The sequence below is a fragment of the Bufo bufo genome, chromosome 2, assembly GCF_905171765.1.
Source record: "Bufo bufo chromosome 2, aBufBuf1.1, whole genome shotgun sequence".
NCBI lineage: Eukaryota > Metazoa > Chordata > Amphibia > Anura > Bufonidae > Bufo > Bufo bufo.
The window spans coordinates 217,022,895-217,094,983 of NC_053390.1; the positions used below are offsets into that span (position 1 = coordinate 217,022,895).

At 43.7% G+C, this 72,089-nt stretch overlaps 2 protein-coding genes and 1 long non-coding RNA gene across 6 annotated transcripts in view; 2 read left to right on the forward strand and 1 right to left on the reverse strand.

The window, feature by feature from the left end:
• Nucleotides 1–5,716, forward strand: part of MTRFR (mitochondrial translation release factor in rescue) — a 7,293-nt gene extending 1,577 nt beyond the window's left edge. For both annotated transcript variants that reach the window (XM_040416195.1, XM_040416196.1), the window contains exons 2-4: nucleotides 1,351–1,633; nucleotides 4,490–4,734; nucleotides 4,793–5,716. In XM_040416195.1, the coding sequence (XP_040272129.1) occupies nucleotides 1,364–1,633; nucleotides 4,490–4,705 (486 nt within the window). In that variant the 5' untranslated portion in view covers nucleotides 1,351–1,363 and the 3' untranslated portion in view covers nucleotides 4,706–4,734; nucleotides 4,793–5,716. The remainder of the gene's footprint in view (nucleotides 1–1,350; nucleotides 1,634–4,489; nucleotides 4,735–4,792) is intronic.
• A 9,204-nt stretch (nucleotides 5,717–14,920) lies between these two features.
• CDK2AP1 (cyclin dependent kinase 2 associated protein 1) lies at nucleotides 14,921–46,152 on the reverse strand. Of its 2 annotated transcripts, none has more exons than XM_040416198.1 (4): nucleotides 45,394–46,152; nucleotides 23,000–23,097; nucleotides 19,279–19,405; nucleotides 14,921–15,367 (listed from the first exon to the last, which is right to left on the reverse strand). In XM_040416198.1, exons 1-4 carry the CDS (start codon nucleotides 45,458–45,460, stop codon nucleotides 15,300–15,302), a joined length of 360 nt encoding a protein of 119 aa, XP_040272132.1. In that variant the 5' UTR covers nucleotides 45,461–46,152; the 3' UTR covers nucleotides 14,921–15,299. The 2 variants fall into 2 exon arrangements, with proteins under 2 accessions (XP_040272132.1, XP_040272131.1); XM_040416197.1 differs by having other exon boundaries at nucleotides 23,000–23,100; nucleotides 45,394–46,147.
• Nucleotides 45,010–52,445, forward strand: LOC120988616. 2 transcript variants are annotated; one of them, XR_005776155.1, is made up of 4 exons: nucleotides 45,010–45,302; nucleotides 46,189–46,216; nucleotides 46,331–46,398; nucleotides 52,192–52,445. It is a non-coding gene; the product is annotated as an uncharacterized LOC120988616 (long non-coding RNA). The 2 variants fall into 2 exon arrangements; XR_005776154.1 differs by lacking the exon at nucleotides 52,192–52,445 and having other exon boundaries at nucleotides 46,331–47,006.
• Nucleotides 52,446–72,089: the final 19,644 nt, after the last annotated feature.

Below are 72,089 nucleotides of genomic sequence, written 5' to 3' on the forward strand. Positions count from 1 at the left end.
CAATGCACGGCACCGTCCGTGGGGCAGGCGCATGGGGATCTCTGACCCATTCACTTCAATGGGTCCGCAATCCTTCCATTCTGCGAAAAGATAAAGCAAGTTCTATCCTTTTGCGGTGCGGAAGAACGGAAACCCAGAAAGCACTCCATAGTGCTTCCATAGTGTTCCGTTCCGCATCTCCGGATTTGCAGACCCATTGAAATGAATGGGTCCGCATCTGTGATGCCGAATGGCCACAGAACGGTGCCCGTGTATTGCGGATCTGCAAATGCGGTCCGCTATATGGCAACGGGCATCACACGTTCATGTGAACGAGCCCTTAAATCGGTTATCCTGGAAAAGATAATGATGACCTATCCTCAGAATAGGTCACAATTCTCACATCTGCAGAGGTCCGAGTCTCGGCACCCCCGTCGATCACCTGTTTCAGGAGCTCCCGACAGCTTTCCAAGTGCAGCGCCTTACATCATATAGCAGCTGAGCATGATATTGACTTGAATGGGGCCGAGCTGCTACTAGGCCACGTGACCGATGCACGGTGACGTCACATGGCCTAGGAAAAGGCTGCAGTGGTCACTGAGCGCCCGGCTTCTTCCAGTGGGGTCCTGGGTGTCAGACCCCCACAGATCCTGTATTGATGACCTATCCTGAGGATCTTATACTGATGACCTATCCTCATCTGTTATCCACTACATAGGGGATTAGCAAATGATCGCTGGGACCCCATTGATCACGAGAATGGGAGTCCCGTTCTCCCAAACCAGTTGAGTGGCAGGTCATGCATGCACACTGCCAGGGATAGCCGATTTCATAACTTGGCACAACCTCTTTAAAGGGGTTCTGCACTTAGTTTAAACTGATGATCTATCCCATCAGCATCTGATCGGCGGGGTTCCGACACCCGGGACCCCCGCCGATCAGCTGTTTCAGAAGGCAGCGGCGCTCCAGCAGCGCTGCTGCCTTCTCACTGTTTACCACAGGCCCAGTGACATCACGACTAGTATCAACTGGCCTGGGCGCGGCTAAGCTCTGTTCACTTGAATGGAGCTTAGCCCCGCCCAGGCCAGTGATACTAGTCGTGACGTCACTGGGCCGGCGGTAAACAGTGAGAATGCTGTGCCGCTGCCTTCTCAAACAGCTGATCGGCGGGGGTCTGGGGTGTCGGAGCCCCGCCGATCAGATGCTGATGATCTATCCAGAGGATAGATCATCAGTTTAAACAAAGTGCAGAACCCCTTTAAGGGGTTAATATTCTAAGTATGCTAATAATAGAGCAATGAAGCCGTTTTTCTGAATTGTAGTGTTTTAGAAGATATTTCCTATTAATAGTATTTGTCTCTTGCTGTACAGATGTTCCCAGTCCATGTCGTCCTCCGTCATCTATTGTTTGTCTAACCTGCTGTCTTGGAAACCATGGATTCCTGGGAAGCAGCTCCAATTCTTAAAACCATGGACTGTGGGGATATTAACCCAAAGAGTGCTGACAAAAGATCCATCATGTGAATTACTAGAACTCAATGAGAAGGACCTGGATGAACAGTTTGTCCGAGGACATGGCCCTGGAGGACAGGCTACAAACAAAACTAATAACTGTGTTGTATTGAAGCACATTCCTTCTGGTATAGTAGTTAAGGTATGACAAGCAGAAACGTGAAAATGATAGTTCAGGTAGGGCTTGTTTCTGCAATGTCTAGATGGTGGTAGTTCTCTTTCTTCATAGCATGTCATGCTTTTTTAGAAATCACAGAATCCTCTAGCTTTGACATATACACATCGGAACACTTAAAGGGCTTGTGTGAGTGTTCCATACCGATGATCTATCCTCAGCATAGGTCATGAGTATCTGATCAGTGGGGGGTTTGCCTCCTGACATCCCCACCGATCAGCTGTTAGAGGATAGGTCTAAAATATCAAAATCTCGGTTACCCCATTAATACAAATGAGCTGAGAGTGACAAACTGCTACTGGTGCTTGGTGAATGATCACACAACCAAGGTGGGGCACCCTTTTATTTTGGTTTGTGCAGTAGGATGTATGTTGAGGCAGGGTCACATTAATACTGGGTGTTCTCTCCCCTTGATGCCATACAGGATGGCACATTAACAGACTAGGCGCAGAAGCTTTTCTAGATGCACCAAATTGCTTTACTTATTTGTGCCATTACGCCAAAATCTAGGTGCACTAATACTAGTAAATGTGGGCCTCGGTGTTCACTACAGTTATATCCCATAAAGAACTATGCATTATTAGGTAATATCGACATAAACAGATTAATAGACGTTAAAGGGATATTCATGCAAAGTTGGACAGTTTCGGTTTATATATATACACACTAGCGGGGAAAAAAACACCTGGAAAACTTAATGCGATTGAGCTGAGATCGACAAAGTATAAACTGCTACTGGTGCTTGGTCAATGATCTCACAACCAAGGTGGGGCACCCTTTATTTTGGGTTCTGCAGCAGGGTGTATATTGAGGCAGGGTCACACATCAATACTGGGTGGCATCTCCTCTGGCATGGAAACAGTCATACATATGCTGGATATCCTCCTGTGGTAAGTCATTCCAAGCATTCTTTCAACTTGGACCCATAGTTCAGCCAAGGTGGTTGTTGGCTGCTGTGCCAGGAAGATCTGTCACCCCATCCGCTGCCAGACATGGGGCAGAGATCTGGCGATTGGGCTGGCCAGGCAAGCAGCTGGATACCCTGAAGAGCATGCTGTGTTGCACAGGCAGTGTGTGGGCGGGAGTCTTGTTGGAGGCAGTAGGTACCACAATGTCCTGGACATACCAAAGGCTGGTCAGTGTTCCCTTCACAAATACCAGATGGGAATGGCCATGGTAGCTAATGGTGGCTCACAGCATGACTCCTGGTGTTGGTCCTGTGTGTCTCTGCAGTATGCATAATGGCATTAAAGGGGTTATCCAGAAATGAATAATGATGACCTTTCCTAAGGATAGATCATTATTATTTCATTGGTGGGGGGTCTAAGTTCCAGCTGATATGGAAACCAGCTGTTTCAGGGAGCCTCTGAGCGCAGCCAGCTCCAGGCAGCTTTTCAAGGATAGCAAGGTACATAGTATAGTGGCAGTGCTTGGTATTGCAGCTCAGACCCGTTGACTTAAATGGGGCTGAACTGCAACTAGGCCATGTGACTGATGTACAGTGATGTCACATGGCTTAGGAAGAGGCAGCAGAGCTCACGAAGGATTCCCAGATATCCCCTTTCAGCGCTCTCCAACCCTCCTGCAAACTGTTATGCGCCCATCACACTTTTGTTTGCCAATCATGCATTGGCATTGATGAGAGGTCAGTGGCAAAAGAGTTAGTGTAGTGCGTGAATGCTGCCATGCCTCAAGTAGATGGTTTTCTATGGTCCAGCTGGGCACTGCAGGAGATACAGCAGATCTTCTTATACAGTGATCTTGCCTTGCATCTGTTTGTCTGGACTGTCCATAACCCTCTGTACTTCTGTGAGTGCCCTCCTCTGGCCAGTTTTGACACCACTGATGCACTACGGACACCTCTCCTCCAACTTTTTCAGAGATTTGACGGCTCGACCACCCAGCTTTTCAAAGTCCCACTACTCGTCCCTTTTGACAGTCCGTCAGTTGCACAAATTCGTCTAACAGATATAGTGAACACAACAACAACATCAACGCTGTCAGACAGAAAAGGATCTGGAGCTTCTGTATGTAAAGGAAGGGACTTTGATGACAACATATAACACCCTCCAGCATTGCCATATTGTAAAATAGTTTTTTTTAATTGTGTGTATTTATATATATATTTTTTTTTAGAATTTCATTTCAGTATACAAAAAAAAAAGAAAAATGGCCCAATAAGAAGAGCATGTCTGTTTTTAAGGTTATGTTCACATTTGCACAGTGTTTGGTTCCAGCAAGCCTTCTGGTATTTACATTGAATTGTGCCCTTTGATAATGAATTTTTAGTGTCAGATCATTAAAAAAAATTTAAAGGGGTTATCCAAAGAAAAACATTTATCACCTACCCACTAAATAGGTGATGAAGGTGTGAACAGAGGAGACTGAATGGAGCAGTGGAGCATCCGGATGAAAGAGCCTTTATTCCTCTAACATGCATAGTACAAGGTTAGGACTCTTGCAGGGGTCTTTCTCAAGCACCATGATCACACATTCCCACTACTGCTACATTCAGAGCCTGAGACTGATGGAGATAGCATAGTCCAGTGCTTGGTTATCTCCATCAGTCCCATAAATATCGAATAGAGCGCCAGGGTACATTCATGAGCAGCGGGATTGGAACCCCGGTTCTAGCAAGTGGTTGGGTCCCCAGCGTTGATAAATATTTTTTTTATTTAATTTTTTGTGGGATAACCTCTTTCAATATGCACATGGTCTCTGTTAATGATAAAGATGACATACCTCATCTCCAAACTATCTAAAGTTTTGTATAAAATCTTCATCTCAGAAGACTTCACTTGGTCCCTCTATGTTTTTTACTAGTGCCACCAAACCAGGTCCGTGGAGGTTAATAGGATAAGAGCTAGAAGAATACTTCAGGAAAAAGTTGATCTTTTCTATAAAGGAGAAAGCAGTGATATCTTCAAGCAAAAAGAAGAATCAGAAAGAAAAAAACAAGAGAAAAGAAAAAAAGCCAAAGATAATTTGGAAAAGAAAAAATATTTCAAAGAGATGCAGAACTCAGAAATCAAGGACTAGTGTTGTGCTGGGTTATGTCCTTTTATCGTTCCAAATGATTGCCCGTTTGCTTAAAAGGGTTGTGTCAACTTTGAAAGATATTCCCTATCCACAGGATAAGGGAAACTAACTCATCTGTGGGGGTCCAACTGTAGGAACCCCACCAGTCCTGAGAAAGTGTGTTCTGATGGAGCAGCAGGGCTGCTGGTGATGGCCAAGTAGAAGCTCAGCTATTTCCTGTAGTCCCATAGAGAATGAATGGAGTGTCATGTCACATACTCAACCTTATGGGATGGAAGAATGGGACCTCCGTTCTCTGGATCTGTGGGGCTCCCAACATTCAGACCTCAGTGATCAGTTTATGGAACTGTTAGTGTCAACTTATGAAATATCTTTCAAATAACTTAGAAAATTTGGCACGCCCCCTTTAAGGCCAATATATGTGGACCAAGGATCGGGCTAGTTATCAGGTACAAATGTTACTCCAAAACGCTCAGTCACGATAACTGCCTTGATCGCTCGGAAAAGCAAAATGCTAGTTTGTTAATTGACCCACTTATTTATGCAGCGTCTTAAATCAACAATCTCCCAGGAATGTGCTGCGAGCAAACTGTGAATCTGTATAGGTACAGATGATCGTATTAGCGATCGTTCATCCTCATACATAGGAAACATTTGCTGTATATAAATGCAGTACGCACAAGTGGCCAATGATCGGGAACAAACGGTTTGCTCCTGATCATTGCCTTGTGTATTGACCCATGTGGATGGCCCCTTAGCTGCCTTTACTGTACATGCAGCAGTGATCGTTGCTGTATGAGGATGAACAATCGTTATTGTAATTGTTCATCCCATACAGTATCATTGTTTGTCATGGGGAGATATGCTGCAGACAGATGATGATTTTATGTGCTGTATGAACTATCTGTCGGCAAACAAGCCTTAATCTTGCTGCCACACTAAACAGGTGGACTGGTTAAAGATTTGTATTGCGTAAATTTGGAAAGCAATAAATGTGTATAGATGAATCGATATTTGTGAAACCCATTACTGCTGAAGCAATTAAGCGACCAACATGCTATTAGCTTCACACTGGCTCCATTCAGACGTCCATAGAATGTGTCCGCACCCGTTCCGCAATTATCAGGAATGGGTGCGGACAGCACACAGTGTGCTATCCGCATTTCCGCAGTGCGGCCCCGACCCTCCGGTCCGCGGCACCGGAAAAAAATAGAACATGTCCTATTCTTGTCCGCAATAGCGGACAAGAATAGGCAGTTCTATGGGGGTGCCGGACAGGTGCATTGCGGATCCGCAATACACTACGGACGTGTGAATGGAGCAAGTGCTTTTGTGATACATGATCTGGGCAATTACGGGCAGTCAAATGAAGTCTAAGGCCTCATGCACACGACCGTGTGTATTTTGCTGTCCACAAAGAACGGATCTGCAAAAAATACGTATGACGTCCGTGTGCATTCCGTATTTTGCGTAACGGAACAGCTGGCCCCCTATTAGAACAGTACTATCCTTGTCCGTAATGCGGACAATAATAGGACATGTTCTATTTTTTTGTGAAACGGAATGCACACGGAGTAACTTCCTTTTTTTTGCGGACCCATTGAAGTGAATGGTTCCGCATACGGTCCGTAAAAAAACTAGAACGGACATGGAAAGAAAATACGTTCGTGTGCATGAGCCCTAAATAGGCTGAACTGCTCCGTTGAGCCTATTTGGGGGAAAACTTGACCACACTCGGTTGGAGTCCAACTGATGGGACCCCCACCAATCAGACACTTATCACCTTTCCTCTCATTCTTGGACAACTCAACACACTCTGACATTGTCCATTCATTGCCGGCCGACAGTGTCAGACTGTGTAGGGTTACTCTACTGAAAGGGGAATTTGGAATGCCCAATTGTCAATTCCTACATTTTCAGTAGGAAAAACAAAGGAATAGCATAATGCAGTGGTTGTCCCATCTCGCCGTTTCCATGATGAGATGGGACTAAGCTCCACCCCAAGGTGGAGACTAGCAGGCTATCACTCCGCTGTTTCTGTAACTCCTCCTGAATGGAAGTTATGCAAAGAGCATAGCTGAGCAAGCTCTGCTGCTTCCGTTACTCTGTGCATAGTGGAAATGCTGCATTTCTTCCCAAATTTGAGGTCCGAAAATCCACAGTATAGTACAGTACCAGCAATGTGAATACAATCATTATGAATATTATGCACATGATTTCAAATCTGCAGCATGTCATTTTTTTCTGTGGATTTTCACTGCTGATTTCATCTTTTTCAGTGCATAAAGTGAAATCCACAGCAAATTTGCACATAAAACATGCTGATTTGGCAGAGCATATATTGAAGAACTTGCATAAAAAAATCTGAGAAGAAAGGGATGCAAATAAGCTCTGCCTTTAATGCCACCAGATGTAAGGCAGCTATCCTATAAGTCATTGTTAAGAACTTATTTACATCCCTTTCTTCCCAGAATTCCAGAGGAACATGTATGGCCTTTAAGTCTCCTCACGACGATTAAGGTGCTCTCCCCAAGAAGAGAAAGTACCCCCCACATCCGTAAAAACAAACATCATGATTTTTTTTTCTTCTCTTGTGGATGTACCCTTCCTATTAGGGCTCGTGCACGAGAACGTATTTTCTTTCCACTTCCGTTCCGTTTTTTAGGCGGACCGTATGCGGAACCATTCACGTCAATGGGTCCGCAAAAACAACGGAAGGTGCATTCCTTTTCCGTATTTCAGTTCCGCAAGAAAGTAGTGCATGTCCTATTATTGTCCGCCAATCACGGTCTGAGGCCCCATTCAAGTCAATGGGTCCGCAAAAAATATGGAACGCACACACGGAACACATCCATATGTCATCCGTATTTTGCGGATGCATACTGTAGAAATGCTATGCCCAGCTTTTATTGCTCATGTGTTTGACTAATAAGTTACTGTTTCCGTTTCCGATCCGCAAAAAATAGATCGCATACAGAAACCATACGAATATGTTTTGTGGAATAACGGAACGAAAGAGGACTTAAATCAGAGAAAAAAAATACGGAAAAACGGACCGCAAAACAATGGTCGTGTGCATGAGCCCTTAGGCTGGGTTTCATGCAGCAACTGTAGAGCAGTAGTTTATCACACATTGCCGCACTTACTTTGCAAATAGAAGTGAAATATGTGATTTTTATACACTTCAGCTGCACTTGCAGAAAACTCGAGAAAACTACTGCCCTGCGCCTGCCCCATAAAATCCCAGCCTTAGGGCTCATGCACACTAGCAATATGGGCTGGGCATAGCATTTCTACAATATGGATCCGCAAAATACGGATGACATATGGATGTGTTCTGTGTGCGTTCTTTTTTTTTTGCGGACCCATTGACTTGAATGGGGCCTCGGACCGTGATTTGCAAACAATAATAGGACACGCACTATTTTTTTGCGGAATGGAAATGGAATGAACACAGAGTTCATTCCGTTGTTTTTGCTGACCCATTGAATTGAATTGAATGGTTCCGCATACGGTCCGCAAAAAAAATGGAACGGAAGTGGAAAGAAAATATGTTTGTGTGCATGAGCCTTTACACTCCTCATACAACAGGGGATAAAATAGAGAAGATGCGGTTTTCAAAGAATTTAAAGGGGTTCTGCACTTTCATTTAACTGATGATCTATCCTCTGGATAGATCATCAGCTTCTGATCGGCGGGGGTCCGACACCCGGGACCCCCGCCGATCAGCTGTTTGAGAAGGCAGCGGCGCTCCAGCAGCGCCGCGGCCTTCTCACTGTTTACCGCCGGCCCACTGACGTCACGACTAGTATCAACTAACGTGGGCGGGGCTAAGCTCACTTCACTTGAATGGAGCTTAGCCCCGCCCACTCTAGTTGATACTAGTCGTGACGTCAGTGGGCCGGTGGTAAACAGTGAGAAGGCTGCGGCGCTACTGGAGCGCCGCTGCCTTCTCAAACAGCTGATCGGCGCGGGTCCCGGGTGTCGGACCCCCGCCGATCAGAAGCTGATGATCTATCCAGAGGATAGATCATCAGTTAAAGGGGTTCTGCAGTTTGTTTAAACTGATGATCTATCCTCTGGATAGATCATCAGCATCTGATCGGCGGTGGTCTGACCCCCGGGACCCCCGCCGATCAGCTGTTTGAGAAGGCAGTGGCGCTGCAGGAGCGCCGTGGTCTTCTCACTGTTTACCGCAGGCCCAGTGACGTCACGACTTGTATCAACTGGACTGGGCGCGGCTAAGCTCCATTCAAGTGAACAGAGCTTAGCTCCTGCAGCGCCGCTGCCTTCTCAAACAGCTGATCGGTGGGGGTCCCGGGGGTCGGACCCCCGCCTATTAGATGCTGATGATCTATCCAGAGGATAGATCATCAGTTTAAACAAACTGCAGAACCCCTTTAAATGAAAGACTGACAAACTGCAGAACCCCTTTAATACTCTTAGTCCAGACATGTTATTCTGGATGTGTTTTCTGATATATAAACATAGAAATATTTGTAAAACAAATGTACACCATTCAGATCCTTAGTGAAAATAAGCTTTATTACATCAAGTAATAAATACATACAAAGATGCAAATCGTTAAGACTTTTTCTCTCATAGCCTAATGTGAATATGCAATAATAACCATAAGATAGATCTTTAAATCTACCTATAGAAAAGTTTTTCCGCCCTCTTTCGGGTTAAGGAACACATGCATGTTGAATGATTAGCAAAGCGTTGACATGCTGATGCACAGGTCAAAGATACAAACCTATAAACAAAAAAGCTAAAATTAAATGTATATAATGCCTATAATAATGTAAGACTAATACAAAAAAATACTCAAAACTAAAAGCAACACCCTTATCTTCCTAACCTGGCAATGCTTCAAATAAATGGTCCCTAAAGTTGTATCCATGTGTATACACGTTTGTAATATTTTATACAAATATTTTGAGACCTCTTGTTCTGATTATTTGTTGATTGCAGTGGACCAGTTGATCCATATATTTTTGTGAAGCCTTAAAGGGCTTATTTGGAGGAACACATTAAAGGGCTAAAACTTGAATGGGTTCTCAGAGGTTTCTTTATTAACAGCTTATCCTTAGGGATCTTTTACACAGACCGTTGATCTGTCAGATTGTCGAGGATGAGTGTATAAACACTCGTTCTAGATAATCTACCAGTGTAAAAGGTGCCAGCAATCACCCGATGAACAAGCAAATATTTGTTTATCAGGTGATTACGTCGTTTGGATGGCACTGAAAATCATTGTTCATATGCAGGAGAACGTGGTGTATAAAACAATGATCTGCTGCACTGGCGCAATGATTTTCTATGGAGACAAGCAATCGTATTGATCGCTTGTCCCCATACAATAGAGGTTCTGCATGTAAAGGCAGCCCTCATCTCTCCTGATGATCTAACAGTGATCTGGAGCGTCTGCTTTGTTTCCGATAAACTGTCAGATCATCTGTCCGTGTAAAAGGACCCTAAGTTCTTGAGTAGGTCATTAATATCAGATCAGAAGGGGTCCAATCCCTACTGATCAGCTGTTCTGCACTAGACCCTGCACCAGAACTACACAATTTGTCCATTGGGCAGTGGACAGTGCTGGTTGCTGCAGAATTGCTCTCTTTCAAGTGCATGGGAGCAGTGCTACAGTAACTACCTCCTTCCACTACACTATGGGTCAGCAACTCCCAGCATAACTTTTCTTGGAAGTCCTATGTAAGTCAGTGGTGCATGCTGGCAGTTGCAGCTTCACAACAGCTGGAATGCCAGAGGTTGCTGACCCCTGCACCACACAGTCATCGGAGCTGTATAGTTATGGGGCCAGAGCTAATGCAGAACATCTGATCAGGGACTGAACCCCTGATGATCTGATTTTGACGATAGGTTAGGCCATCAATATAAAAATCCTGGCTAACCCCTTTAAAAATAAACCATACTCGTGCTCACTGATCCCCTGCCAATGTCATTGCAATACAAGTCCGCTCCATGCTACTCTTCACTTCCTGGACCCAATCTGACGTGCTGACCAGCGTCTTAACGGCAGTGGTAAGCAAATGGTGAGGGAGAATATGGGTGTTTTTGTTTTGTTTTTTAACCCTTTTTGGCCTATTAAAACAATCCTTGGAAAACCCTTATATCACTTCTAAGGACACGCAGGAGTATCTTGTTGCTACGTTGGCAGTAGTGGAATGTTCTCTGCTGCATTTTTTGCGCAAACATGAACTGCATGCAGGGAATTAGGTTTTAAGCATAGGGGTAAGCCCAATATACTCTCATGGCAGCCATTGACACGGACACTGAAAGATGTTCAACAGTGAGTGGGAATACTGAATTTGAAAAGAAGTTCAGAGTTATAAAAGCAGAGGTTAAATATATTGGGGGAGGGTGTTACTGATCAAGCCACACACTCCAGAATTCTGGCTTCAAAAAAGTCTCAGAATGGGACGTTGAGGCTTTTTGATCTTATGCGCTTAAAAATATTTAGACATTTTTATTTTACTCTGCTCACTAAATTTTCCAATTTTTGAAGTGGGTGGGAAAGTGGACACGGTTCGCTTTTTGAGCTGATATACACCACATTTTTCAACTGAGAGTTTTTAAAAAGTCTATGTTACTAAAGGCCCTTTACTGCTCAGCTGAGCAGATGATTATTGGCGAGGGGCACTTTCCTTCCCGGCAATAGTCTGCTCATCAGTGGAGGTGACTGCTGCATTTACATGCAGCAATTTCCTCCACATTATGGGGAGGAGCGATCACTAATGCCATCACTCGTCCCCATACAGAATCATTGCATGCCAGCAACAGGGTGCCGTTTAGTCGGCACAATCTGCTGCCGGCAAATGATTTAGGTGTCTGCGAAACGCTTGTTCATAGGGTAATCTGTGGCACCTTTACACCAGCAGATCATCGCTAACGAGAGTTCCTATAATGGTGTCAGGAAAGAATCAGTAGCTCCCCACACACATTAGTGTGTAGGCCAGGCCGAGCCTGCTATTTTCTGTATGTTAGGCTGACCAACGTATAATGTGTATGGCCAGCTTTAGTCCCAACACCAGCAAGTGGCCAGGAAGCAGCAATGCGGGCTGGCACACTGCCGTTTCAGTAACTCCCATTGCAGTGCATGAGAGCTAAGGAAAATGCTTAGCAAAACTGATTGGTGATGGTCCTCTTGTCGGACCCCCTCCGATCACATACTTATTAAACACTTGGAAAACTGCTTTAAGATATATTCAGAAAATAAGCAATAATGGAACATTAAAAGGATAACTGTCGTATATATTTTTTTGGAGTATTGGATTGGGGTGATTAATATCTCCTTGGTGGCCCTATTTCAACTTTTCACTGTGTATTCAATTACCCCTTAATTCCACATTTTTGTTCCCTGTACTGCCTATTTTTACCTGTGCTTAAAATATGGTTGCTATGCAGGGTCCGTCTATCTGTTGATAGACAGAGCACGCAGCGTGCAGGCTGTGTGCAGGGTCACATTACTGACAGCCAGGGACTGTAAGTAAATGATTAAAGCCAGGTCCTCCCCAGCAGCTGATAACAGTGCCTGGGCTGTGTGCACTTCTCCCTGTCCCTGCGCTTGGCAGACGCTCCCTCACTCAGCAGAGCTGGACAATGCAGAGTTGGAGCAGCGCAGACCAGGGAAGGGAGATCTGCCATCTGGTCAGTGTATAAATGAAAGCAACATGTGGTAAGAGGGCCCCTTTGTGCTGCGGGAGATTAACCCTTTAGGGGGGAGGGCTCTGGTTACTGACACTTTTGGGGGGGCTATTGTTACTGGCTAGTGAGGGCAGACGGGATTAGCCTCAGGGTGAGGGCAGTGGCGGCCATCTTAACTGAATAGTGAAATTGCAGTTTTATGCAGACTGGTTGCTAAGGGCTGAATCTTATTAAATATGGGGTAAGTCAGTCTAATAGTAACTGATTCTGGAATATCATGTTATTAGTAACTACATATATGAAAATTGAAATTAGGGTCTAAATGTGACAGTTATCCTTTAAAGGGGTTTTCCAGGACCCAGCAGGCCCCACAAATCCACTTCATTTACTCATATCTTGCCTGTGGAAGAAAAATTCTAATATACTTACTGTCTTGAAGTTACGTGGATCAGGTGCTTGGGATCCCAGTCTCCTCTTCTGAAAATCTTGCTTCTGCCAACGTCACATCCTTTACCAGGTTTCCAATCTGGTCAATGGATGGAGACGTCACTTCCACTGTGGACAGAGCCAAAACTATTCCTGTCCCGGGCACATGTGCAAACTCCTGAATCCACCTCATTTGCACATGTACCAGGGAGAGGAACACTTCTGACTCCATCCACAGCGCCTCCCCTGCCCTTGGCTGCCAAAGCGATATCCCCACCTATCAACCAAACCAGAAATCCACTAAATCATGTGACCTTGGCAGGAACAGGATTTTCAGAAAAGTATTTCGTGACAGGGTTCCTGCAGGGCCATCCACTCAACTTTGAGGCGTTAAGTATAGTACAGGGTGGGCCATTTATATGGATACACCTCAATAAAATGGGAATGGTTGGTGATATTAACTTCCTGTTTGTGGCACATTAGTATATGTGAGGGGGGAAACTTTTCAAGATGGGTGGTGACCATGGCGGCCATTTTGAAGTCAGCCATTTTGAATCCAACTTTTGTTTTTTCAATAGGAAAGGGGTCATGTGACACATCAAACTTATTGGGAATTTCACAAGAAAAACAATGGTGTGCTTGGTTTTAACATAACTTTATTCTTTCATGAGCTATTTACAAGTTTCTGACCACTTATAAAATGTGTTCAATGTGCTGCCCATTGTGTTGGATTGTCAATGCAGCCCTCTTCTCCCACTCTTCACACACTGATAGCAACACCGCAGGAGAAATGCTAGCACAGGCTTCCAGTATCCGTAGTTTCAGGTGCTGCACAGCTCATATCTTTACAGCATAGATGATTGCCTTCAGATGATACGAGATGTGCAGCACCTGAAACTACGGATACTGGAAGCCTGTGCTAGCATTTCTCCTGCGGTATTGCTATCAGTGTGTGAAGAGTGGGAGAAAAGGGTTGCATTGACAATCCAACACAATAGGCAGCACATTGAACACATTTTGTAAGTGGTCAGAAACTTGTAAATAACTCATGAAAGAATAAAGTTACGTTAAAACCAAGCACACCATTGTTTTTCTTGTGAAATTCCCAATAAGTTTGATATGTCAAATGACCCTCTTCCTATTGAAAAAACAAAAGTTGGATTCAAAATGGCCGACTTCAAAATGGCCACCATGGTCACAACCCATCTTGAAAAGTTTCCCCCCTCACATATACTAATGTGCCACAAACAGGAAGTTAATATCACCAACCATTCCCATTTTATTAAGGTGTATCCATATAAATGGCCCACCCTGTAGAATCTTTCTCAGGCATATGAGTAATTAGGGTGGTGGAAAACCCCTTTAAATTTTTAAGATATATTTGTTTCTTTCCTGCAAAGTCTATCTGAAAAGAATATGTACTTTGACAAAGATGAAAAGAAAAAAAAAATGTTTGCGAAACTATTGCATACAACTGCATGTATCACTCTTAGCCTCTGTTCAAACTCGAAATGCTCCTTGTCAATGCATGGACAAGTCCAGAATAGCCAAATGTTCAGCAAGAGTACCCTTAGAATATATCCATAGAATTTGGGGAAAGTGTTTTATGACGTTTCAGATCGTCTTGGGCCCCAGACAAACTGCTTGTTCAATCCAGATTTGAAAAATGAAAACACAGAAGTCCATCTTAATACTGTTGCTTTGTCTAAAGATCAAAAATGGTGGTCAATACAGCAAACATAAAAACGTATTTACAAATAAAACATGCGATGTTCTTGTAAGACCAGCGCAAGTTAAAAAAGCATCTAATTATGCATAAAAGTTGTTAGAACCTGAATATTAATAAGCAAGAACGTTAAAATATACAGGTGAAACTCGAAAAATTAGAATATTTTGCAAATGTCCATTTATTTCAGTAATGCAAACTAAAAGGAATTGCATTAATGCAGCTTAAAATTGTAATTTTGTGAAAAGGTTCAATATTCTAGGCTCAGTGTCACACTCTAGTCAGCTAATTAATCCATACCCCCTGAGCAAAGGGTACCTCAAATTGTGACTTTGGGGTTTCATAAGCTGTAAGCCATAATCATCAAAATTATAACAAATAAAGGCTTGAAATATCTCGCTTTGCATGTAATGAGTCTATCTCATATATTCGTTTCACATTTTAAGTTGTATTACTGAAATAAATGAACTTTGCATGATATTCTAATTTTTTGAGTTTCACCTGTATGGTAGCTTATGTTCCAAGGAATCATGAATTTCCTTGGACTCTTAGAAAAAGAACCAGAGAGCCTTAAATACTTTACTGTACATGGAAATTCTGTCTGCTAAGTAAAAATTGCATCTTGTGTTTAGCAGCTTTACAGTACATTACAGGGATCCCCAGAGTTAGTGAACCCCACTGGCTAAATATTCAGAAAGACTGCCCTGAAGTTTAAAAAAAAAAAAGAATCCGGAATTAGCTTTGTATGCTTCAGAGAGGCAGGCATTTGCATGGCTAGGACCTGGCGTTTCGCTCTGTCTCAGCTAAACATTCTCGTACCAAACCTCTTGCATGGATGATTCCTGAGGAAGAAGAAATGGGGATAATTTACAAAGGCTGTACACCAGTTTTCTGGTAACAATAGATGCAAATTTGTGAATTTTTGCCTTTCACTGCTGTTCTTGCCAGTTTTTTTTTTTAAAGGGCCACCATGGGACGATACATTTACAATAATTTACACAAGGAACCTGGCATCAGTTATAAGTGGTGTAGGTTCAGATTCTGCCACACGAACATCACAGATAAATAATTTTTGACATTCACCTATTAATACATTAGATGTATTTTACTCATGCAGGGGGTTTTACTGTGTAATACACCAGTCTTTATTAAATGAGCCCCAATATATAGAAAAATACTCTTAAGTGTTAACAGTTTACTTGGAGCTCTACTTTACCTTTTTTGTATGACTCAAAGAAGACCTGTCATGTCTGTTTTAGTAACTACTTGCATTCCCCGTGTAATAATTCTGGAGCATCTATTCTTACAACTCTGTGTTGTACCATTCTTCTATAAATTTTTCTAGAATGTATGAATGAATTTCCTGCAGTTTGCAGTGAAGGTCCAGCTGGGTGTTACCAGTTGGGGGAGGGGCATGCACAGTCTGCAACTATCCAATCAGTGCTGCCAGTGGTAGACTGTGCAAGGACACACCCCAAACTGGTTGAGTAGACTAAAACAAGGAGAGGTTATTGCTTTAAGTTGTGGTTTGAGGCGTAGACAGAAGTTTATACGTTGTGATCTGATATGGTAGGGAGAATGAGGAAATTACAGTCAGGTCCATAAATATTGGGACATCGACACAATTCTAACATTTTTGGCTCTATACACCACCACAATGGATTTGAAATGAAACGAATTAGATGTGCTTTAACTGCAGACTGTCAGTTTTAATTTGAGTGTATTTACATCCAAATCAGGTGAACGGTGTAGGAATCACAACAGTTTGCATATGTGCCTCCCACTTGTTAAGGGACCAAAAGTAATGGGACAATTGGCTTCTCAGTAGAGATGAGCGAACTTCTGTTTTAAGTTCGGCGTCTAAAGTTCGGCTTCCGGTTAGCGGAGGATCCCGATATGGATTCCGAATTCCGTTGTGGTCCGTGGTAGCGGAATCAATAATGGTCATTATTGATTCCGCTACCACGGACCACAACGGAATTCGGAATCCATATCGGGATCCTCCGCTAACCGGAAGCCGAACTTTAGACGCCGAACTTAAAACAGAAGTTCGCTCATCTCTACTTCTCAGCTGTTCCATGGCCAGGTGTGTGTTATTCCCTCATTATCCCAATTACAATGAGCAGATAAAAGGTTCAGAGTTCATTTCAAGTGTGCTATTTGCATTTGGAATCTGTTGCTGTCAACTCTCAAGATGAGATCCAAAGAGCTGTCACTATCAGTGAAGCAAGCCATCATTAGCCTGAAAAAACAAAACAAACCCAACAGAGAGATAGCAAAAACATTAGGCATGGCCAAAACAACTGTTTGGAACATTCTTAAAAAGAAGGAACGCACCGGTGAGCTCAGCAACACCAAAAGACCCGGAAGACCACAGAAAACAACTGTGGTGGATGACCAAAGAATTCTTTCCCTGGTGAAGAAAACACCCTTCACAACAGTTGGCCAGATCAAGAACACTCTCCAGGAGGTAGATGTATGTGTGTCAAAGTCAACAATCAAGAGAAGACTTCACCAGAGTGAATACAGAGGGTTCACCACAACATGTAAACCATTGGTGAGCCTCAAAAACAGGAAGGCCAGATTAGAGTTTGTCAAACGAAATCTAAAAAAGCCTTCACAGTTCTGGAACAACATCCTATGGACAGATGAGACCAATATCAACTTGTAGCAGAGTGATGGGAAGAGAAGAGTATGGAGAAGGAAAGGAACTGCTCATGATCCTAAGCATACCACCTCATCAGTGAAGCATGGTGGTGGTAGTGTCATGGCGTGGGCATGTATGGCTGCCAATGGAACTGGTTCTCTTGTATTTATTGATGATGTGACTGCTGACAAAAGCAGCAGGATGAATTCTGAAGTGTTTCTGGCAATATTATCTGCTCATATTCAGCCAAATGCTTCAGAGCTCATTGGACGGCGCTTCACAGTGCAGATGGACAATGACCCAAAGGATACTGCAAAAGCAACCAAAGAGTTTTTTAAGAGAAAGAATTGGAATGTTATGCAATGGCCAAGTCAATCACCGGACCTGAATCCGATTGAGCATGCATTTCACTTGCTGAAGACAAAACTGAAGGGAAAATGCCCCCAAGAACAAGCAGGAACTGAAGACAGTTGCAGTAGATGTCTGGCAGAGCATAACCAGGGATGAAACCCAGCGTCTGGTGATGTCTATGCGTTCCAGACTTCAGGCTGTAATTGACTGCAAAGGATTTGCAACCAAGTATTAAAAAGTGAAAGTTTGATTTATGATTATTATTCTGTCCCATTACTTTTGGTCCCTTAACAAGGGGGAGGCACATATGCAAACTGTTGTAATTCCTACACCATTCACCTGATTTGGATGTAAATACCCTCAAATTAAAGCTGACAGTCTGCAGTTAAAGCGCATCTTGTTTGTTTCATTTTATATCCATTGTGGTTGTGTATAGAGCCAAAAATGGTAGAATTGTGTCAATGTCCCAATATTTATGGACCTGACTGTATATGGTGTATTCTAGTATAGAGCAAATGGTACGCTGAGAAGTATTGCATAATCTTTAGAAGGATTGACCTTGTGTGAGGCTTCAGTTAGATGGTGGTGGACCAGCTTCACAAATGCTGTAAGGTGCTAAGGATGGTGAGAAAGATGTCAAAATTTTGGCCAAACGTGAGTTCACAACGCACATGGAACTTTCTCACATAATCACAGTGGCCACCCTGTTGGTTTCCTCATGTTTCAACTAAGAATGGATCTCTCCAGGGGCTTAGTAGGTAATAATGGTCACCAGAACCAGTTGGGGGAATTGAAGCCCTGAATAGGACACAATTTTCAGAGCCATTTGATATGGCACTGAGGGCTATATTCCAGAGCAGTGAAAGTTTGGCTGCCCTACAATAGAGTAAAAGAAATCGGTGGAAGGGGTTATGGGAGAAATAACCAAAATAGAAAACAGCGTTCAAGAGAGATGCTACTAGAGATCACTGCGAGATCAGAAATTGCTGTCTAGGAGTGACTTGGCTGAAGAAGATATAGGTATGGAGACACTGCATGATATTTTGGATGTGAAGATGGTTGATGAAGGGCAGTGTTAGGCTCTCTCTGGAGATAGGATAGCATGGTCTGTGTCCTGGTAGGTGAATATTAGGTTGAAGGTGAATCCCCATTGTTGCAAGATTTCCAGATACCATAACGTATGCCGCCTTATAATAGTTTAAGGGCATTTTCTTCTAGTGCTCCATGTGTTGGCCTATGTCTCTGACGTCTCTAGGGAGCTCAGCAGTGATGCTTGCAAAGACCTTAGTCGGTTCTTTCTAGAGTAGCCCCTGCATCTGGGAGAGCAGTATATTTGTCTGAAGGCCAGGATAACTTCAGGGGAAAAGGGACCTCACTCATTGGAGTTCAGAGATTCCCTGAGGAGGAGTGGTAAGAGTTGTCTGGGGAAATGGAGCCAGTGCTGTTTTGGAAAGGCACTTGAAAGAGACCTGGTGCCCATGGGCTCAAACTTGAGAGTGTTGGGAGGCAAAGCGGGAGCAAGTAAATTGGTAATGAAGAGTTATTAATCCCCCTGAAAAGCACCAGCTGGTAGTGATTCTCAACAAGTGCCCCAGCCATTTTGTGCACCACAGCCCCAGCTTATTGTTATTCATATACACGCATTTGTTTGCTACTGCCAGTAGCGGTAGTATAGGAGCAAGACATTGGCGTTACAGTCTAAAATTGCTATATTTAATAGATCTTGCCTTAAATATAAGTCAAACACATTCTTACCTCGTTTTAATCTCTCCATGGCACTTTTACTGCCAGCGTACGTTGGTCTAATTTCTTTACCTAGCTCCTCTATGATGGCAAGGAGTTCAGCATACTTGCTTTGAGGTGCCTGATTAATAGAAGTGCCCTGCGATAATAAAGGAATTGAAAGAAGAGCAAAGTTTGAATAATGCTAACACAAATGCAGAATTAGATTTTTACTATCAACCATATGAAGCAATACTGAAATACGGACATAGACATTTGGGAAAATGAGTTATCATGCTGTTCAGTGACCTGGATATGTTGGGGTCATTTATTAGTAACAGGGGTGCAGCAAGCGGTTGATGCCAATGGATCCACATCATGGATAGTGGCTGTTGGTTTTTAACAATATTAGGCCCTGTGCACATTGCGTTATTTTCCTCTGTTTAACATATAAGCTGAGAAAAACTCTAGACGTATATGTTATATAGGCTATGATGTATACCTAGCGGTGGCATGCATCACAGATAGATTAGTATGGGTAGAGGAACAGCTTGCCGGAGTTCTCTGGATCCAGCATAGCCGGATAGTGCTGCATGCCCGTCGGACCCCATAGACTGTAATGGGATCCTGTGGGAATCCGGCATTTCTGCCGGGACACAGTCGGACAAATATCATTGCGCGCAGTATCTGGCTAGGCTGGCACCAGACAACTCCAGCAGGCTGTTCCTCTGCCTAGTGTAAAAGTAGCCATAGGCAGTAATGGGATCCGTTAAGTATATGTCATGGGCTTTTCATAATGTATCCATTAAACGGATGCCATTATAGCCTATCATCATTGTAAAATCACACAAAACCTTGGACCATTATCTACAGTAATACATGAGTAGTACTGAGGTTATGGAGTCCAGATCACTATTTTTATTTTCCTACTACGCCCCTCATTCCCCCGCTGTCACTGCTCAGAGGTGCATTGAAATACATTGTCAGGACTGCTGTGCATGCGCACGAGTCCTCTCCATTATGTTAGAACAGCACAGCAGTCCAGACTGTGTATTTCAGTGCAGCTTTCAATGCTGACCCCGGGGAACGGGAGGTAGTGGGAAAATAAAAAATAGTGATCTGGACTCCATATCTACAGTAGTATGCAGGTATAACTGTAGATAATAGTCCCAAATCGGGATAACAGATTTCCTTGAAATGTTTCCACACAGCCACTGCTAAAGATGCCCATACCTGCCAGTTTCCATTCAATAAGCCAACAGTCGAATGTGTATAGGGGCTGACATCTCATGCTGGATGAAGGGAGGGTCGGTTGTGTTGGACTTCCTGGGACACAAATTCTACCAAGTGTCTGAAATGTCTTATTACGCTCTTCCCACTGAGATAAATATGCAGGCTCAGCCAATCCAGACAAACATATTAGTGATGCATGTGTGATTTTATTGAAGTGCTTTTTTATGTCATTCTGGTGAGTGTGGAGAATAAAACGACTTGTTTGTAACTGGCTCGGATGGCTTCTCACTGTGGATAGTGAAGGAGTCTGTGTGCTACTGGCGGTGTACCAATCAAGAGGACAAAAAAATGTGGAGGACTTATCTGGAGCAGCAACTATTCCATAAAATCCATTTAAGAGATTAAAGGGTTTCTATCACTTCATATGACATAATTAGCTGGCAGACACTAGCGATCTGCTAGTGTCTGCTCTGGCCAACCATCCTACTATAATCACTTGTGGGGCAGCGGTTTTGCTAAAAAACTAACTTTTATAAATATGCTAATGAGCCTCTAGGTGCTATGTGGGCGTCATTAGCACCTAGAGGCTCCGTCTACCTTCATACACAGCGGCCGCCCAGCGCGTCCCTCCAGCCCGCCCATGTCCTCCTCCGTGTGACGCAGCGGCCGAATTCTCGCGCATGCGCCGTGCGCGGCTGTATTCGGCGCATTAGAGATGTCTGAGCGCTGAGCGGTCAGACATTCAATGCGCATGCGCGGCTGTATTCGGCGCATGCGCATTGAATGTCTGACCGCTCCGAGCTCAGACATCTCTAATGCGCTAAATACAGCCGCGCACGGCGCATGCGCGAGAATTCGGCCGCTGCGTCACACGGAGGAGGACATGGGCGGGCTGGAGGGACGTGCTGGGCGGCCGCTGTGTATGAAGGTAGACGGAGCCTCTAGGTGCTAATGACGCCCACATAGCACCTAGAGGCTCATTAGCATATTTATAAAAGTTAGTTTTTTAGCAAAACCGCTGCCCCACAAGTGATTATAGTAGGATGGTTGGCCAGAGCAGACACTAGCAGATCGCTAGTGTCTGCCAGCTAATTATGTCATATGAAGTGATAGAAACCCTTTAAGAGAAGGGTGGACAGTTGGATCTGGTGAACTTTTCCTTTTTAACATATGCCCCTTGGAGCTCTAGAGTAAATGTTTTAAAATCTCTTTTTGTTAAAGGTTCCATGATTTGGAATCACATAGTATATAGACAAAATGCCAAATGGTGAAAAGGAGGTGTGCGGGCCTCAGTAACATAGCATATAGGCAAAAGACAAATAACAAAAAGAAGGTGTGCAGCCCTCATAAACATGTCCATAGAGGTAATCAGGGTGAGGAACCTACATTTTCAACTAAGGATAATGGTTAATTAAAAAAATATGGAACAACACTGCTTAGAAAGGGGTCTTGGTGCACAATGAAGAACCCACTTGTCAGAGTCTGAGTACTTCAGAGTGAATGTTTTTTGAGACTATTACTGTATTTTTCGCTTTATAAGGCTACTTTCACACTAGCGGCACGAACCTCTGGCAGGCTGTTCCGTCGGGTGAACAGCCTGTCGGATCCGTCCTGCCGCTAGTGAACGTGTGCCCCTGGACTGTCGCTCCGTCCCCATTGACTATAATGGGGGCGGGGGCGGAGTTCCGGCAGAGGCATGGCAGCGCACGGCGAAAATAAAATACGACATAGCCGACATTTATTCCGGAAGCCTCTCGCCATGCCGTGCCGTGCCTCTGCCCCGCCCCCCTTATAGTCAATGGGGACAGAGCGGCAGTCCGGGGGCACACGTTCACTAGCGGCAGGACGGATCCGACAGGCTGTTCACCCGACGAAAAGTCTGCCGGAGGTCCGTGCCGCTAGTGTGAAAGTAGCCTAAGACACACTTTTTTCCCTCAAAAGTGGGGGGAAAATGGCTGGGTGTGTTATAAAGCAAATACTAGTGACTGCTTCAATTATGGAAGTGCTCACTAGTATACATTAGGTGCAGGAAGCAGCTGAGGCGCTGCCAGTTCTCACCCTCCCTTGTCTTCTTCTGTGGGGCCGCGCTGCACTACAGGTCCTGACCACGTACAGCATCTGGACATAGTGAGCGCACTATGACCCAACGCTGCATGCAGTCAGGTCACAGTGCATCGTGGGCCAGAGAAGACAAGGGAGTGCGACTGGAGGATTGCGGGACCTGGAGAGGAGCGGTGGAGCAGGAGAGGTAAGTGAAGTTCTTTATTTTATCTCTGATAGAGGTCTGGCATGAAAGTGTGATTTGAGGTCTGATGGGGGTATGACATAGAGGTTTCATGGGGGTCTGATCTAAAGATCTGATATGGGGGTCCGAACTGATGAAAAATATTTATCTTTTTTTTTCCTAATCTAAAATACGGCGTCACTGTGTAATAATGTCTAACATATGTTATTGGAAAAAATCATGTGACATAGGGTTGTCCACTTTGAATAATTTTTCTTAGTCTAGGTTGCATTTTACCTGGGTATATCCCAAAGATGGAGGTCCATAATCGTTCACCAGCTGTCTGTATTGTGCAGATGATCCCATGCTAGTAGAAGGAGAATGTGCACTTACAGCTGCTGAAAAATATACAAAGCACAGGGAGTGAATCGGAGCATACACATAACAATATGAATGATTCAGGTGGCTTAATGGATAGAAAACTTTTATAGCTTGTAAATCTCTGCACATAAAAAAACTGTTGAACTGTATTTGCTCATTAAAGGGGTGGTCCCATCTGGCCTGCAACAATGTTTAGATAGGTGGCATGTATCAAAGTAATAATCACATAAACGTCAGGACCAAAGCTTTCCCAGGAGAACATTGTCCAGAGCATCACACTGCCTCCACTGGCTGCCCCGCTTCCCATCTTGGTGCCATCTCTTCCCCAGGTAAGTGACGAGAGTTGTCAGGTCATCTTCTTTCATTGCTTCATGGTTCTGTTCTGAGGCTCTTATTCCCCTTATTATCATTCCTGATAATTGCCAGATTATGACCAGAGGTGAGAGTTGTATTTACAAGCAGCAATGACCCACTGTATGGAGACGAGCTACTGCTAGCGATTGCTTGTAGACAGATTCATTGTTTATAGGCAGCAGATTAATGCTGCCCACATCTGCATCAACAAAAAATGTTTTTTTTTTTAAGTTATGGGCAAAAAACAATATCCCTCAAGTGGTTGTCTGGTTTCAGGAACAAACAAGATAACCCTTGGGATCCACCTGAAATAAAGATCAGGTAAGTACTGACCTGACAGATCACAGGTCTACGCTCCAGTTCTTCTAACCCAGTTGACAACACATGACCACTGCAGTCAATCAATGGCCACGTCGGGTGCACTGCTAAGGCCAGCGAGTAACTGCAGCAGTCAAGTGTTATCATTGCGATAACACTGCCGCAATAGCGTAAATAGCGTCTGGCCGGAAGAACCTGATCGGCAGAGTGAGATCTACCTGTTCATTATTTCAGGTGCATTCCTTCTGAAACCAGACAACCCCTATGATTACAAAATGATTGAGCCATAACTTTCTAAGTTGGAAATACCCCTTTACCACCTGTTAACCAGACTGTGATAACCAAGATATTAATGTCTTTGTTGATTACCTAACAAGGGTATGTTCACATAATGGATTTTTGGCATGGGTTTCAATGCAGATTTGGTGCGGAATCTGTGCTGAAACCGCCTCAATTGTTTTCAGTGAGAGGCCACTCTGTAGATTATGCAGCCTAGAATTTTTCATGTGCAGTTTTACAGACATATATTCATGGTGCGGTTACCTTGCAGACACCTCAGAAAATCACAGTGGGAGTCTGCTTGCGGTTTAGCTCCATTCAGTGGAGGGCAGGAGTCAAAATCCGATGTGCAAACATTCTCTAAGGCCTCATGCACACGACAGTTGTGTGTTTTGCAGTCCGCAATTTGTGGAACGGCACGGACAGCCATTGATATAACTGCCTATTCTTGTCCGCAAAACGGACAAGAATAGGACAGGTTATTTTTTTTTGCGGACCACAGAACGGAGCAACGGATGCCGACAGCACACGGAGTGCTGTCCGCATCTTTTGCGGCCCCATTGAAGTGAATGGGTCCGCATCCGAGCCGCAAAAACTGCGGCTCGGATGCGGACCAAAACAACGTTTGTGTGCATGAGGCCTAAGGCAGAGGTCCTGATTAATAAGCTTGCTTTGAGGATGAATCATTCATTCCCAATAATTGCTATGCAGAAAATCACCGCCGCTGTATGGAGAGGAGGAATCGCTGCAGCATTTATTATTCAGAGAAAGTTTCCATGGTTACGACCACCCTGCAGTTCAGCAGCTGTGGCTGTGCTTGTACACTATAGAGAAAAGCACCATCTTACGTGAGCTCCCACGGTCCCGGCCACCAGAGAGGCTGGCATTTTATCCTATAGTGTACACGGCCACCACTGATAGATTACAGGGTGGCTGTAACCATGGAAAGGAACCATGAAAAATGAATCCAGCCAGCAAAGGAAGCAATATGGACAATCACAATATATTAGTAAGTGCCTTGTATTAACTTTCTCTACATGATAAATGCCACTTGCTGAAGTGAGACAACCATTTAAGACCGCCCCCGGTCAACTGTCAGTGACTGAGAGCTATGTACATATGTATACACACTTAGGCCTCATGCACATGAACGTAATTTTGGTTTGCATTTTTTATGGATCATAAGTGGACCCATACATTGCTATGGGGCCGCAAAAAATGTGGACCGCACACGAATAAGTGTGCTGTCCACATCCATTTATTATGTAGAGAAAGTTAATGCAAGGCAATTACTAATGTATTGTGATTGTCCACATTGCTTCCTTTGCTGGCTGGATTCATTTTTCCATAACATTATACACTGCTCGTATCCATGGTTACAACCACCCTGCAATCCATCAGAAAAAATGCCAGCCTCTCTGGTGGCCGGGACCGTGGGAGTTCACGAAAGCTGGTGCTTTTCTCTCTAGTGTACAAGCTGGACTGCAGGGTGGTCGTAACCATGGAAACGTTCTCTGCATAATAAATGCTCTTTGCTGAAGTGGCAAAACTCCTTAAGTTTACACCATCTATAGGCACAGTAAATCTGCCCCAGTGCACTTGCAAAATGCCCTAAAGGTAATCATTTTCTGACATGTTTAGCCATTATTTTCCCTACTGTCTTCTTTTAAAAAAACGATGCCATTGAAAAAAGCTGTACTGTGTGAACCTAGTCTTACACACTTAGGCCTGATTCACACGACTGTACTCAGTGTGGGAAGCACGGCCTGTTTTTTCCTACCCATCTACTGGGCTGAACTCGGATCCCCTGACCCAGACTGGCTGCATTCATAGTAAGGGCTCATGCACACGACCGTTGTTGTTTTGTGGTCCTTTTTTCACGGATCCGTTGTTCCGTATCTAATGTATTTTTTTTCTCTGATTTAAGTCCTCTTCCGTTCCGTTATTGCACAAAACATATCTGTATGGTTTCTGTATTTTATCAGTTTTTTTGCGGAACGGAAACAGTAACTTATTAATCACCAAACGCATGAGCAATATGGGATGGGCATAGCATTTCTACCGTATGGATACGCAAAATACGGATGACATACGGATGTGTTCTGTGTGCGTTCCGTATTTTTTGCGGACCCATTGACTTGAATGCTATGCGTCCAATCACAGCGGAGAGTGTCACAGCCAGGGAGAAAAAAAAAACTCGCCTTCTCCCTGGCTGTGACGCTCTCCGCTGCACTATGCCCTACATACCCTGATACTTAGTTTATAAAGTCTATACCCATGAAAGGTCCTCTTTAAGTTTTTGTTTTCCTTTGGTGAGGAGACCAGCAATTCCAAATGGTCCCCTGTCCTATGTGACACTGTGATGAATCTTTCCTTTTGGGTTATTGCAATTTCAAGCCATTTGGATTTTTTTTTCTAGCTTCCTACTACATCGTATGCAATATTAAATGGTGCCATTAGAAAGTACAACTTGTCCCACCAAAAACAAATTCTCACATGGCTATGTGAACGGAAAAATTAAAAAATGTTATGGCTGGGTGTAAAAAATAAAAATTTTTATATATATTTATATATATATGTTCCGAAGGGGCTAATTTTTTTTACACCTTGGGGTGGTAATGGGGGGAAAACGCAGTTCCGCAATAGTTTTTTGCACTTACAAAGTTCACTGTGCGCATAACTGGGAATAGGAAAAAAGAACTATTCCATGTTATTTAGCTTTTTTTTTTTACATTGTTCACAGGAAGGTTTAAATAAGGCCTCATGCACACGTATTTTCTTTCCGTGTCCGTTCTGTTTGTTTTTTTGTAGACCATATACAGAACCATTAATTTCAATGGATCTGCAAAAAAACTGAAGTTACTCCGTGTGTCCGTTCCGCAAAAGAATAAAACATGTCCTATTATTGTCCGCATTACGGACAAGGATAGTACTGTTCTATTAGGAGTCAGCTTTTCTGTTCCGCAGAATATGGATTGCACACGGACGTCATCCGTGTTTTTTGCGGATTCGTTTTTTGGGGATTGCAAAATACATACAGTCGTGTGCATGAGCCCTAATTCACGTCCATTCCGTACCATCCACTAAAATATAGAACATGTCCTATTCTTGTCTGCATCACGGACAAGGATCGGTGGTTCCACAAAATGCAGAATGCACACGGCCGGTATCCGTGTTTTGCTGATCCACAGGATGCGGACTACAAAACAAGCAATGGTTGCGGCAAACACTGTGATCTCATTTTTCACTCTAACTAGGAGACATCACTTTTATAATGCACTGGTATACATTGTATACCAATGGATTGCTGCCTATCCCTGTAACAGTGACAGGTAGTCAATTAGGCTGTGTCTTGGCACAGTGTAAAGGCTTGTTCACACGACCGTTGTGTGCCCGTGGCTGTATTGCGGCCCGCATACGGTGGATCCGCAATACACGGGCACCGGCCGTGTGCACTCCGCATCGCAGAAGCAGACCCATTCACTTGAATGAGTCCGCAATCTGTCGGGATAATTATAGGCCCGAAATGATTCAAACATTAATTGCTATGTTAAATAGTGTGGCATCTGCCATTTTGTGATATGTCCATCATTTTGTGTGAGCTTATGGAAAGGCCACACGTTCCTAAAGTGTATTCTTATATTTTTCTCTATAATTATACCAGTTCGAGGCAGTACTTGCTTCCTTACAGATTTATGTTTAAAGACAAGACATTTATCCATATATCCTAGTTATAGTGGATTTGATTATATACATATATGTATCTATAAAAAGCCATATTCCTATTTATTCAAAGATGGCCGAAAGAGGTTCATGAAAGTTAAGTATGTATAAGGTTCATATTGAATACAGAGAGCATTGTTCATTAAAAGTTATTACCACAGATGTAGGCTTATCTGAAGGGAGTGATCCTACCACATTACAGGGCTATGAGGGAGGTAGCACTGTTTCATGAGAGACATCTGGTGTGTATGTTTATTCATATAATCAACGTATAACGTTTGTATACACATAGTGGATTTATTTAGTTTTAGCATAAACTAATTGATAAATCATATATATAATAATCTATATTGGCACATGTTATAACAAGGTATTGAGATATATATTTATAATGCCATGTGTATCCCACTAAAAGAAAATGTATTCTTAGGATATATGGAAAGCATTTACTTGGTTTTCTGCTAATGGGATTTACTCAGAGGAAATGATATTATTCTAACCTAATGAATCAGTCGTTTGGACAGTTAGAATATACTAACCCACAGTGCGAGTGTAAGGCCCATTGTATTCTTTATCAAACCCATAAATTCAAGAGTCTGGGAAACTCATGATGGTCCCACTAAGTCTGGGAAAATAGTTTCAGGGTGTCAAAGAAGTATCCCTCCTCATTGATATAGGTTGCAAAGGTCAAAGGTATAATGTGTAGCATAATTCTGATGTTAATATGTTACACAACAGTGCCATCTGGAGACAGGTGGATATCATGACACCATTCACAACAATATTGCATTCTGGGTAAAAATGATCTCATAGAATCATTACCATATGAGCACACCCATCCAATGTGATTAGAAAACCCTAATCTGGAAGGGTGTGATCATTTGATAAGTTTTTGGATAAGAAAGCACACATTAGAGAAAAAAAGGAGAAAGGAAGAGGAAAAAAGAAAGAGAGACAAGTTGAGCTCTCTAGAGGGGTCTATCAAGAGGAAAGCCATGGTGAGATGCGCTATGATGGACCACCCAGCTTTCCTGGGAGCAGAAATGAGATTCCTACTAGGACTTGGTAAGAGACACAAAGAATGATATTTCATTTTATTAAGACTAATTGGATAATGTGGATGAAATTATACCATCTAGTTTGGCAAATAAATTAATTAATCGATCATCTTCATATTGAGATGTAGTCTTAGGATATTGTGAGGCTTCATTCTACCTGCAGAAGAATCAAGACTCATAATTTATCAGAGCATTAAATGATTGCCTATATATATTGATAGAACATTCTTCGCCAGGCTAAATTATAGATTCCCACAGGAAAGACTTGTTTCAAGTCCTTCCCATTTAAGATATGGTCTAGCAAAGATCCTAGATCCCTGTTACTTGTCTTAATAGTCTTACCAAAGTCATATGTGTGAAAATAGTCCAGGATGGGGGGAAGGATACAGTTATCTCTTCAAAGTTATATCCTTGAATGGATTTGCCCATTCTCGAAGTCATGCCATGTGTAGTTGGTTAGAAGGGGGCGGAATGTAGTTAGCATTCCATATTGATGTCTAGGATTAGACATGCCCATCCTGATATCATGAGGTTTCCTCTGAACAGAAGTGATGTATATAAATTATTTTCCTATTTTGATATCCTAACCTAATAATAGTTTGTTATAACGTGACAAGTTATTTCCACTCACATGCATTGTTAAGCTTGTAATGCTTTATATCAACGCTGAATATATTCATTTGCATGTATCAGTGTTTATTTACTTATGTATGTTTATAACCTTGTAACCAATAAATCTGTATATTTTTATAATCATTAACCCCTTAAGGACTCGGCCCTATTTCACCTTAAGGACTTGGCCATTTTTTGCAAATCTGACCAGTGTCATTTTAAGTGCTGATAACTTTAAAACGCTTTGACTTATCCAGGCCATTCTGAGATTGTTTTTTCGTCACATATTGTACTTCATGACACTGCTAAAATGAAGTCAAAGAAATTCATTTTTATTTATAAAAAAATACCAAATTTACCAAAAATTTGTGAAAAATTGCAAATTTCCAAGTTTCAATTTCTCTACTTCTATAATACATAGTAATACCTCCAAAAATAGTTATTACTTTACATTCCCCATATGTCTACTTCATTTTTGGATCATTTTGTGAATGATATTTTATTTTTTGGGGATGTTATAAGGCTTAGAAGTTTATGTGTAAATCTTGAAATTTTTCTGAAATTTTCAAAATCCCAATTTTTAGGGACCAGTTCAGGTCTGAAGTCACTTTGCGAGGCTTACATAATAGAAACCACCCAAAAATGACCCTATTCTATAAACTACACCCCTCAAGGTATTCAAAACTGATTTTACAAACGTCGTTAACCCTTTAGGTGTTCTACAAGAATTAATGGAAAATAGAGATACAATTTCAAAATTTCACTTTTTTGGCAGATTTTCCATTTTAATATTTTTTTTCCAGTTACAAAGCGAGGGATAACAGCCAAACCAAACTCAATATTTATGGCCCTGATTATGTAGTTTACAGAAACACCCCATATGTGGTCGTAAACTACTGTACGGGCACACGGCAGGGCGCAGAAGGAAAGGAATGCCATACGGTTTTTGGAAGGCAGATTTTGCTGGACTGGTTTTTTTGACACCATGTCCCATTTGAAGCCCCCCTGATGCAACCCTAGAGTAGAAACTCCATAAAAGTAACCCCATCTAAGAAACTACACCCCTCAAGGTATTCAAAACAGATTTTACAAATGTCGTTAACCCTTTAGGTGTTCCACAAGAGTTATTGGCAAATGGAGATGACACCATGTCCCATTTGAAGCCCCCCTGATGCAACCCTAGAGTATAAACTCCAAAAAAGTGGCCCCATTTTAGAAACTACGGGATAGGGTGGCAGTATTGTTGGTACTAGTTTAGGGTACATATGATTTTTGGTTGCTCTATACTACACTTTTTGTGAGGAGAGATAACAAGAAATAGCTGTTTTGGCACCGTTTTTATTTTTTGTTATTTACAACATTCATCTGACAGGTTAGATCATGTGATATTTTTATAGACCAGGTTGTCACGGATGCGGCGATACCTAATATGTATACTTTTTTATTTATGTAAGTTTTACACAATGATTTCTTTTTTGAAGCAAAGAAAATCATGTTTTAGTGTTTCCATAGTCTGAGAGCCATATTTTTTCAGTTTTTGGCACTATTTTGGGGTGCGTGTGACTTTTTGATCGCTTGCTGTTGTACTTTTTGTGATGTAAGGTGACAAAAAAATTGTTTATTTAGCACAGTTTCTATTTTTTATTTTTTACGGTGTTCATCTGAGGGGTTAGGTAATGTGATATGTTTATAGAGCCGGTCAATACGGACGCGGCGATACCTAATATGTATACTTTATTTTTACTTGAAACGTTTAATTTTTTTGGGGGGAAAACTTTATTTTTTCAACTTTTTTTTTTTCACTTTTTTTTTGTCCCACTTTGGGACTTGAACTTTTGGGTGTCTAATCCTTTACAATGCATTCCAATACTTCTGTATTGGAATGCATTGGCTGTATGAATAATACAGTGTGTATTACTCATACAGCTTCCGGCCTGTGAGATTGAGGGGGCTGGATCTCACATGCTCTTCACCGGAAGGCATCGCGATGCCTTCCTTAGGCATCGCGCTGCCTTCTATGCCATCGGGTCACCCCTACAGCAACATGGGGACCCGATGGCACCACCGCCTCCGCACCAGGTAAAAGCCGCAAACCGCAGTCACGGGACCCCCCCCGCGCATTTAGCCGAGGTGCCTGCTCAATGATTTGAGCAGGAACCTTGATCCGATCACCGCCCGCCGGGCGGCGGTGATCGGAACAACACACGCCGGTAGGTCATGGGTCCTTAAGGACTCGGGAGCCATGCCGTACCGATACATCATGGGTCCCTAAGGGGTTAACGTCATCTCACGTCAAAAGAACTTATTATCTGAGGAAATAGTCGGGCTCAGATGTGAATTGTATTGATTAGGTTGTCTTCAACAATAGGATATGAAGCTGCACTCACAATCCTCCGCTGGGCCCCGGTGTATAGGAATTCAACCACAACTCAACCTCCTTATTCCAAGACACTATCGGTGGTGCTCAGCCCTAATAGAGTGTGATGATACAGATACAACCATGTAGAGAAATGAAGAAGGGCGGCACTCACCAGTGTACGAACTTTGATTGTTGCTTTATTCAGTAAGTTGCAACCTTGTCTTACCTGTGTGAATCTTTTGGCGTCCTGCCCGATGCCGCCTATTGCAACTTACTGAATAAAGCAACAATCAAAGTTCGTACACTGGTGAGTGCCGCCCTTCTTCATTTCTCTACATGGTTGTATCTGTATTGATTAGGTTGTCTACAATTCACCAGGTCATGATTTTAAGAATTTATGACAAATTTTATACATTTTATTTTTTCCATGGTTAATTATTGCTATGACCATAATTAATAATTCTTAATTGAATTATTACCGCCTGACAAATCACGGACATGTGGAACATGTTTCTGCCTCTGCACGGCAAAAAAAATAGAACATGTTCTATTTTTTTACGGTGCGGAAGGATCACAGACCAATTCAAGTTGAATGGGTCTGGATCCGTCCCGGCCGCCGCACGGACGTTGCCTTTGCATTGGGGGCCGCAAATTGCGGTCCCCAATGCACGGAACGGCAGCACAACGGCCGTGTGTATAGGCCCTAATAGACATACAGGCATATTAGGCCCCAGCTGCTATGGCAATGCATGGACTTCCTGTGACTGCATATGCACATGGCAGAGGGAGCCCTTTCCCTGTAACTGACTATTTACTGCGGTCACTACTGACTGCAGCATCTAGGGAGTTAAGCGTCCAGGATCGGAGTTATCCCTGATCTCAGCTGTTACAGCAGGAGCCTGGCTTCAGTCAGTGCCAGGATCCCGCAGTGATCCAGACCACTGTCATCAGTGCAGTTTGTGTGACGTCTGTTCAGTTCATGCCAATCATGCCTGGATTTCTGGTGCAAGAGGCAGGGACTGAACAGACTTCACAGGATGCGCTGATACAACCCTCTGAACAAAGAAAGTCTTATGTGTGGAAATACACATGAAACTTTGTATATTGCACAATTGCCTGCACATGCATTATTGCAATCACTGGCCACGTGTATCAGAACGGTCTCAGACAAACCGTGTCCTTATTATGTAACAACCTTTTTTTTCCAGTGCAGTATAAAATAAATCTGAACTTTTACTAGTTACTACAGACAGAAAAGCCACTTTTTCTAAGGCCCATGTGGCTCTTATGTGTCAGAATATTTAATATGCACCCACACACATTCCAACTCTCGAGCAGATGGTCACAATTCTTGGCCTGCAGGAAGATCTAACATAAAACTCCTATTGCGGGAAATGTATCAAGCCTGTAGTTTCACACCCTGGTTCTGGTTTGAGAGGAACCTACTCTCTGGCTGGTGGAGGTTTAATTTTCCCCAGTTTGTGCTATACATCTGCTGGGAAGCAGAAGGCCACCGCTCCTCCAAAAAATGCACCACAACATCCTGGGGTAGAGTCAGTGTTTCCCCGTTTTGTGGTTCATCAGGATATGTTGTATTGGGTAAACCAACTAAGGGGTGAGCCTATTGAACAGTTGGTGGTCCCCAAGGCTTATTACAGGCTTGTGTTAGATCTAGCCCACCAACACGTTCTCGACGGTCACCTGGTTTTACTGGCCCAGCATATTCAAGGAAGTGGAAGAGTTTTTGCCCGACCTGCCAGATAACTAGCCCCCAGCCACATTTCCGTAGTCCCCTAGTACCTCTCCCGATTATCGAAGTACCGTTTGACCGAATAGCTATGGACCTCATAGGCCCAGTACTGAAGTCCGCCAGAGGGCATCAACACATCTTAGTCATTCTAGACTAGGCCACTCGGTACCCGGAGGCGGTGCCACTGCAACATACCTCGGCCAAACTCATAGCTAAGGAATTAATGGAGATGTTTTCCCAAGTAGGACTACCTAAAGAGGTTCTGACCAACCAAGGGACCCCTTTTATGTCCAAGGTGATGAGGGAACTCTGTAAGTTGCTGCACATAAAACAGCTACGGACATCCGTCTACCATCCGCAAACGGACGGTCTGGTAGAAAGGTTTAACCAAACATTACAAAATATGTTGAAAAGGGTGGTGGCAAAAGATGGGAAGGACTGGGACCTCCTTCTGCCCTATCTTATGTTCGCAGTGAGAGAGGTACCCCAGGCCTCTACTGGGTTCTCGCCCTTCGAACTGCTATATGGCAGACACCCTTGCGGTCTCTTGGACATGCCCAAAGAGGCGTGGGAACAACAACCCACTCCACATAAAAGTGTCATTGAGTACGTTACCCAGATGCAAGATCGGATAGAGACAGTGTTGCCTCTTATTAGGGAGCATATGGAGGCAGCTCAGGGAGCCCAGAGTCGGGTCTATAATCAGCAGGCTCGGGTCCGGATTTTTAACCCGGGTGATCGGGTTGGTTCTGGTGCCAACCGTGGACAGTAAGTTCCTGGCTAGGTGGCAGGGGCCCTACGAGGTACTCGAGAAAATTGGAGATGTAAACTACAAGGTACACCAGCCAGGGTGGCAAAAGCTAGAGCAGGTTTACCATGTGAATTTACTCAAACCGTGGAAAGATAGGGAAACCTGTACAGAAGACAGCCCGCAGCCGGGTTTTCTAGGAGAAGAGGTACCGTCCCCTCTATCTGATGCAAGAGAGGCGGCTGCCACAGTAAAAATTGCTGACAGCCTCTCCTCTAAACAGATTCAGGAGGCCAGGGAGTTCATTAGTCGGAACACGGATGTGTTCTCGGACCTCCCTGGATGCACTTCCATAATCCAGCATGACATTGTCACTGAGCCTCAGGCAAAAGTCTGATTAAAACCATACCGGGTACCCGAGGCTCGGCGACAAGCCATATCGGAGGAGGTGCAGCTAATGTTGCAGCTAGACGTCATTGAGAAGTCAAAAAGTAAGTGGGCCAGTCCTATAGTATTGATACCCAAGCCGGACGGGACGTTGCGATTTTTTAACGACTTCAAAAACTTAACGAGGTTTCCAAATTCGATGCATGTCCCATTCCCCAGGTGGATGAGCTCTTCGAGAGGATAGGACAAGCCCGGTATTTTTCTGTTTTGGACCTCGCGAAAGGGTACTGGCAGGTGCCCTTAAAGGGGTTATCCGAGTTATTTTTTTGTTCTTTCTATGTTCCTAACTAAGCAAATGTAACAGCTTTCCAATTAACTCACTTTATCTCCAGTGGCTGCTTTCTCAGATTTCACTGAGGGCCACATGACCTGTGATGTCAGCTTCTCTCCCTGCTCTGATAAAGGTAGTTTACAAGCCTGTAAACGAGACGTCACTGTGCTGGCCACACCCCCCCCCCCCCCCTTCACTGCTGTCTACTCTCTGCTAGGATTCTTAACCCCTTCAGCTGCACAGACTGGGTAGCTCTGCAGGCAGTGAGGAGACAATGCTGGGCACTGGAGCTGACATACTAGAGAGAGCATTGCACAAGAAGATAGGGGGAAGATCCTGTGTGTATTAGCAGTGTCATTATACAAGTGGGACTTGTAGTTCTACACTTACAAGTTGCTGTTGATTCTCCCAGCACTCAGGGCAGCTCTTGTATCCACTCCCTTAGCAGTGTCATTATACAGCTGGGACTTGTAGTCCTACACATACAACATGCTGCTGAGTCTCCCAGCAGGCAGACATGTCACTCAGGGCAGCTCTTGTAGCCACTCCCTTAGCAGTGCAGGGGGAGGGGCAGAGATGGTTTTTATTGCATGTAAACAAAGGGCCAGAAAAGAACCAGGGAAATGAGGAAATATATACACTGCGTGCAGAATTATTAGGCAAATGAGTATTTTGACCACATCATCCTCTTTATGCATGTTGTCTTACTCCAAGCTGTATAGGCTCGAAAGCCTACTACCAATTAAGCATATTTGATGTGCATCTCTGTAATGAGAAGGGGTGTGGTCTAATGACATCAACACCCTATATTAGGTGTGCATAATTATTAGGCAACTTCCTTTCCTTTGGCAAAATAGGTCAAAAGAAGGACTTGACAGGCTCAGAAAAGTCAAAAATAGTGAGATATCTTGCAGAGGGATGCAGCACTCTTAAAATTGCAAAGCTTCTGAAGCGTGATTATCGAACAATCAAGCGTTTCATTCCAAATAGTCAACAGGGTCGCAAGAAGCGTGTGGAAAAACCAAGGCGCAAAATAACTGCCCATGAACTGAGAAAAGTCAAGCGTGCAGCTGCCAAGATGCCACTTGCCACCAGTTTGGCAATATTTCAGAGCTGCAACATCACTGGAGTGCCCAAAAGCACAAGGTGTGCAATACTCAGAGACATGGCCAAGGTAAGAAAGGCTGAAAGACGACCACCACTGAACAAGACACACAAGCTGAAACGTCAAGACTGATTTTTCTAAGGTTTTATGGACTGATGAAATGAGAGTGAGTCTTGATGGGCCAGATGGATGGGCCCGTGGCTGGATTGGTAAAGGGCAGAGAGCTCCAGTCCGACTCAGACGCCAGCAAGGTGGAGGTGGAGTACTGGTTTGGGCTGGTATCATCAAAGATGAGCTTGTGGGGCCTTTTCGGGTTGAGGATGGAGTCAAGCTCAACTCCCAGTCCTACTGCCAGTTTCTGGAAGACACCTTCTTCAAGCAGTGGTACAGGAAGAAGTCTGCATCCTTCAAGAAAAACATGATTTTCATGCAGGACAATGCTCCATCACACGCGTCCAAGTACTCCACAGCGTGGCTGGCAAGAAAGGGTATAAAAGAAAAAAATCTAATGACATGGCCTCCTTGTTCACCTGATCTGAACCCCATTGAGAACCTGTGGTCCATCATCAAATGGAGATTTACAAGGAGGGAAAACAGTACACCTCTCTGAACAGTGTCTGGGAGGCTGTGGTTGCTGCTGCACGCAATGTTGATGGTGAACAGATCAAAACACTGACAGAATCCATGGATGGCAGGCTTTTGAGTGTCCATTCAAAGAAAGGGGGCTATATTGGTCACTGATTTGTTTTTGTTTTGTTTTTGAATGTCAGAAATGTATATTTGTGAATGTTGAGATGTTATATTGGTTTCACTGGTAAAAATAAATAATTGAAATGGATATATATTTGTTTTTTGTTAAGTTGCCTAATAATTATGCACAGTAATAGTCACCTGCACACACAGATATCCCCCTAAAATAGCTAAAACTAAAAACAAACTAAAAACTACTTCCAAAAATATTCAGCTTTGATATTAATGAGTTTTTTGGGTTCATTGAGAACATGGTTGTTGTTCAATAATAAAATTAATCCTCAAAAATACAACTTGCCTAATAATTCTGCACTCCCTGTATATATTTTTTTTGCATAAAACTTGCTTAGCTCAGTTATATATCAGATTTTCAGTGCTATATTATTTTTTTTCATAACTCGGACAACCCCTTTACCCGAGGCTGCCAAAGAGAAAACTGCCTTCGTCACGCCTGAGGGGCTGTATCAATATAAGGTCTTACCCTTTGGTCTGCATGGCGCCCTCGCCACTTTTCAGCGACTAATGGACATTGTGCTTGTCCACATCGTCGGTACGCTTTGGCTTACCTGGACGATATTGTCATCCACAGTACCGACTGGGAAAGTCACCTACCCAAAGTGCAGGCTGTAGTGGACTCCCTTCGGAAAGCTGGCCTAACCGCTAACCCAAAAAAACTGAATTAGACTTAACGGAAATTCCTTTTCCGTGAATCTATCATGACGGCATAGTATATGAGATTGACCCCTGACCTCTGTAGGGGCAGGAAACAGAGAAAGGTTAAATTGCCCCCTCCCACCCCCTTTTTTTTGTATTTCTTCATACTAAAGGTAATATAACATTTATTGGGTGGGAATTCCATGCCGTCATGGTAGATTCATGGAAAAAGAATTACCAGTAAGTCTACCAGTTTTTCCATTTTACCACCATGACAGCATAGTATATGAGACCTAACAGATCAACAATTTTAGGGGGGGGGGGGGGGGCTATGGCTTAGAGGACCTTCCTACCAAAGGATAATTTGGAAGATCCTGACAAGTCGAGTCTATAATGCTTAATGAATGTATGCACATTTGACCAGGTTGCGGCTTTGCATATCTGGTCCAAAGATGCACCCTCTTTTTCGGCATAGGATGAAGAGACTGCCCTGGTGGAATGAGCCTTAATTTTTACCGGGGCAAGCAAGATTTTGGACACGATAACAATGACAGATCGTCTGTTTTATCCACCTGGTAATGGAGGCTGCTTTCCCTTTATTTTTGCCCGCAAACTGGACTAGAAGATTGTCAGCTCTTCTGAACTCCCTAGAGACTTCTATATACTTCATAACAGTACGTCTAACATCTAGGGAATGTAAACTTTCCTGTTTTTGATTTTGTGGGTTATTACAGAATGAGGGAAGAACTATTTCCTGATTTCTATGGAATTCGGAAACTACCTTCAGCAAGAACCCAGGATCTGGTTTGAAAATAATGCGATCGTCCCTAATAGTTAAATAGGGTTGTCTAATGGATAAGGCCTGAATTTCGCCTAATCTCCTAGCAGAGGTAATGGATACCAGGAAGACTGTTTTGAGCAAGAGAAATTTAACCGAGGCTTCATCCAGAGGTTCAAAAGGGCTAGATGTTAGGCCTTGTAGAACTATGTTTAAATCCCAAGATGGTACTCGAGGTCTGATAAGGGGCTTCAAACGAGTGGCTGCTTTGCAGAATCTTTTTATCCATCTATGTTCCAACAAATTTGAGTACAAAAATACGCAATCTGTACTTTTAGGGTCAATGGCCGAAGACCCATGTCTAACCCCCGTTAAAGGAATTCTAGGATTTTTTGTATATTTGGAGAAGACCGATTTGGATCTGTCTCTCCCAACCAGGTGCAGAATTTTCTCCAGATCTTTAAGTAAATTGCTGAAGTAAATTTTCTACAGGCTTTGAGTGTGGAGATCATTTTGTCTGACAAGCCTAGTCACTTTAGGATTTCTGATTTAGGATCCAGGCTGATAGCCTGAAGAATTCGGGATGTGGATGAATCAATGGGCCTTGTGTTAGAATGTCCTTTCTGTAGGGAAGGATCCAAGGGTCTTGGATCGACAACCTTTTGAGAACCGAGAACCAGCTTCTCTTTGGCCACCATGGTGTTATCAAAATGAGATTTGGTCTGTCCTGAATGATTTTCTGAACCACTTTTGGGATCAGCTGAAATGGAGGGAACTCATACGCCAAATTTAAATCCCAGGTGTGGGAGAAGGCATCTATTGCCCAAGGGTGGTCCCTGGGATTTAGGGAGCAAAATTTGCAGGCAAATAGATCTATGCTTGGAGGGCCCCATCTTTTTCCTATCAGGTTGAATGTTTGCTGATTCAGAGACCATTCTCCCTGGTCTAGAGTTTTCCTGCTCAGGAAGTCCCCCATTTGGTTTTGGGAACCTTTTAGGTGAACTGCGGAAATTGATTTTACGTTTCTTTCTCCCCAAGAGAATATTTTTTCCGACAGCCTCATCAGATCCTGTGATCTTGTTCCTACTTATCGTTTCAAATAAGATACAGTTGTTATGTTGTCGGACAGAATCTTTATATGATGACCTTCTGAGCATCCTGACGCAGCTTTTAGCGTTTCCCAAACTGCTTTTAGCTCTCTGTAGTTTGATGATTTTTCTGCAACGCTCTTTGGCCAGAGACCTTGAAAGAAGTTTCCTTCTATGTATGCTCCCCAACCTGATTTGCTTGCATCTGTTTGAATTTGGATACATTATATTTTCTGCCAGAACAAGCCCTTGTCGAGATTTGAGGACCTTGTCCACCATGTGAGGGATGATTTTACCCACACCGGGATCCGGACCTTCCTGTCTAACGAAACCTGTCTTTTGTCCCAAACCTTCAATAACCAGTTCTGGAAGGTTCTGAAGTGGAACTGTGCCCAAGGAACTGAAGATATGCACGACATCAGAACTCCCAACAGCCTCATTATGTCTCTGAGCAAAAATTTTGTTTTTGTAATTTTTTTATTTTCTGTCTCAGGCCCAATATCTTCTCTTCTGGGAGAAAAGAGGACTGCCTGACTGAGTCTAGGAGGATACCCAAGAATTTTATCCTTGTTTGGGGGTGAACACAGGATTTTTTTAGATTTACAATCCAACCTAGATCTTCTAATAGGCTTAGAAGGGCATGGAGGTCGCTTTGCATTTGTTCTTTTGAATCTGCCAGAATTAGGAAGTCGTCTAAATACGGTGTTATTATTAGACCTTATTTCCTGAGGTGAGCTATCATCTCCACTATGATCTTGGTAAAGACCCTGGGGGCCGAGGAGAAACCGAAAGGGAGACTTGTAAACTGGAAATGACAAACTTTCCCTTTTAGATCTTTAACTGCGAACCTCAGGAACTTTTGCCACTGCTCTTGAATTGGGACGTGATAATACGCGTCTTTTAAAGGGAACCTGTCACCGGGATTTTGTGTATAGAGCTGAGGACATGGGCTGCTAGATGGCCGCTAGCACATCCGCAATACCCATTCCCCATAGCTCTGTATGCTTTTATTGTGTAAAAAAAACGATTTGATACATATGCAAATTAACCTGAGATGAGTCCTGTCCCTGACTCATCTCAGGGACAGGACTCATCTCAGGTTAATTTGCATATGTATCAAATCGTTTTTTTTACACAATAAAAGCACACAGAGCTATGAGGACTGGATATTGCGGATGTACTAGCGGCCATCTAGCAACCCATGTCCTCAGCTCTATAAACAAAATCCCGGTGACAGGTTCCCTTTAAATCGATAGTGCACATCAGCGCATTCTTCCTTATTAACGGAATCGTGGATGAGAGAGACTCCATCTTGAACTTCTTGTACAGAATATTTCTGTTTTGCTGTTTTAAATTGATTATGATACGGAATGATCCATCCAGTTTGGATACTAAAAAGAGGGTACTACCTCGACCACCCTTGGTTTAGCTCCACCTTCCTGTCTTTCCTTTTCCCCTGTATGACCTTTCTTGTCCCCCATAGGGACAAAAAGGAAATTTTCTTCTTTGGGGTCTTTCCTCTGGAAATCCTTTTTTCTTAGCCGTCGCTTTCTCAAGAATCTTGTCGAGGACAGGACCGAAGACATATTCTCCCGAGAAAGCGATGGAGCACAATTTCATTTTTGAGGCTTTGTCATCCGACCATGACTTCATCCATAAGGCTCTCCTTGCCATATTAGAGAGGGCTGCATCTTTAGCGGAGAACCTTACTGTTTCCGCAGAAGCGTCTGCCAGGAAGGCAGTGGCCGATTTTAGTAGGGGTTGTGACTCTATAATATCCTCCCTTGGGGTTTTATTTTTCAGATGACTCTCCAGCTTATTTAACCACAAGTACATTGATCTTGCCACAGATGTTGCAGCTATGTTTGTTTTAACGCTATACATAGCTGCCTCCCAGGACTTGCGTAAAAGACTATCTGCCTTCCTCTCCATTGGATCTTTTAACTGGGAAAAGTCTTCAAATGGAAGTGAAGTCTTTTTGTTTACCTTCACTACCTGTACATCAACTTTTGCTGTATTGTCAAATACTTGTGATTCAGAGGGATCAAATAAGAGGCGATTTTTGAACTCCCTAGATATACCCAGACGCTTCTCTGGATCAGACCATTCGTCTAGGATCATTTCCTTGATATTTTCATTTATAGGGAATACCTTAGAGCGTTTGGTTCTTAACCCGCCAAACATTTCCTCTTGAATAGAGTGAGGTTTTTGGACATCCTCAATACCCATGGTGGCTCTTACCACCTTCAAGAGAGCCCCCATTTCTTCAGTTGAAAAATACATTTTTTTCGCATCCTCAACAATTTCTCCTTCTGAGAGGAGATCATCATCCTTCCACTGTTTAGAGGGAGTTGCCTCGTCCGCTAAATCTTCAGAGTCGGAGGAGGAGGGAGCAGCCATCTTTTGTCTTTTAGGGGAATAGGACCCGGGCTTGTTTCTCTTAAAGAAGTCAGGGAAGATTTAACCTCATCATGTAAAAGGGTTCTTAATTCTTCCAACATAGATGGCTGTTCCTCTCTCACAACACATGCAATGCAGTCTTTGCATAGCTTCTTAGAATAATTCTCAGGTAGTTTCTTAAAACAAGAAATTTATTTGAGATTCTTTTTAGGTTTCATTTGAGCCTCCTTAGAGACCTATAGTAAGAGAGGAACAAGTATTAACCCCTCAATTGAGGTGGAATATATACCATAAAAAAGGCCCTAATGTCCCCCAAAGATTTAAAACATGCTGCAGAGAATAATACTTTTCCCCATGAGGGGAATTACGAGTACTGGCGCTGGAGCATCAAGCTCTCTAGGCAACTCAGGAGCCAACATCATCAGACCTCAGATCAGGCTCACCGTGGCTTCTATGCTGGCTTTATACCAGGTATCCAGTAATCATACTTCCGGGAACGCAGCACGTCCCACGTGACCGAAATTGACATCAAACGTCCGCGCGTCCCACGAGATCAGAACTAACTTTGGATGCCCGTGCATGCGCAGTATTCCCGGCCTGCACCTGCTTAATCCCACTAGGGGAAAGGAAGGTGCGAATGGAGATGCAGCCGGTGGGGACAGGTGTCCGATCAACAGACGCGAGGCCCGCATTATTTCTCCTGCTCAGCATTGGTAAGTGACCGCCGGCGAGCAGGGGAACTGTTACAGGGATTTAAAACTCAAGGAAGGCCCCAGCCCCGATGAGTACACTGATAGAAAATAAAATAGTATCCAGACGTTCCTTTTTTTCACCTCCTGACAAGCAAAGAGGACTTTCTCTGTCCTGGCCACTGTAGGGGCAGGAAAACACTGAGGTGGGTGGTCGGAGGGGGCAATATAACCTTTCTCTGTTTCCTGCCCCTACAGAGGTCAGGGGTCAATCTCATATACTATGCAATCATGGTGGTGAAATGGGAAAAAATGTGCGATAGGGTTAGAAGAGACTGAGGACCTGGGGTAGGTCATTGGGTGCGGAGTCATCAAACCCCAAGTGAACAAAATAGAGGCGATACAGAATTTGCCCCGACCTGTTACCACTAGGCAAATATAGTAATTCCTGGGAATGGTGGGCTATTACATAAGGTTTGTTCCCCCCTTTGCTACTCTAGCCGCGCCCTTGACAGGGTTCTTGAAGGGACGAAAATCAGTGATGGTTCGCTGGGATGATTGGGCGGAAGAGGCTTTTTCCGCTTTGAAGTCGGCCCTGTGTGGGTCACCGATTTTGGTGACACCCCACTTCAAGAGGGAGTTTGTGGTACAAACGCATGCCTCTGAAGTAGGCCTTGGTGCTGTACTGTCTCAGGAAGTCAACAGGGAGGAGCATCCCATTGTCTTCCTAAGCCGCAAGCTCACCCCAGCCGAAACAAGATACAGTATAGTGAGAGAGTGCTATCAAGTGGGCACTCGAGTCTCTCTGTTACTATTTGTTGGGGAGAAAGTTCCGCCCGGTTACCGACCTCTCCCCTCTCAAGTGGATGAGCCAGGCCAAAGACAGGAATGCCCGGGTCACCAGATGGTTCTTGTCTCTGCAGAACTTTAAGTTCTCGGTAGAACACAGAGCAGGCTGATTGAAGGGATTCGCGGATGCCCTGTCCTGGGTGCATTGCCTGGCGTGTGTCCACCCCCTCAGGGTTGAACAAAGGGGGGAAGGGAGGTATGTGACACAGTGAGGGGTTGTGTCTGGCAATCCAGATATTTTCCTCCCAGCATGTGCGGCTGGGCTGGTTTCCAGCCAGGTGAGGTCAAATACCGGAATGGAGTTTAAGTGCCGATCCGGGTTTCGGCAGCACTAGGCAACTGGGCTCAGCAGAGATGTCTCTGTTTTTGGGATCTGAGGCTTTGTGCCGTGCTGGAGGGCTGAGAGCCGCATGCTGGGGAAACAGGCACCCTAAGGGCTTATTCACACGACCACATATGCGGATCTGCAATAAACGCACACCGTTCCGTGTGCATTCCGCATCACAGATGCGGACCCATTTACTTGAATGGGTACGCAAATCCAGAGATGCGGAGTGGAAGTACGGAATGGAACCCTACGAAAGCACTACAGAGTGCTTCTGTGGGGTTCCGTTCCGCAAAAACATAGAACATGTCCTATCTTTTTGTGGAATGGAGGGATGCAGACCCAATGCACGGAACGGAACACATACGTTCGTGTGAATAAGCCCTAAAGCCTGCTGTGTACTACTGGAGGCAGAAGTGCCAGCAAGGTGACTTGTGTTATATGAACTTTACATTGTGTGTGAACTAATGGAACTGACACCAAGACTGCAAAATTACATGCTGTTTTGTGCAATTGCCTCAAGTGTGAAAAAACACTGACATTTTGAGTTAAGAACTTGTATTTTGCCTCTGTACTGCGCCCACTTACCCCATCTACCAGAGCAAAACCCCACAATATATATATATATATATATATCACTGTATAATATACTTTAGATTGAACTAGAAAAGGGGTTGTGAGCCATGTCCTCTCATCTAACATCAGCATCTGACCTCTTCTGGATGAACAGACACAATTTCCACAGACACAAAGCCTTCCCAGAAGAGTGGGAGATGTCTGACCTGCAAATGGGTGGGAAGGTGGGGTGTTTGACAGGACCAATCTATGGATTTAGAATGGGACTCCTGTAGGTGTCCTAATACTTTGGTCCATACAGTATATATCGTTTTTCTTAGGAGGGGTAAGGCATACAGTTGCATATGTCTGTGGTATACTTTTGGCGGCCCAGTTCAAACTTGCACACCCAAAGTAGAACCATCATGTGAACAGCGATACACCATGGTCTCTGTGAGACTCCCTCCCTTTTACCAATAAACATTACAATACGATGGTCCCCAAAAAGTCATGTCGTTTCTGAAAGTTACAGGTTGTATATGGTGGTTATCTCATTATACCTCATACTACTACGATGAGGCAGACATGACACCTCCATAAATGCTCATGCCAATACTAAGCTACAGTAATTAGAGTCATTTACATAGTGCCTTGTCTGTGTCATAAAATGTATACTAAGCAGTTACCCTCATGACACCTCCCCAGGAATACACACACCATAAATAATGAAGCAGCTAATAATAATAATGATGGGCAGGACTGACTGTGCTTCACCCTCCCTCCCTCCCCCCTCCTAGCAGCGCCCTGCAATACCAAGCTCGGCCAGCAGAGGGCTCAGCAAGGCTCGCTCGCTTCAGATCAATCAGCAGCCCTGGGGAGCCGATCATGGAGAAGCTGAAACGGACTTGATCAAAGGGCTCCTGCTGATCCATGTACGCCGCGCCTGTCACCGGGGCCATGGACTGGCCGCCCGTCTTCCCCCAGAGCCGCTCCGAGACTCCCGCGCTCTCCGGCCTATCCTCCAGCCGGCTGAGAAGCACGCTAGTGACAGGATGTGACCTTATTCCACCGGCCAGCACATCAACTCCAGGCTGGGGCTCTCCCCAGGTATCTTCATCCACCTCCCTCCTCCCCAGTCACCCGGGCCTGAGCCCCCGTCTCCCCCTGACTAACTTACCCACTCTAAACGCTCACTTACCCGGAGCCCCGTGGTTCCCGTGGAGCTGCGCGTTCAGGTTGGGCTTGTAAGACATTCCCAGAGACATGACTGCCGAGAGGAGAGCAAATCACCCACAACAACAAATAAAATGTCCTGAAATCCACTGAAGCGTCTCTTGTCGGTCTCCCTCAGACACTTTTTGTTGTTTACAGCGGCGGCACCGGCAAATATGGCGTCACTTGTACTGACACCCACAATGCAATGAAGACTCCAGACACCATGTCCCTCCACAGACCCCCAGTCACCCTCACCCTGGGGGGCTCTAGACGAGAATTCAATAGAGATGTGGGATTTTTTTTTCTTTTCTTTTTCTTTATGGTTTCTTTAGCAGACATTTTCCCCTGTCACATTATTCACACTGCCATTTCTGAATTTTGGGCTCAAACTTGCACATTTTGTCAAGGTTTTAGGAGGGGGGTTTTTCTTTCTTTTTCCTTTTAACTTTTCACAACTTTTTTATATTTTTTTAAAGCAGATTTTTTTTCTGGAAATCATTACATTATATTGTGAGGTTGAGAAAGAAAACTTATAATTTAACAAAAAATTTTATTTTTTATTTTTTTTACTTCAGCTTTCACTCCTGTTCACCGAGTTAGGTGTGTGACAGTATTTATGCAGTTTTGTGCATGTTTTTGAGCTTTTATCAAGAAAAATCGCATTTTATCAATATTCGCCGCTGCGGGAGAGGTCATTTAGAGTTGGTTTATTTTGTGGCCATTTTTCTAAAATGTCGAATTTTACTAATATTCCTTTTATTTTGTGTTTTGTGGACAGAGACTGCGGGAAGATTTTGCTCCATGAGGTATAACCTAATTTTGTAGTAATAGATAATTTCTTTTAAAAAAATGTTATTTTAGGTTTTTTACCTATATATTGCATAAAGTGATCGATATAAGATAATATATGTATTTTTCAGCCCCCTAGAAGACCCCCGCATCTGTACGTATTGTCTAAAGCTCGAGGGAGACGTCGGATAATATCCTGGTCCGTCTGACGAGTAAATCTTTCTTTCCCGCGGTCTAATGTCATTCATGGCCGGGAAATGGCACGGTATTGTGAGGCAGTGCCTCCTTTATGCTGCCTCGTAGACAGTGTGAACTAGGTTTACATCTCGGATGAATGATTTTGTCAGCATTAACAGCCATTTTGTGACGTATGGGCTCAGAGCAGCTAATGTGACTGGAAGAGAATAAAAGAGAGCAGAAGATGGATGTCAGCAAAGAGCAATCACTGCATAATCTTCTCTTTATGTAACCTGGATGGTGGAGCATTCACATGCATCACATTCAGCTGCCGGCCTGACTTCTATAGCAGCTAATGGGTCAATGCTAATCACGCATTTCACGTTTTCCCCCTTGTTAGATTAAGAAGTGAATATTAATAGTTCCATGTATAAAGCTGTGACTAGCAGTATGTCTGAAGACAGAAAGGGCATTGTTTTCATTGTTACGTTCACACAGCCGATCTGAGCAGTTCTAACATCCGGCCGTTTCCTTGTTCTATTCTGTGTATATTCTTAAAAAAAAGATTAGAACCTATGGATATTTTAGTTTGCTGGTTATTTAAATGCTTGAATTTGGGTCAAGATTTGTTTCTTTAAAGGGGTATTCCCATCTTGGACATAGGTGGAGTATCGCTAGGATATGCCATATAGGGGCAGGTCTCACCGATGGGACCCGCTCCTATCTTTAGAATGGAGAGTGCACTGCGCAAGTGCGGCCACCCTCCATTCTGGGTGGTTGTCAGTCCCATAGCAGTGAATGGAGACTGGCCATAGACCCTACAGGGAAATTTCCCAATGTGTCGATGCCCAGGTTGCCACCCGAGCCCTCCTCACGGCCGCTGGACTGGTAAATAACGATCTGATGCTTTCAGCATTAATTAATGTAGGGGCATCAGGTACTTATACACCAGGCCAACGGCCGCAGGTGTCTTCCTGAACTCAACGGTATCACCGTCCTCAGTTTAGTATCGGGGTGACGGCGGCAGTTTGACTCTGCTGGGGCGGTATTTTGTGTTGCACTACGGTATTGCAGGCCCCTACATATGTTGCTCTGTCTTCTGTCAATTTGGACCCATCTACAACATGGGGCCACCTCCCCCCCCCCCCCAGGTCCTCTTTAAGTTCCTAGTGCACCCCTGAATGATGAGGTGGCTGTGCTCTCTATTCACTTCTGTGGGACTTCCGAAAATAGCCAAGCACCTGCTGCAGTTTTTCTGCACCCGAGCTCTATATTTTCATGCATAGTTGAGTATAACAAGGCCAAGCAACTCAACTAAGCCAGAAAACATTGGAACTGGGGTGCAGAAAAATGGCAGCTTCAGTTGTTTAGCAGGTTTAACATGTCTTACTTTACAGGTAGCTAAAATTCTGTCTGTAAAGTGGCCTCTGATGTTGTGACTCATAAGTCAGCGTCATCCCTGTCAGATCAAGCACACCGTGCTTGCTTGTAGCCTCTTGTCTGCCTGTGCTGGCTTCATTCCTTGTGGCCAAGCAGGCAGAGGAGAGTCCAACTCTCTACAATCTCTCTTTGCCAAAACATAGTATTTACAGAGAAAATTGGTGAATTCAACTTCCTAGATTTAAGAACCAGGCCAATTATCATTTTCATTTTCTCCTTCCGCTCTCCCAAGAGCCATATCACTTTTACTTTTCAGTTCACGCTTAGTTTTTGCTGTTGTAATATTTTACAGACATAAAGAACTGTATCCCATATTCTGACACTGTATCCCATTTAAGGGCAAGTTTAGTTTTTACACATACCATTTTAGGATCGGTCATCATTATCTGATCTGTGGGCACCCCTACAGATCTGTTGTTCAGCAGTAGCTCAGGCTCTGGAACTTTATAGCTTTGTCCACTTTTTAGAGCAGGGATCAGCAACCTCCGGCTCTCCAGCTATTCAGAAACTACAAATCCCAGAATGCTTCATTCACTTCTGTGGGAGTTGTAAGAACAGCCGAGCATGGCCGCATGCTGAGAGTTGTAGTTTCACAGCAGCTGGAGTGCCGAACGTAGCTGATCCCTAGTGTAGTGGATGGAGCTCATTACTGTATCGCTTCTCCCATTCAAGTAAATGGCATCAGCGCTGCAATAACCAGCTCCATCCACTACACAATGAGCTATCGCCAAAGTTGCTCTCGAAAAGCTGATGAGCGTGATTGCAGGTTGTCAGACCTTGCCAATCTGATATTGATGGCCTATTCTGTGGATAGACCATCAATGTAAAAATCCTGGAATAGATATCAAGGCACATTTAATAACAAAAATCACTGCAAAAAATGCACCAAAATGATACGCAACTGACAATACTAGCTAATTCCTCAAGCCGATGTTAAAAGCTGAGAACTTTGCCAATATCTTCCAGTCAGGAACATATTGGAGCCCCTCATGCACCACGTCACGGTGTCTCAGCACGCATGGGGTCCTACCACTCAACTACCCATGGTGTGTGAAGGTATTGGCAAAGTTCTCAGCTTTTAACATCGGCTTGAGGAATTAGCTAGTATTGTCAGTTGCGTATCATTTTGGTGCATTTTTTGCAGTGATTTGTGTATATGTATATTTTTTCATCTGCACAATGTATCATTTTGTGTAAGTGGGCAGATGAAAAAATATACATATACACAAATCACTGCAAAAAATGCACCAAAATGATACACTGACAATACTAGCTAATTCCTCAAGCCGATGTTAAAAGCTGAGAACTTTGCCAATACCTTCACACACCATGGGTAGTTGAGTGGTAGGACGCCATGCGTGCTGAGACACCGTGACGTGGTGCATGAGGGGCTCCAATATGTTCCTGACTGGAAGATATTGGCAAAGTTTTCAGCTTTTAACATCGGCTTGAGGAATTAGCTAGTATTGTCAGTTGCGTATCATTTTGGTGCATTTTTTGCAGTGATTTGTGTATGTATATATTTTTTTCATCTGCACAATGTATCATTTTGTGTAAGATGTCCTTGTGATGCATGTGGTCCGTCCCGGCATCCTCCATTGTACGCATTTTTTTCTGGGGTTTGCCATTATCTGCGGACCGCATGCGGAGGAATTGCTCTCCCGGTTATAGACACGCTACAGTGTCTGGGTTTGGAGCATTTCCACCCGTTTAGGCCACTTTTTTCAGTGAGTTTTTACATTTAATAACGGATTTGCGACTATTTTAGTGTAAAATGGTCGCCAGTCTCCTTTTCTTTTTTTTTTAACCGACCGTGTGACGATATTTATGCTGTGTCTAGTTGAGCGGGGTTTGTTGTGGGCCAGCACTCCATCCCCGGCAAATTTACTAACATTTACGCCTAGAAACAGGCATAAATGTTAGTGAAAAACTAGAACTGCCACAGATGCGCCTTATTTATGACAAGATGCAAAGCTCGTAATAAATTAGAGAAACCTAACGACAGTGCAAGGGAGAAACTAAGACCAGAGTAACAAGCTAGTCTTGGTAAATGTGCTCTATTATTTTTTTGTAAGTTCTTTTTATTGAAAATAAATGGGCCTACGAGCAAAGATACAGCTGTAATTGTGAAAAAGTACAAAATGAGTACAAAACTCAACATAAGGCTAGTAGTGTTTTCATCCCTACACACTAAATTTTGTTTTGGGGGAATGTGAATCTGATAGGTTCTTCACCTAGATGTCAAAGTATTATTGTAGGTCCAATGCAGCTCAATGAAGTCATCAAGTAATATACCATATTTTTCACTTTATAAGATGCACCTAGGTTTTTGAGGAGGAAAATAAGAAAAAAAATATTTTGAACCAAAAGGTGTGCTTTTGGTGGGTTTTGAACTAACTGTGGTCTGTAGATGACGCACTGTTATGGGGGATCTGTGGATGACGCACGGTTATGGGGGATCTGTGGATGGCGCACTGTTATGGGGGATCTGTGGATGGCGCACTGTTATGGGGGATCTGTGGATGGCGCACTGTTATGGGGGATCTGTGGATGGCGCACTGTTATGGGGGATCTGTGGATGGCGCACTGTTATGGGGGATCTGTGGATGGCGCACTGTTATGGGGGATCTGTGGATGGCACACTGTTATGGGGGATCTGTGGATGGCGCACTGTTGTGTGATTATAACCCCCATCTTCCTAAAGAATACACTGATAGATACTGTACATTGGTGTATTTTTAAGGATGAGGGTTTTCCGCGCTTACAGATCCCCCTGATGCCAGCCTGCACTAATTCCCGGCCGCCCTCCCTCCCTAAGTCCCGTCCGCTTGCCCACAGTTTCATGGCAGCTCAGGAGCCGTTAGTGAGAGCTCCTGAGCTGCCGCAGCCTTCACATTTGGGGTCACCTTTCGAGGGAAAAAAAAGTGCATCTTATAAAGCGAAAAATACGGTAGTTACAAACAATAATGGTATCCTATAGAAGAACAAAAGGCATAAAGATCTCCAAGGGACTTGCAATACTGCTGGAAAACATAGTTAAGCCCTCAGTCCTAAGTTACATAAATGTCCGAGATGCTCACCAATCTATCGACTGGAGCACAGCCCACCAATAGCTATTAATGTTAAAATGTACAAAGCAGGAGCTCTCGCATAAAACTTTTATAAATGATATGCAAGATACGGCCTTGTGATTCTTATCGTTCCTTGTGCCGATATTTGTATCTTATTTATAAAAATGACTTAATATCCACATAAGATGTATTTAATGTTCAATATCCTAGCGCTCCTGCGCTCAGGCTGGGACTTGTAGTACTGACAAGCTATACATAAAATGTCCCGCTTTATCCAATCAGATAACTTCAGTATGAGTAAACTTCATATATTGGCTCGTTATATTTATCTGTGTTGGTGGTGGTTTTGAGGATCAGTTACTCACGGAATCCATAGCGCTGTGACCGTGTCACTGGATCGCAGTCTGCCACCCGCTCTGCTGTATGCCGGCTTGGATGGTCTTGTTTCGCGGGGACGCCGAAACCACCTTGATTCTTCTCGTGTGGATTATTTTCAAATGATAGTGTGTGTCTTCAATTTCTCACAGGCCATATCCCTGTGAGAAATTGAAGACGCACACTATCATTTGAAAATGAGTAGTCAAAATCTTTTATTTTAAGAAAAATTCAACCTTGTGTCCTCACATTGAATGTAAGTAGTTTAAAAGGGTTGTCCAAGATGTGAAAATAAATTGAGGATGGGTGGCCATGGTGTGAAAAAAAAATAATAATCCACTCACCCGGTCTGATTTGCAGCTCCCGTTTCTGCTGTCACTACTGTCTGCCAGTCAATGGCCTCAGCAGTGACATTGATCACATGTTGTGCTTGCACACATAACCCATAGCCCATTAATTGGCCAGCAGTGGTGATGTGCATGTAGATGGAATAAAGGATGCAAATAAGCCTTAGAAGTGTGACTTTCTGTCTACATTTTTTGGGGGTACTATCTCTCCTTGGGAACAGAGCGCCTTAGTCGGCGTGAGGAGACTTGTCTCAAGGCCTACTTAAAGGGTCCTACATTGACTTATAGGATAGCTGCCTTACATCTGATGGCATTAGAGGCAGAGCTTGTTAAGAGCTCATTTGCATCCCTTTCTTCCCAGAATGTCAGAGGAGCATGTATGCTTTATAAGTCTCCTCACACCGACTAAGGCGCTCTCCCCAAGGATAGATAGTACCCCCAAAAAAATGTAGACGGAGTGTCATACTTCCAGGCTAATGGTGTCCGGAAGCAGTGCTACAGGAACCAGGATGACCAGACCAGGGCAGTGGGGTTTTTGGTTATTCTCATATCAAGCCTGACCATCCCTAATGTTTTTTTCAGGTCTCAGACAACCTGGCTGCAGTTTGCTAAAGATCACCTAGACAAGCCAGAAGGCTACTGGAACCATATTTTGTGGACAGATGAGACCAAAACACAACTATTTGGTTTAACCTCTTCAGGACCTTGCGATTTTCTGTTTTTGCATTTTTACTTTTTACTCCCTTCGTTCCTGCCACTGCCCTTGCAATTGTGCCATTTCTAAAGACCAGACTTGTATGGCGGCGGTCCAGAAAGAGTTAAATAAGAATGTTTTGAGAAATTGCATTCCAGAATAAAAACCTAATTTCAACACAGTGGTAGTAGTATCCTAGTCTGAACCCGTTTTGCTGCATCTGGACCAAGACAGCTTGCCATCATTGATTAATTAAATGACATTAGAATTATACTAGTAGTAAAAGGGGCTTTTCCGGACGCTGACTAAGATGTCCGCCTGAGCACACAGCTACTGCCTGCACCGCAGCAAACTGGCCAGCGACTCAAGCGCCCCAGGCTCAATGGGGAAGAAATATCATAACAGAAACAACCAGTGGAACCATATACCAATAAAATAACTTTATTAAGTAGTACATATATAAAGATCAGGAAAAAATAAGTCAAGTTGGCAAAAGATACAAAGAAAAGTGAGGGGAAAAACCTCACTGAATACCCACGTCCACCATATGCCCCGCAATATAATATAATAATGCCAAACCTATAGCTATATTAAAATCCCTATATGAATCATGGATGGAACAGAGAATCATTAAGCTTCTACTGAACAGACAGAGAGTGCAATACGTCTCTACTGAACAAAAAAGAAATCAGACTACCAAATAGAGTCAAAATAAATGATTCTTAAAAAAAACAGACAATATATGTTTAATGCAAGAAACAAAATATACTGAATATACATAGACCAGGGGTATACCATAGAGTACAAATGTTATATTGGAAAATAGAAACACACCGACCTCAATGGAAAAACCAAGGTAGGTATAGACACAATTGCATAAATAGGTATATCCACAATCCAGTCATACAATGAACATACCCTGGGACATGGTTGAAGCAGTAGAGGTATAGATCCCCACGCGCAAAACCTCGACTCGCGTTTCACCCTGAAGGCTTCATCAGAAGGTAGAGAAAGTTTAAAAATTTAGGGTATATATAGGGAGGAGACTTTGCGAAAATATAGTCACCTGCGTTCACACCATGATGGACGCGATGCCTCCATGATGGCCGGTGCCATCCGTCAGTGTACGTGATGACGGCCACAGAGCACGTCGGGATGTGGGCCGGACAGCGCATGTGTAGGTCCGCGACCCAGTGAAACGCATGTGACACACAAAACACCCAGTCTATAAGTAAGAGAGCCACTCTATGAAACAGAGTTGCCAGTGCCTAAACCAAGAAGGGATATCAATCATGAGCTAAGAGAAAGTGCCATACAACAGATGATAGACCCGCTGCATAATCCAGATAAAGTGCATTTAGTGTATATATTATACAAATTATAATAAATACTTAAAAATACCAGAATTTATCTTATACATAATTGTGTCTATATTATATAGTTATGATACATACATAAAAATGTGATTGCATCACAATTAATAAAGTACATGATTGTGCCATACCAAACAAAATATATAATTAAACATACCCAATCACACGTGTCATACAGAATTGTGTATCCATTACACAATTCTGATACATACAAAAAATGTATAATTGCATCACAATGAATAAAATACACGATTGTGCTATACCAAACAAAATACATAATTATACATGCCCAATCGCACATACATGATTGTCCATACCCAATAACATATATACGAAATTGATCATAATAATATTCAGAATATTGGAAAAACCAAGTGTATAACTACATGTGAAGTCAGTATATATATTAAAAACTATTCTCTCCAATATATATATAGTGATAAAAAGTAAGAATATGTACAGTCGTGGCCAAAAGTTTTGAGAATGACACAAATATTCGTTTTCACAAAGTTTGCTGCTAAACTGCTTTTAGATCTTTGTTTCAGTTGTTTCTGTGATGTAGTGAAATATAATTACACGCACTTCATACGTTTCAAAGGCTTTTATCGACAATTACATGACATTTATGCAAAGAGTCAGTATTTGCAGTGTTGGCCCTTCTTTTTCAGGACCTCTGCAATTCAACTGGGCATGCTCTCAATCAACTTCTGGGCCAATTCCTGACTGATAGCAACCCATTCTTTCATAATCACTTCTTGGAGTTTGTCAGAATTAGTGGGTTTTTGTTTGTCCACCCGCCTCTTGAGGATTGACCACAAGTTCTCAATGGGATTAAGATCTGGGGAGTTTCCAGGCCATGGACCCAAAATGTCAACGTTTTGGTCCCCGAGCCACTTAGTTATCACTTTTGCCTTATGGCACGGTGCTCCATCGTGCTGGAAAATGCATTGTTCTTCACCAAACTGTTGTTGGATTGTTGGAAGAAGTTGCTGTTGGAGGGTGTTTTGGTACCATTCTTTATTCATGGCTGTGTTTTTGGGCAAAATTGTGAGTGAGCCCACTCCCTTTGGATGAGAAGCAACCCCACACATGAATGGTCTCAGGATGCTTTACTGTTTGCATGACACAGGACTGATGGTAGCGCTCACCTTTTCTTCTCCGGACAAGCCTTTTTCCAGATGCCCCAAACAATCGGAAAGAGGCTTCATCGGAGAACATGACTTTGCCCCAGTCCTCAGCAGTCCATTCACCAAACTTTCTGCAGAAGATCAATCTGTCCCTGATGGTTTTTTTGGAGAGAAGTGGCTTCTTTGCTGCCCTTCTTGACACCAGGCCATCTTCCAAAAGTCTTCGCCTCACTGTGCGTGCAGATGCGCTCACACCTGCCTGCTGCCATTCCTGAGCAAGCTCTGCACTGGTGGCACTCCGATCCCGTAGCTGAATCCTCTTTAGGAGACGATCCTGGCGCTTGCTGGACTTTCTTGGACGCCCTGAAGCCTTCTTAACAAGAATTGAACCTCTTTCCTTGAAGTTCTTGATGATCCTATAAATTGTTGATTGAGGTGCAATCTTAGTAGCCACAATATCCTTGCCTGTGAAGCCATTTTTATGCAACGCAATGATGGCTGCACGTGTTTCTTTGCAGGTCACCATGGTTAACAATGGAAGAACAATGATTTTAATCATCACCCTCCTTTTAACATGTCAAGTCTGCCATTTTAACCCAATCAGCCTGACATAATGATCTCCAGCATTGTGCTCGTCAACATTCTCACCTGAGTTAACAAGACGATTACTGAAATGATCTCAGCAGGTCCTTTAATGACAGCAATGTAATGCAGTGGAAAGTTTTTTTTGGGATAAAGTTAATTTTCATGGCAAAGAAGAACTATACAATTCATCTGATCACTCTTCATAACATTCTGGAGTATATGCAAATTGCTATTATAAAAACTTAAGCAGCAACTTTTCCAATTTCCAATATTTATCTAATTCTCAAAACTTTTGGCCACGACTGTATATATGTAGGGAAAATACACAAAAGTAGTGATAAATATATTATCCATCACCACTTCTGTGTATGGCTACTTTCACACTCGCGTTTGGTGCGGATCCGTCATGGATCTGCACAGACGGATCCGTTCAGATAATGCAACCATCTGCATCCGTTCAGAATGGATCCGTTTGTATTATCTTTAACATAGCCAAGACGGATCCGTCTTGAAAACCATTAAAAGTCAATGGAGGACGGATCAGTTTTCTATTGTGCCAGATTGTGTCATAGAAAACGGATCCGTCCCCATTGACTTACATTGTGTGTCAGAATAGATCCGTTTGGCTCAGTTGACGGACACCAAAACGATGCAAATTGGCGACCCTCCGCTCCTTCTCAGACCTGCAGCCCTTTTGTGAAATTTTGGGAATCCCGGTGCCCATGATGTCGGACTGGGAGATTGACCCCCCATACCACCGTGTGTCTGGTCCCAGGTCAGGCGGAGGCAGAGAGCGGGACCGACTATGGGTTCATCCTCGTCTCCGCGGGCCTCATCTCCAGGGCATTGTTCGCCGGATTAAACTCTCAAACATTATGCATGGAGGAAGATGGATCCAGTCCTGACACTGTGACTTCCCAATGAGCCTCAGTCAGCAGATATCACGGTCATCCTGCTCGCTAATGTTCTTAGTTGCCTACACTTATTTGCTAATTAGCCAGTTACTATATTGTTATTTTTCATGTCTCTGCTCTCACGGTGTAGTTGAGTATTAGTTGGCCTCTATAGGTCCCTTTGGTTAGTACACGCTCTGACACCATGACCCCAGCCGAGGTCTTGGCTAGCGCCCCTAGCAGTGATACCCATCCCTGGGAATTGCCATTTTATCGTTAGCTTTATGTTGGTTTTTGTTATGTTCTGTGTTGTCTACCCCCCCTCCTTGTTTCCTTCTCTCCTTCCAGCCATCGCGTATACCTGGGACTCCGGCCTCCCGACTTTGTCCAGCAGGTAGCTAAGCGGTTAACAGATGACAAATGTACCGGACCATACCGTGCATATATTAGTGAGCTGTATTGTCCCTATGTGGCATTTTCCTTTATACCAACATGGTGCAATGTGTAACCCTAAATGTTAATGGGATCAACTCCAATGCCAGGAGGAGACTTTTGCTTTCAGGGTTGAAATTCCTCAAAGCAGACATAGTGTTAATCCAGGAAACCCACTTTGACGACGCTGGCTCCTTTCGCTTTGCAGCTCACCAATATCCCACCGCATACTCAGCTACTTATTCCCCCCCTGAAGGCTGGAGTTGCATTACCTATATCTGTTCACTGTCCCATCAGAATAGAATCTTCAGTACTAGATCCTCAGGGGCGCTACGTTATCTTGAGGGGCAACCTCTTGGATAAACCAATTACGATCTGTAACTTATATGCCCCAAATACATCCCAGCTCAATTTTCTGAACAGAGTATTTAACAAGGTCTTCAAAGGCTCTGACTCATTGGTCCTATTGGGGGGAGACTTTAATGTTATCTTCTCTGATTCTATGGACAGACTGGCCCTACCTGGAAAACCCTTACACCCGACTCAGCAGCGACTTGCTAGGGACTTCCACAGATTGATTAGAAGGTATTCCCTGTACAATCTTTGGAGAATCAACCACCCTACCGATAGGTCCTTCTCATTCCACTCCACCCCCCCATGGCACTCATACCAGAATTGACTATTTTTTTGGAATCATTTCCACTCTGCGCGTACTGAAGGGAGCCGACATGGGACAAATCACCTGGTCTGATCATGCCCCGGTAGTGGTCTGACTAGATGTTGGTTCAGGATATACCCGCCAATCTCACAGGCTTCTGAATGACACCCTCCTTAAGCGGCCACTGCTCTAGGATGAGTTTCGTGGTCACCTTAAATCCTATTTTGAACTCAATGGGGGGTCAGTTAGTGATGTTCGTTGCCTGTGGGAAGCCCATAAGACTGTTAGGGGGCATTGCATTGCCTTGGGTTCCAGACTTAAGAGGGACTCTGCAGCCACTGCCCAGTCTCTGAAGTCACGTCTGCAGTGCTTAGAGGAGACGATGGCCGCTTATCCTACACGCCGTACTCTTAAACATATTGTAGACACCCGTGCCCACCTACATAACATAGCCCTGGGTAAAGTTGATAAAAAGCCCCATATTCTGTTGGCCAAACAACTTCGAAACCGACCCCCACAGACTAGTCCGCATGCTATCAGGGGGGCTGATGGAACAGTTCACTATGACCCCAAAGAGATTTCAGCTCGGTTTTCCACTTACTATGCTGCCCTTTATGGTTCAATCTGTTTTTATTGAAGTAGTGAGATATGGTAGTAAAGAACCAATACAAATGATTGAGCATCTTGAGGTTTTTCAGAACCGGAAACATCCAGGACATATATGAATATACAATAACACAGTCTCGAGAATCTTAGTACAAGTGTCAGAAAACATTGTGTATAATTTTAGAATCAGGATGTCTCCATTACAACGGACATCCGTCAGAAAAGGCGTTTGTATTACTCTGTTGAAGAACAAACTAGAAACAAAAACAGGAAGACAGACAAGACGGAAACAATAGGTAGGGAGAGGGGCAAGGGATGAGGAGATAACTGCAAGTTTCGAGCTCTGATCTTTTAGTCAGTAAGTTGGGGTTCAATGCCATTGGTCAGCCAAACCGAGAATTGGGAAGAGTTACGGAACTGGATCCATGGTTCCCACATTTTTGTGAAAGCAGATATCATGCCTCCTTCTTCAGCTCCTAGTTCTTCCATGCGGGATAAGACATCCAGTGCAGTTGCCCAAGTCACTTTCCGAAGACTCTCAGTCGATCTCCAGCTGCGGGGAATTATTTGCCTCATTGCCATAATGAAAAATCTTAAAGTACCTTTTTTAATTTGCTGGGTCCTTCCCGGGAAGACTGATATCAGCGCCATTGAGGGTGTGAGGTGTATAGTAGACTGGTATAGGGTGATGACTTCTCTCCACAAGAGAGCGACTCCTGGGCATTCCCAGCAAATGTGAAGCATTGTGCCAATTCCCGTCGAGCATCGCCAACAGGCCTCTGACACAAGAGGATAAAACCGATGGAGCTTTACCGGAGTTCTATACCACCTTGTTAGTATTTTGTAATTGAGTTCTTGTAGTCTACAACATGTTGACAATTTGTGCGTAAGCAGAAGGGAAGTCTTCCACTGCGCTGGTGAGAGAATGATCCCTAATTCTTGTTCCCAAGCAGGCATAATATTACAACCTGCTGATGGTGTCTCAGAATCCCTGTCCTCAGATCTCCCAACACCCATCATGTTATATAAAAGGGAGATGGCATGCTCAGGGGCCGAGTCCGCCACATACAACTTTTCAAAGTCTGTTAAGGAGGCACGAATTTGCAATCCAGGCATTAGAGACTTGGTGAAATTACGCAATTGAAAATAAAGAAACCAGCGCCCAGAAGTGTGCGGAATAAGATGGGACAGTTCATTGAGTGTACAGAAGCCATTAGTGTTAAATAAATCTCTAAGCCTAACCGGGCAGATGGTCTGAGATCCAAACCCTGGGAGGGCTTTGAGACCTGGAGGTAGATTAGGATGTCCTGATAGAATAGTGAGGGATCCTGGTGAAGTCACTAGGCCATGTTTCGACTCAAATCTTCCCCATATATTGGCCAAAGATAGGAGAAATGGAGACGTTGGGGAATCAGGTAGGTGTGTCTGAGTCTTCAGTGGGAGCCAAAATATACCCATAGCCAAATGTGGCGCTAATTCATGTTCTATCTCAACCCACAGTTTTGTATGCCTATTATGCTGAAGATCAAGGACACAGTTCGCGATTATCGCTTTATAATATAAGGGAAAGTTGGGTAGCCCAGCCCCTCTGGCCGCCTTTGATCGTGTTAGCAGGCTATAGCTAAGTCTAGCTCGCGAACCCCCCCATATAAATCTTGTGGCAAGCCTCCGTAGATAGATAAAGAATACCTGCTGAATCCGACATGGTATAATCTGGAATAGATATAGTAATCTTGATAGAATGTCCATTTTGAGTGCATTGATTTTGCCAAACCAAGATATCCGGAGAGAGGACCATCTCAAGAGGCTCGCCCCAACAGACTTGAGGATGGGTGTGTAGTTCAGTTTAAACAGCTGAGCAGGGTCTGCTGACAGGTGTACTCCCAGGTATCTAATGGAGTGTGAGGCCCACCTGAAGGAGAAGGCTTCTCTAAGTAGGGTGACTTCATGTTGCGGGAGAGTGATGTTTAATAATTCCGATTTTTGATATTTACTTTGAAATTGCTAAGACGCCCAAATGTCTTGAACTCTCTAAGAGGGTAGACCCAGTCTGGGGGAAGTCAGATATACAAGATCATCAGCAAATAGAGACAGTTTATGCTCTGAGTTGCCTATCTGAATGCCTTTAATGGAATGATTCGCTCTTAGGGCGTTCACCAGGGATTCCATAACTAGGATATATAAAAAGGGGGAGAGAGGACATCCCTGTCGTGTCCCATTTCGTATAGCAAAGGCATCTGAAAGTAAGCCGTTAACTCGAACATGAGCTGAGGGGGAGGAATAGAGTGGCATAATCCTATCTAACATTTTGGTACCTAGACCCATATGAGCCAATGTTTCTTCAAAAAAATCCCAGCTGACTCTGTCGAAAACTTTCTCGGCATCGACTGAGAGTAGGCATAAAGGAGTCCCTAGCATCTTAGCTCTGGAGATTAAACCTATGGATTTTAGTGTGTTGTCACGTGCCTCTCTACTAGGGACGAAGCCCACTTGTTCTCTGTGAATACAGTTAGGGATGTGCGGAGTTAATCTCAAGGCAATGAGTTTGGCGTATATCTTTAAATCTACATTAAGTAGAGAGATGGGCCTATAGCTGGCGCAAGAGGAAATATCCTTGCCTGGTTTAGGGATTACTGTGATGTGCACTTGTAGGGTTTGGCATGGGAAAGGGCAGTTTTTCGAGGTTGAGTTAAACGCCGTCAATAATATTGGGGAGAGCTCGTCTCCAAAGGTTTTATAGAAGCGGGGGGTTAGACCATCAGGGCCGGGACTCTTCCCGTTTTTGAGAGTTTTAATGATGGGCAGAAGCTCAAAAGCACTAACGTCTTCTACCATATTAGAGGATGATTCGTCTGGGATACGAGTAGGGCCATTTTGGCTAAGATAGCACCTCAATTCTTCCGAATCAGGTCTGTTACTTGCCTCCCCTTTAGCTTTCAGGTCGTATAGGTTAGCATAGTATTTCTGAAATTCGGATGCTATCTCGGTAGGAGAGTGTACTAAGCCTTTTGAGGTCGTATTCAATGAAGGTACGTATGTAAGAGGTGCCTGGGGGTGTAGTGCCCTCGCCAACCACTTGCCACTTTTGTCTCCGTATTCATAAAAGCCATGTTTGACTTTATCACGGATATTCAGATATTTTTGGTCTAAAATCTGGCGTATTTGTTGGCGCAGGGAGGAAATGTCGGCTTTTAGCTGGTCAGAAGGGGATGCTTTATTCATGACCTCTTTTTGGTCTAATTCTGTGAGGAATTTGGTTAATTTAAACGAGCATTTTTAAAAAAAGTCTAGCTCCATGTGAAAGGAATACTCCCCTGAGCACGCATTTCAGGGCTTCCCATTTCACAGGTGGGGCAGTAGTATCAGTTTGGTGGTCTTTAACGAAGTTTGAAATGGTCTTTCGTATATCCTCCGAGCACACTAGGTCGTTTAAGAGATTGTCATTCAATCTCCAAGTGTATGATCGTGGGCTTAAAGGGCAACTGGACAGTAGACCATACACCGGTGCATGATCTGACTATAGGAAGTTGTCCATGGAGCATCGAGGGTCCAAATCTAGGAGCTTGTAAGAGACAAATAGGTAGTCAAGTCTCCCATAGCTATTGTGTGCTAGAGAATGGAAGCTATAGTCTCTGACACTTGGATGTAGAACCTGCCATAAATCTACCAATCTAAGTGTAGCGAGCTCAGCCCTAAGTGCGCGTGAGGGTCCCTGGGAGACCGAGGACCTACCTGATGATGAGTCTATGGAGGGGTCCATTACCATGTTGAAGTCGCCTCCCAAGACGATGGAGGAACCATCTGCAAAATTGGCTAATCTTTTCAGAACTTTGGATCCAAAGGTTGCTTGTCACTGGTTAGGAAAATAGACATTGGCAAATGTTACAACAGAGTTATTGACTGAGAGCTTAAGAAAAACAAACCTGCCACTAGGGCTGATGTCCGAGGATAGGACCATGGGGTGGAAGTCCTTGTGAAAAGCGATGGATACCCCACCTGCTTTTTTTATTTGGATTGGGACTGTGGAACCACATCGGATAATATCTACACCCGCACTTGGGAACAGAGGCCGTTTTAAAATGAGTTTCTTGAAACATGGCCAACAAGGGTCATCCTTTTCTTGTGGAAACGATATAAGATTTGGCTTCGTTTCTCTGGTTTATTAAGACCCTTGGCATTATAAGTGCAGAATGAGAGGGGAGCCATCATGGTGGATTGATGGACGGGCCAAGTGTTTAGTGTAAATGACTCCCATCCAAATCGTGGGTATCATGATAATGGGGGACACATGAGGGAGGAGACGGCAACTAAACAGAGATGGGAAAGACAGTATTCCCATGAGGAAAAGGAGTAAAAGGGAAGGAAAAAGGAGGTACGAGGGAAAGCAAAAAGACGTTGAGGGAGAAAAGGAAAGGAAGGAGGGAGCCTAACCAAGCTCAATCTAAATCTAGGTAGTGATCTCTGTCACTGTCAGCACTATGTGCTGCGTACCGTAAGTGGGGGTTTGGGAAGCCAAGGACCAAGAGGCAGTCCTACTAGCCTCCAGCTCTATTAATCAGCTAACTCTGTACATATCAGGACAAGAATAACACACATTCTATAATCACGTAGCCTTAACTACAAAACAAGACATAACTTCCTACGTCTACAATGAGACAAAAGAGGAACATAGAAAGCCAGAAGGAGGACAAATGCAATCAGTGGCACACTCCGCCGGTCAGAGTCTGCAGTCATCTGGAAGATCTTTGCTGCTTGGAAGATGATGTCGGCCACCTATCCAGTGGCGGTACGGCATGGATTGGTGTCGCTCTAGGCCAATCTGGAATCTCCAGGGGTGATAGGTCAAAAGTGTTAAGCAGTCTTGGCAAGTCCGCTAGGGATTTGAAAACCGCAGATTTTCCCTCCTTAGCAAGCAATTGAAAAGGGAATCCCCATCTGTAGGTTATGCCGTTAGCGTAGCATCAGGATACGTCTTGTGAGATCTGGTAAGATGAGGAGTTCCTTGTTCTCAAAGAGGATTGTCCCTGAGTTTCTTGCTGCTTTAAGTATGGCTTCTTTGTCTTTATAAAAATGTATCCTGCAAATAACATCGCGTGGACGTGATGGATCGCCTGACTTTGATCCCAGGGCTCTGTGTATTCGATCGATCTCAATATGTTGTTCACGTGGCCTGTTCAGTAATTTCCCAAAGAAGTCCTGTGCCCAGACCTCTAAATCAGGCGGTAATATATTTTCATGGAGACCCCTTATACGGAAGGTTTTTTTTCCGATTCCGGTTTTCCATGTCTTCCAGATGAGATAGAATGTCCTGTATTTGGTCAGAATGATCAGAGAGGACTCGATGATGTGAGTCCAGGGTTGTAAGGATCTGCTCTTGCATGTCCTCTATCTCCTCCACTCTCTGCCCCACATGTTTGATTTCTTGACGTAAAGCCGCCATATCCTGTTTGTGAGAGTTTTCCAGTCTCACGAAAAGAGCGTCAATTTCTGACTTAGTGGGGAGAGCTTTGAGGTGTAGCTTCCAGTCCCAATCAGGATTTGGGTCATCTGGTATGGAGGACTCTGCAGACTTGGGGGTCCCTCCCAGGGAGTCGCCATGTTGGGAAGAGGCACTTGGAGAAGATGCCACGTGGCTGTATAGTGCTGTGGAGGCTGGGGACGGCAAACTAGGACTCACCACTGCACCACAGGAGGTCGGCGATCCAGGAGAGCGCGGCTCTTTCTGTGGCCTTCACGCTTGGTTCTGGGTGTGTGCAGGGAGCATCGCTCCAGATGCAGCCGCCGCCATCTTTGTGCGATCGTCTGATTCAGCGGTCCCCTACGGCTGGCTTGCTGACTTGAAAAATCGAGAGATGGCTCTCGAATCCTGCTCTGTATGGGCAGGTGTGGACGAGGGTCTCTTGTTTCGTCCTTTCATGCTGGTAAGGCTTGCGGCAGTGTCCTGTGTGATGGCTTAAAGCTGAAGGTGTTCGGGAGCTCAGCAGTCGTGCTGCCTACTCGGCCATTAGCAAGCTCCGCCCCTCTCCTATGCTGCCCTTTATAATCTGCCTAGTGATCTTACCGCAAAGGAGGGGCCCAGAAAGCGTTCGCTACAGGTATATCTGACCTCGTGCAGTATTCCCACCCTGTCTACAGCGGACATTAACACCCTTAACGGGCCTATTACCACTGAGGAAGTGGGAGAGGCAATTGACCATCTCCCCGAGGATAAGTCTCAAGGCCCTGACGGCTTTCCCTACAAGTACTACAGAACTAATGCCCCACATGACAAGTCTTTTTAATAGGTTCCTATCAGGTGACACTGTACCCAATTCTATGTCCCATTCTTATCATACGTTAATCCCGACCCTGCAAAAGACCCCTTCGAATGTGAAAATTATAGGCCTACTAAACTCTGACCTTAAGATTTTCACTAAAATACTAGCTTCTCTCTTAAACGCCTTCCTTCCATCATTGATCCATAAGGATCAAGTAGGCTTTGTCTAATGCAGGCAAGGTAGTGACAACACGCAGCGGAACATTGACCTGTTGGATGTGATAGGTCGCTCGGGGGAAGAGGCATTGCTACTTAGTTTAGATGCAGAAAAAGCGTTTGAGCGATTAAGCTGGCCATTTCTATTTGCGGCTCTAAAGGCCTATGGGCTTTCTGGCCCCTTTGTTCAGGCCCTCCACGGCTTACACTCCTCCCCCATAGCGACAATCAAATTTCCACACATGGAGTCGCGACCAATCTGCATTAATAGGACGAGACAGGGATGTACCCTATCTCCCTTATTGTTTGCGATGTGTATCGAACCCCAAGCAGATAAAATGAAAGCATGTCCAGATGTCCGAGGTGTTATGGTCAGAGATAAAGAGTTCAAGTTGTCCCTGTACGCAGATGACGTCGTACTTTCCCTTACCAACCTCCACACCTTCCTCCCAAATCATCACTCTATACTGCAGGAGTGGACGTCTGTCAGGGTATAAGGTCAACACCCATAAAACTGAGGCTCTCCCTCTTAAAGGGGTTCTCTGGGAATTAAAAAAAATGAAAATACTTAAATATTACTTTATTATAAATATATTCAAAAATACCTTTCATGATTCTGTAGCTACCTTTTCGAAAATTCTGGCAAATCAGGTAGGGCCTTAGCGAGACTACTTCCTCCCCGGTTACAAACGAGTTACATCCCCAATATTAAAGAAATGTCAGGTTCCCTGATCCATCATCGCAACTAGATTGCTGAGACTTTCAAAACTTACTTTGAATCACTTTATAACATTAGAGGGCAGCTAGCAGATATGCCGGCGACTAATCTCGAAAACCAGATCAATCAATATGTACAAGACACGGGACTCCCAATGATATCCCTAGCAACGGCTACTACCGTATTTTTCGCCCTATAAGACGCACCTAGGTTTTTGAGGAGGAAAATAACAAAAAAAAAATTTTTAACCAAAAGGTGTGCTTTTGGTGGGTTTTGAACTAATGGTAGTCTGTTGATGACACTATTATGGGGGTCTGTGGCTGACACTGTTATGGGGATCTGTGGATGGCACTGTTATGGGGGCATCTGTGGATGGCATGACACTGCTATGGGGGGATCTGTGGATGGCACTGTTATGGGGGCATCTGTGGATGGCATAACACTGCTATGGGGGGATCTGTGGATGACACATAAATAGCATCCACAGATCCCCCCCATAACAGTGTCCCTGTGTAGTGTGAATGACCCCCAATACAGGGGGTGGGTGCCGGCATCTAGTTTTGTAATGGCAGCGGTGCCCGGTGCAGTCACTGTATTCTATTGCACTGGGCCCCGCTCACTGTAGTAATCTTATCGAAGTATAGGCATTGTTTAACAATAGAATTCATCTTCATTCCAGCAGCCTGTACTACCATACTTACTAACTTCCGTAGCAGGCAGGAGGGCGGACGGCTGTAGCGTAACTCACTACGTCACGCGCTGGCGCTGCCTGCTTCATTCATAAAGTGGGAGGAGCAGGCGCGTGACGTAGTGAGTTACGCTACAGCCGCCCGCCCTCCCGCCCGGCCTCCAGCCTGCTATGGAAGTTAGTAAGTATGGTAGTACAGGCTGCTGGAATGAAGATTAATTATATTGTCAAACAATGCCTACACTTAGATAGGATTACTACAGTGAGCGGGGCCCGGAGCAATAGAATACAGTGACTGCATCGGGCCCCGCTGCCATTCCTAAACCAGATGCTGGCCCCCAGCCCCTCCTCCCTCCCTGCTGATACACCCTCTGGTCGCACTGTGCAGCATGCGGTCGGCGGTGTATCAGTGTAAACTGCAGCATTCGCCCCATAAGACGCACTGCCATTTCCCCTCCACTTTTGGGGGGTGTGCGTCTTATAGGGCAAAAAATACGGTAAATTGGAAGACGAGTTCTCAGACACTGAAATTAGGGAGATCTTATCTAAGCTAAAAGGGGGGAAAAGCCCTGGGCCGGATGGCTTCACAGTACCCTTTTTTAAGACATTTAAAGATCTCCTTGTACCTTTTTTGGTGAAGGCATTTAATAGTATCTCTCCCACATGCCCCTTCCCTAAACAGGCTTTAGAAGCTCATATTGTGTTGATCCCGAAACCCAACCAAGATGCATCGGTCTGTAGTAACTATCGCCCTATTTCATTAATTAACTGCAACATTAAATTGTACTCCAAATTAATAGCTACTCGCCTCAACACAGTGATCCCGGAGATCATTCATAGAGATCAGGTGGGCTTTATTCCTGGGAGGGAGGCTAGGGATAATACCATTAGGACCATCGACCTGATAGCAACAGCGAGACGTTGTAAGGATCCCTTGTGTCTCTTATTCGTTGACGTGGAAAAGGCGTTTGATAGGGTACATTCGGGTTTTATCGTAGCTTCCCTGTGGCAAATTGGATTAGGCCCCACCTTGGTTAATCGGATCTGCGCCCTCTACTCACATCCCTCAGCTAGGGTCAAAACCATTCTTGCTCCGGCCTTCGAGATCCAAAATGGCACCCGCCAAGGTTGCCCCCTATCGCCATTACTTTATGTCCTTTTATGAAGCATTTAGCCTTGAAAAAAACTGGATATTTTAGGGATACATACGAAAGGACATCAGCATAAGTTAGCGTTATATGCGGATGATCTATTTATGTATATTTCTAATGCTCATGTTACTATCCCATCCGTGTTGAAAGAATTTCAACAATTTGGACGTCTTAGTAATTTTAAGATCAATCTCAATAAAGGTGAAATGTTGAATATCACGCTACCAGAACGCGAGGCTTTACTTATACAGTCCAACTTCTCTTTCAAATGGCGGACCACGAGCATTACATACTTGGGTCTACAAATCCCGGCACAACTTCATCTCCTCTATCCACTTAATTATCTGCCTCTTCAAAGTAGAACGGTAGCAGATTTGGGGAGATATTCTCTTAGGACCCTATCGTGGTTTGGTAGAATAAACGTGATTATAATGGATATACTTCCAAGATTCCTTTATCTCTTCCAAACCATTCCCATTTGTATACCCAGGAAATTTTTTATCACCCTGACCAAAGCTTTGACACGTTTCATATGGGGTTCAAGCAAGCCTAGGTTGAGCAATCGGACATTGTCTAAAGCTAAGCACAGAGGAGGCATGGGCATGTCGGACCTAAACTTTATCATGCATCGGCATTACTCATGCGGATCCTGAATTGGTCTGAAGAGCCAGGTGCGAAGCTCTGGGTCCAAATAGAGCTTGATCTCTCTCCCTTGGACTTAAAGACAGCGCCCTGGGTGAAGGTTGTAGATAGACCCTCGATGGAGGAATGGCCCTTTTTAGTGCGACATACCCTCACTCAATGGGATAGCTGGCTCCAAAACTCTCAATTATCACATAGACCAGGTCCAATGACTCCTCCTATGGGCAACCCTGCTTTTTCCCCGGGTTGTCAAGTGAATAGATTTCTGAAATGCTCCCAGTCCGCGTGCCTGAGAGTTAGGGATGTCCTGACTGACTCTAAACTAACTCAGTTTGATGCTTTGGTGCCCTCGGATGTGAGACAAGGGTGTAGCTGGCTCGAATAAGCTCAGTTGAAAGCATTTGTAGAAGGACTTTTTGTACACTCCTCATGTCCGGTAGTGTCAGATTTTGATTCCCTCTTCCTCAAACCTGACACACACTACAAACTGCTCTCACAGCTTTACAAAATCTTAATAAAACAATGCAATGATGATTTAGCGTCCTATTTCCGGAAATGGGAAACTACTGTCTTTCTTGCCCGAAGAGATTGCCAAGATGTGTACGTTCTCTCATGGATTGTCCATAGCAACTTCAGCTCAAGAAAAGAACTTTAAGATACTTTCTAGATGGTGCTATTGTCTATCGATCCTTCATAAAATGTTTCCTTCCATCTCCGATTTTATGTTGGAGATGCAAGACAGAGGAAGGCACTTTGTTACATATTTGGTGGGCCTGCCCACTGATCAGGAGGTTCTGGGACTAGGGGTTTACAGGAATTTCTCAGGGAAATAAGTATTAAATACTCCTAAAATGACCCTTCTTTCACTGGTGCCCGGATTTTTGGCGCAAGTAAAGAAAAATGCACTAAGATTCTTCTTCACAGCAGCTCGCATGACGATCCCGAGACACTGGAAGTTCCCTCTCTCCGTGAATGGGCCAAGGAACTTAGGTATTTACTGAGAATGGAAGAGCTGATCGCACTTTCGCATGAACAGGGCGAAAGATTTGACCGTAGGTGGCACCCTCTTTCTGAATAACTTCACTCCTCTGAATTCTCTATAGCACTTGACGATGAGGCAGATGCTGACACATAGCTCGCTGGACCTTCTCTTGCTCTGGCTGATGGTTGGTGCTTTGACACTTGAGATGACTCAGATGAGACATAGATCTTTCTTTCAGATTACCCCTTCATCTTTCCCCTCCCTTCTTTTCCCTTCCCACTCTCTTCCCCCCCCCCCCCCCCCTCATATGTTAGTATATGTGTAAATGCTTCAATAATATGACAGGCTAAGTTGACCCAGAAAGGAGAGTTTATTACTGTTTGAAGTTTGCAGCAATTTTTCAAGTGGTTTCAATTGCAGAAATTTGAGTCGTTGGGATCCTGCGTGATACTATAGATTTGTACATTTTCAAAGAGCTTGTCTTGATGTTTTTGTCACACTGTGAAAATAAAACTTAGAGTAAAAAAAATATATACCTTTCATTATTTATAATGGCTCGTTTTGTCTGGGGAGCAATCATCAGGGGAAGCAAAATGGCCGCTGTCCCACAAAACCTGTCCTGATCACACATGAGGACAATTTACTTTACAACACTGAGCTAAAGAGCTGCTCCTCTCTGCTCTACTTGTCAGGGATTATGATCCTGAATACAGATGATAAGAACGTTAGCTGAATCTCTGGGGAAATTAGTTCATGATTGAGGAGACATGAAGTACAAAGAGTATGGACAGGACAGGCTGTGGTAATAGAGACTGTAAACAAGTGCTGCTCATTAGCCACACCTCACCCTCCTCTCATGTCTCATTATCATCTCCATTTCGCCACACCTCACCCTCCTCTCATGTCTCATTATCATCTCCATTCCCACAAAGATTCATCTGTATTCAGGATCATGATTCCTGACAAGCAGAGCAGAGAGGAGGCTCATGATTCCTGACAAGCAGAGCAGAGAGGAGGATGAGGCAGCACTATGGCTCATTGTGGTGAAGTAACTTGTCCTCCTGTGTGATTAGGACAGGTGTTGTGTGTACTTATAGGATGGTGGCCATTTTATTTCTCCTAATGATTGCTCCCTAGAAAAAAAGAAGTCATTTTAAGTAATGAAAGGTATTTGTGAATATACAGTATTTATTATAAAATAATATTTAAGTATTTTCATTTTTTTTATTCCTGGATAACCCCTTTAATATTCCCCAGGCAACTCTGAACACACTTAAGGCTAACTTCCCTTTTAATTGGAGAGGGGATTCCTTACGGTACCTGGGTGTGGACCTTACCCCCCGTTATGCGGATCTGTACAAAAAAAATGTCCCTCCCATTTATAGAGAGATTAGAGAACTGCTCATCAAATGGCACACACTCCCTATATCCTTCATGGGCTGGATTGCAGCGGTGAAGATGACAATCCTGCCAAAGATTTTGTACTTGTTTGAGACCCTACCCATCCCTATCCCTCTTAGAGACCCGCGGTCAATCCGGTCAGAGCTCTTAAAATTCATTTGGGCCGAAAAACACCACAGGATTCCTAGGTCGGTGCTCTTGTCCAGCAAGTCTCAGTGTAGTTTGGGAGTCCCGGACCTGATTAAGTACTACTGGGCTGCCCAGTTACGCTGCATCCCGACATGGGCATCTTTACAGCCTTATTTCATCTGGATGCAAATAGAGAGACTCTGGCTGGCTGCCATCCACCCTAATTCTCTGCTATGGTCAAGCCCTTTTAGTGCACCATTCACTAGGGAACTCTTAGGTTCAATGATCTGCACCAAATCCGTATGGCTTCCCACCATTCCTCCATGACTTCCTTTCTATATCCCCCCTTACGCCCTGCTAGTTTTACCATGTCAGCGACAAGGCTGTGGTTTCAGCGAGGTGTCTTCCGCTATGCGGACATTGTAGACCTATTTATAAGGGAACTACTATCTTTCTCTGCTATTCAGGCTAAATACAACCTTCTCTCCTTGACTAATTACTTCTAGCTTCAGGTCAGACACTTTGCCCAATTTGCCTTTTCTGTGTTAACTGTCTCACTCCTGAAAGCATTTAAACGCCTCTGTAGAAAAGGGATACATATGAGGGGATTAATATATGACATTTACACCATTCTGCTAAATCCCTTTCCAGAACGGGTTACCAGGCACTCTTACATGGTCTGTTGCTAAGAATATTTGGGAAGAACTCTTCCGGACCCAATGTGGCGCCTTATATGGAGGTCGACTGTTGTGCCTTTTCATAGGTATATAACATTTATAGCAAAATTTCCTATTATAGTGGATTTTATATATAATAGGCCATGTTGTGTTATATTCACCATTGTGTATGTATTTTAAAGTAGGCCGAAAGAGCTTCATGGAAAGGACATGGTTCATAAGGTTTCTTTTCTATAAGGTGTGCCAGTCTGAGAAGAGTCACTCTTGTCTCCTTACAGATTTAATACTGAGATATGGATATTCTCTAGTCTCTCTGGTGCTAATTATCCCTACTGTTTAATGTCTATTGATGAAGCAGAAAATCTGTGATGCATGTACACATATAATGAACATTAGTTTTTAGTATAAGATAATCAATAGGACATATGTATTGTATTACATACCGTATGTATTGTATTATATTATTGGATATTATGAAGGACGTCAATGCATTTATTATCTGATATATTTCTCAGTAGGAACGCATACAGTCCTAAAGCATGATGAGAATAATTTTAAGTAAACTTTGTAGTGAGATAGTGTTATTTTAACTAACAAGCAATCAACCAACCAACCGTTGGAGTAACAGAGGAGACACAAATGTCTGTGAGAGTACAAGGTCCATTATATTCTTATCGATACCGTAAATTTAGTAGCTTAAGAAACGTCTCAAATGGTACCCAAATGTCTGTGTTTTAGTTTGTTTATGTGTCAAAAATAATCCCTTAGCTCTGATTTAGGATTCCATATATTATGTGTATAGAATGTAAGAGAAATCAGACTTAGACAGTTAACCATTAATAGTGATGATGCTAGTAGCTTATGTAATAGTGCCACCTAGGTATGAATAGGTAACATTGCGCCAAGAGCTAAAATGCATTCTGGGTGACATCACGGTCATTATCATATGTACACGGCTAACCGACAGTGATTCTAAAACTCCAAGTTAGGAAGGTGTGTCTAACTGATAAATTTGTGAACATAAACCACACACACATAAGGATAACAACAGGGAGAAACAGAAAACACAGAAACACAGAGAAACAAAGAAAGGAAGCACACCCCAGGAGAAAATCCCAATGATGAGAACAGACTTTAGAGCTGACTTCCATTAGACTCTGCATATCAACTGCACTCTCGGGTAACGTATAATTTTATTATATGTAGTACTTATTGAATTAATTAGCTTGATATTTAGGAAAATCCCTGCTTT

Excerpts from the sequence above, each read along its gene's own strand:
- CDK2AP1 (XM_040416197.1), bottom strand. The coding sequence starts at position 45,460 with ATGTCTCTGGGAATGTCTTACAAGCCCAACCTGAACGCGCAGCTCCAC. Across the intron at positions 19,406-22,999 it reads CATCTTTGGGATATACCCAG|GGCACTTCTATTAATCAGGC; the intron begins GTAAAATGCAAC and ends TTATTATCGCAG. Across the intron at positions 15,368-19,278 it reads CATGGAGAGATTAAAACGAG|GAATCATCCATGCAAGAGGT; the intron begins GTAAGAATGTGT and ends CTTCTTCCTCAG.